Below are 72,089 nucleotides of genomic sequence, written 5' to 3'. Positions count from 1 at the left end.
GAACGCCCTGCAGAAACCCTGAAGAATCTCTTTTTCAGTGAAGTCCTGGCCCCAGGAGGGAGCCTATTGTACATATTTTGAATCGGGTAGATGCAAACTCCACTGATAAAGGCCTTGTTGCTGCATGTGCTGACCGCTGCAGAGTTCAGTGACTGAGAGGCAGGGAAGGGAGAGAGTTCAGCTGCCCTTCAGTCTGCCCCGGCGAGTGTGGGTAATACAATGAAAGCCACTTAAACCTTAATTCCCTTCATGTCCAGCGCTGTTGACCAGTGTGAGACCTGCTTTCCCGCCTGAACCTGTGACCAGCTGGGGAGGCGTCTGACACGTTCAGACCGTTCAGACAGATTAGAGCCGGGGACAATCCCCTGGCACCCAGCACCACCTCTGACCCTCACCTGAAGGCGGGAGATGTTTCGGCACGCGACAGTGGCAGCAGCAGAGGAAGCTGATGAAAACAGAAGGTTGGTATTTGTGGAAGTCTGCTTACCTTTGTTTGGCTAACTCCCGCATTAGCGCCCCCTACCAGTGAGGTGGTAAAGCTTCAGTGTGGAACAAAACAAATGAAGGCGAGACGCTGCAGGTGAATGGGGAAAACAAAATCATGAACATTACTGATATAAATATGAGAAAAAAACGGAGTGCAAGTTTCCTGCTATTTTATGCTTTAATGTAAAAATAACACATTTTATGCATAAAAATGGCCAAATCTGACAGATAAAGTGTTTTATTTGTGAATGAATGCGCGTGGGAAAGCGGCTTGTGCGGTACAATATTGTAGTTATTTCCTGGAGATCTCCACCTTGCAACAAAACGTCATAAAAGAAGCATCGCACTAGGTAAGGTCCCCTCCCGGAACCACCACCTTAACGTGGAGGAGGGGTTTGAGCACCTGAATGATCCTGGAGCTCTGCTGGTAGGGTCTCCCAGGACGAACGGGTCCTAGGTGACGGGTCAGAAGCCCCTTATGAGAGACCAACAGGCCCGGTTAGAACCATGAGGCCGTCCTTCTGGACCCACCACCTGCAGGAGGCGCCATAGGGGCTGGTGCAATGTGATTTGGGCAGCTCTAACAAATCTAAGATGCTAAAGGAGGAAACAAGCAAAAAAATCTTCACATTGACCACTGCGGGAAAAATCAATACTCACCGTGTCTTAAACAGACTTAGTCCTTATGAAATCTGAAAGCCTCCTGAAGTTTATTGTGTACTGAATTTATTAGGGCTGAGCCAAGACACAAATCCCATGAGACGAAACACATGCTTTTGACAGTGTTTGTAAAAAGCATATATATTTAGTTTTTGAGGTTTCTTCTGTATTGAGCATTTTGTAATGAAATGAACAAACTAAGTTCAAATTGACGATTCCTCTTATTTGTCCGGTTCTTTTTCCATTATCTTAACTTCCTATGATTTAAGCCTGTCCCAAAGTCGCGGGCACATCCGTACAGGTGGTTCCTTTTCGGCACTGGGGCGCAGCAGTTATTGTTTCTGGGTTCGATCGCCACCTTTCGAGTTTACATCTTCCCCCATGTGTCTGTGTAGGTTTTCTCCGAGTACTCCGGTTTCTCCTTCCATTAAAAACATGTACAATAGCATGTGTGTGAGAGTGAGTGGTCGGAGGCTCAGATTGGCAGCCTCGCTTCTGTCAATCATTGCTGATTATTTCACTTATAAGTGGCTCATTGAAAAACCAAACAAGACCCAAAATCCTCTCGGGAAAGATCTGGAAAATCCTCTCTTTGTTCTTTGAAAACGTAAAAGGACATTTTTTCCCCACACATAATATTCACGTTTCCCTATTCACCTGTTTCTCTTATTTCTCTTGTCCACGACCTTCCACTGTCCAAACCGTCTCGTACCATATTTTCACTGTCTGAGGGTGTGTGTGTGTGTGTGTGTGTGTGTGTGTGTGTGTGTGTGTGTGCGTATGTGTGTGTGTGGGGGGGGGGATGGTCGAACCCAAAACAACAGATGGGCCATAGTGTCTATAACCTAGATTCTGCGGAGCTAATCCGTCTTCACCGCGAGAACGTCCACGCCGCGCTCACTGGACCTCTGATGCGCCGGGTTTGAGCCGGGGGATCAGCGCGGTGGTCTGGGCCCTCCAGCGCACGCCACCGGGTCAGGCTCGGGGCAGCGCGGCCGGTCAAGGTCCAGACGGTGATTTGGACGAGCATTATCGCAGGTTAACAACGCGGCTGTCTTCAGGAGGCCTCGCCGAGAGTGATAAATGGCCGGCGGGTAAACGTGGACGGGAATTTTAATGAGGGCTAAGGTCCGACTGGGGAAAGGGATGAGTGTGAAAAGGCATCGATTCTCAGCACAAACATGATCAAATATGAACATAAAAAACAGTAAACTGTGAGCTGCTGAACCTGAATGTGCCGCATTGTGGCTTTAAGTGGAGACACTAAGGCAAAGGTAGTTTTCAGGCTTTGGGCCAAATTGGTCTGAACATATAAGCTTTCACCTGGAAACAAAGAATATACTTAATCATCACAATAACATGTTTAAACGTTGTGCTGATTCAATGTTTCCCCATAGATTTCAAGGGAACACATTTTTCTCTCATTGTGGCGACACTATGTCCACGTCAGTAGCGCCTACAGACTTCAAATTTTCCAGCCTTGGACTGAACAATATTTTGAAGATTTTTTCAGAGGGATTTTTTTTTATTTCCTAGTCCCCTAGTCTGATTAATTGAGTTTTGAATGTAAAAAAAAAAAGGCAAAAATTAAATTATTTCAGATTTTTTCACAGAAAAACAGCTTATTTTAAAACTAAACAAGAAATCCAAAATCCCCTCTGAAAAAGTCTTGGTATCTCATTTATCAATAAAATAAAACCATACATCCGTTATTCAGATTTTGTCGCTGAAAGGATGGGACATTTTGGGCGTTTTTAGGCATAAAACACACACATGTATATTTTTTCTCACATATATGTCAGTAATCTACAGCAAAAGTTTCAAATTGATGTCTGTAAATGTAAACATTTTCCCTTTTCACCTGCAGTGCCTCAATATGTGCCAATATGTGCACATTCTATCCACATCTTTGTGTTAGTTCTACCTGTAGTTATTCAAAATGTTTGCCACAAAACCCGAACAAATAAAAAGTTGCCACAGGTCAGGGGTTCAGGAACACAGATCCTCGACGTCTGACCCACATCATCAACACGCCACCAAGTGCTGCTTCAGTTCACCTGGACCGACGCCTCACACCCTCCACAGCATCTGGGTCAGCCACAAAGGTGCACCAGTGGATCCTCCACTCCGCTGGAAAGCTCCCATAGTGCACTGTAACTTTGTTTTTGTCTTCTTCTGTTTTTATCGTAAACTTTAGTTAGCAATAAAACCACCGTTTTTATATTTTACACACATGTTAAAAAATAAATCCAAGGTAGTATTGTAAGCCAGTAAATGTTTATTTAAAGTTCATCTTAATGAAAAGGCCTAAAATAAGCCAAATGTATTGATAATTTATGCCTATATGTGCTTGTTCAAGTCGTTTTCTTATTTATTGACCTTTATTTAACCAGGATAGTCTCACTGAGATTACGAATCTCTTTTTCAGGGGTTTTGCATTTTCATTAGAGATACACTGGAGCTGCTAAACACATGTTTAACTTGAATTCCTTGCAAATCTTTCATTTATTTATTTTTTTATTCATGCCAAAATGTTCAAACACCAAAACCAGTTTATAAAGACCTTTTTAGCCTCTTTTATTAATTTCACTGCTGTTTTTGATATTTATCATATGATTTGATCATGTGACATGATGCAGCCGCTCACTCCTGAAGCTGTTCCAAATGCCTCAGAGCGGAGGTGAGAGGACACGCCCGAGGAAGTCACCGAAGTGGAAACACTCAGTATACGCCAAGAAGAATGAGATCAGCTGTCGACATGAACATCCTGAATGACCAGGTTATTCCAGCATGGATTTCTTCTTCCCTGATGGCACGGGCACATTCCAAGAGGACAATGCCAGGATTCAGGTGTGAAAGTGTGGATCAGGGAGTGTGTAACTGATCAGCCGCCACAGAGTCCAGAACTTAACCCCATTGAGTATCTTTGGGATGTGCTGGAGAAGGCTTTGCACAGTGGTCACACTCTCCCATCATCAATACGAGCTCTTGGTGGAGAACGAATGCAACACTGGACATTTTGTATCTTATTGAAACAATGACACAGTGAATGTGCTGAACGCAAAGCTTGAAGGGTCACCTTTTCTTTTCTGTGTACTTGTCTTTGTCCAAGTATTTCACACACTGCTCCAGTTTGATTCCAAATGTGCATCTAACGCTCAGCTCGACCCGACAGCGCTGTTTCTGCCTTGGGTCATCAAAGTGAACGCATTTGGAAGAGGACTTTAATATTTAAAGCTCACGCCTGTATAGTCAGAGCAAAGCAGCGCCGTCACCATGGAGACGAGCCGGTGCTGTCCCGCTCCCGGCAAAGTCACGGGTCAGGTCTGAGGAGATGCTGTGAGGACGCACGTTTCAAAAAGTCCAAGACGGGGCAGACGGGGAAGCGGCGTGACTCATTTGCACTTGGCCCGCCGTGGGTAAGGCAAGCGAGGTGTGTGTGTGTGTGGGGGGGGGGGGGTTTGCGTGCCTCATCCCCAGTCCGTCAGCTGTCATGTGGGGGTAGCTTTAAAGCCCGCGGGGGGTGTGGTTGGGGGTGGAGGTATGTCCCGGGGTGCGTCAGCTGATCCCAGCCCCAGACACGGCTGGAGCAGCGTGTGCGGGGGGGGGGGGGGGGGGGTTGACAGTCAGCTGATGGGGGTTAGCGGTAACATCGTTAGTTAGCTGACCTTATAAAACCAGGTCAGTGGATTACTAGAGCACTCGGACCCCCCTTCCTCCAAACACCCCCCGCCCCCCCACCCCCCGTCGCTCGCACCTACATGTGTGGCATAATTGCTACTGAGGGGCTTTCGGGGGAGTTAATTTTGAAGAGCTTCGGAGCAATCCCGTTTAACATCCAGAGTGCCTGGCTCGGGCGGGATTGGGGCCAAGCAATGCCAAAACACGCACTTATTAATTAACGGGTTTAGGGAGTTCACAAAGAGGCGGCCAAGTCTGGTTACGTAACGGCCCGGATAAACCGCAGTGAGGTAAGAGCATTACGCTCCCGAATCAAGACGCTCGAAGGCGTGAGGGTAAAAACATGTTTGGCCATTTCGCCTGAAGCACGAACTCGAGACAGTGCAGTGGTTTAGGAGGAAGAATCACTTTGGAGACATGTTGCTGTGGATGAACGCAAATGAAACAAACAATTGACCAGGTCCCTGCCATCCACCACCTTTAAGTCACACAGATTTTTCTGATTTTCAGAAACTACAAGGTCTTAGCTTTCAAATGAGGCACTGCATTGGCCTAAAGACGAGAAATGGCGGAAAAAAACCTGGAAAAAAGCGGCAAAAGCATGACAAACATGGCGAGTTTTGTGTTGCGGGTCTTAGCTTTCAAGTGACGTGTTATAGCTCTCCAATCATGATGCATTTGGGTCAAGCCAAACTTCTGTTAAGGTGTTAAGGTGGGGCTCATTTTCTCCAGTTTGACTTTAACCAAATCTAAAATCTTCTTGAAAAAAGCATCAAATGTATAAAAACCCTCCTCTGTCGACACTGGACAGTCGTTAGGTCACCCCTCGCCCGTTTGTCGCCGCCGGCGTGTGGTGTGGAAACCAGCGGCTCAGGGGTTATCAGCCATAGGAGCCTGGGAACCTGGAACAGACCCAGATGTACCCACGGGCGATAAGGGCCCAACGCAGGGGCCGAGTGTGGGCCCCAAGGATGGAGCAAGACCCGACACTGAAGCAATGGTGACAATGTGTTAACGAGTGATATGATTGGTCATGGTGAGGGGGAGGAGATGGAGAGGCCGAGGAGGGGGAGGGTTGTGCTGCCGCGGTGGGGATGGGGCGGGGAATGAAAAGGTGCTTCTTCATGGTGGGATCACGGTGTTGTTAAATGTGAAAAGTTCATTCATAAAACATATCTTGCAGTTTCATCTTTCAGCGTTGCCATGCCCACATTAGAGCATCTATCTGTGGCAGCTGAGGGGTTAACAGGCTATACATTATAATTATTAAACAGTTAGAGACTTTCCAACAACGCCACCCCAGACTTCCTGGGGAAATAAAGTATTACACCTTGGAGGCTCGCAAGTAAGTATATTGAAAGTTCAAGGCACCGGCTCCATTTAGTTTACAAAACCTTAAAGTCAAAGTATTTCATTTGGATTCAATATATTTACAATTTTTTAAGCGCAAACAAGCGTAGTGCAAAGCAACAGGACAAAACAAAACCAGGTCTGCTCATTACAAGTCTTTTCACGGACATGTTAGAGCCTGGACCCTTGCTGGTTCCAGAGTCAGGACTAAACATGGTGAGGCTACGCTTCAGCTACACGGCCAAAAGTTGTAAGACAGGCCTCAACCTTTACAGCATTCAAATCCAAATTCAAATCCTGTTCTTTTTCGCTGCATATGCAATGAAAGGGTTTTATCTGAGCTCTTCACATTTAAACAGAACAGACCTAAACTATAGAACAATCTCTACAGACCGACACAGAAAAACTATCAAATCAGATTCTTAAGCTGCAGTTTCCATCTGAGCGTGTGTTAATTCCCTGTTTATTCCCGTTAATTCGAGATGTACTTATTGAACTGAAGTGTGGGAGCGTCTGTGAGAGCTGGAAACGAGTTTAGGCGACAGCTGAGCGATGTCACACAAATACCTCCAGCTTTGGGACAGGCGCACTCAGCTTTAGCTTCTGCCCATGTACTTGAGTGTATTTGGCAGAATGTTGACCCATCAAAAACCACACTGTATGAACATCATACCAGCAGGCTATAGGGGCCGCATTGGCTTTCCGTGGTAATCACGTTAGCGGAGCATGTATGTAAAGAGGCAGCTTAGCCTGTCGGGCAGATTTGTGCGTTCCTTTTGCGAGCGCGCCGCTGATGCATAAACATGTTGTGAATCGGAGCGTCAGGAGGGTCATGGAGTACAGCGCCGAGTATAAGTCCTCAGATCACCTCCACAAAGGACGGGGAAACTGGAGCAGCCTGTCAGGAGCATGCGTGCTCATCCCCTGTGGACGGTATGTTGGTGTAGATCCAAGGTAAACATTAATGTTATGTCACTGTGTTGGTGTGCGCTCACAGTCAAATACAACATGCACAACAGGCCGTGTATTCCAGCGTTAAAGACGATTTTGCATATTTCAAAACTACACATCACCAAGTACGTTTTTACTGGCGGCAAATACTGCTTTATTTGGATTATTATGAATACAACTAAATAATAAATAAACGTTATAAAAACAATTGTCGACATTCATTCAGCGCGTTCACCCATTATGTGCCTTTTGCGGATTACTTTAAAATGTGTGTGGTGGTACAACTAAGTAATCAAAGAACACCGAACACCTAATTCAACTGCCTGTGAGGCTTCGCATAGAAAGAGTTTCACACAGGCAAACAAAATAATGTGATGAAACAATGTAGTTTCTCAGTCATCCAGGTAGTTAATCAGCTCAAACAAACGGGGTGAATCAACACAACTTGACTTACTTTTTAAAAAGAGCTGACAGTTTCGCTGTCCATCCAGACAGCTTCCTCAGAGCTGTTGCCCGTGGTGACCACACCCACCAGATATAGATGCGGTGGGCGTGGATGGTGAATACCCAGTGACGGCAGATGGCCCCAGACATCACTGTCTTGACTTGACTGTATTGTTTAGGGGAGCCTCAGCTTCTGTTTCTTTGGGGACTGGTGAACTGGCTTCTGCTGCCTTCCCTAAAGAAGCCTCCTTTGAGTCCTGAACCTCAGTCACTGCCTTGGCTGGTGTCTCTGGAGGAATCTGTGTGGCCAGATCCTCCATGTTTAACACACCATGGTTCTCTGTGACAGTTTCCTGTTCATGGGGAGCTTCTTTCTGGGATTCTGTAGCTTTCTCTGCAGATGTGGGACTTGAGTCTCCACAGGGGTCCATCTTTGCCACATTGCCATCTGAAATGGTGTAGTGGAGTTCTGCTGGAGGCTTCTCCGAATACTCAAGGTCTCCAGGAAAAAACCCAGATGTGACCAAAGCGTTGTTATTGTTGTCGTACACAGGTTTGACACTGGGCAATGGTCTGCCACGTTGATAATGTGATTGCTGAGGTTTTTCCTCTCCTGATGGGATTATTTTCTCAATTTCAATGACAAGGTGCCGTTTGTCCTCTTTCAACAGCTTCAAGAGAAGCTTTTCCCGCTCGTCTGACTCTTTAGCAGCATATTCCAACTCTTGTATCTGCTGGGACTTCCACTCAACCCAGCGTCTCTGGTTGTCGGACCAGGCTTGAGACCATTGCTGTTCACTGGTATGGAAAACACTTTGCCAAAACAGCTCTTTCTCTTGAATTTGTCGAGTCCTGTCCTCCCCTGATGGTTGTGTCTTTTCAGCCTCAGGGATTAAAGTATTTGACGTTTTCTCAATTTCAATGATGAGGTGCCGTTTATCCTCTTTCAACATTTTCAGCAATAGCTCCTCCCGCACTTCATACTGTTTAGCAGTGTTTTCAAACTCTTGCAGCGGCTGGTCATACAATAATTTCCACTCATCCCAGCGTCTCTGAGTCTCCAGCTGGCTTTGCCAAAACTGCTCTGTCTCCTGAGATTGGCGAATCCTCTCCTCTCCTGATGCATGTGTTTCTTTTGTCTCAGGGATTATTTTCTCGATTTCGATGATGAGGTGCTGTTTTTCGTCTTTTAGCAGCTTCAAGAGAAGCTTTTCCCGCTTTTCTGAGTCTTTAGCAGCTTTTTCCAACCCTTGTATCTGCTGGTCATTCAGGGCCTTGACCTCAACCAAGCGTTTCTGGTTATCAGACAGGGCCATTGCTGTTCGCTGGTGTGGAAAACACTTTGCCAAAACTGCGCTGTCTCCTGTACTTGCAGAGTCCTCTCCTCTCCTGATGGCTGTGTGTTTTCACTCCCACGGGTGAAAGTATTCGAGTCATTCTCAATTTCAATGATGAAGTGCTGTTTTTCGTCTTTTAATACTTTCAGCAAAAGCTCCTCCCGTTCCTCTGACTCTTTGGCAGAGGTTTCAAACTCTTTTTGCCGCTGGTCATGTAGGAACTTCCACTCATCCCAGCGCCTGAAATTCTCCATCTGGGCTCGTGCCCATTGCTGGTCTCTGGCGTGGAAGGCGTCCTGCCAGAGCCTCTCACGCTCCTGCCACTGTTCAGCAAAGAGACTTTCTCTGTGAAGGAGAACTTTTCTCTCGTCCATCCAATGACTTTCTCTCTCATGGAGTGTTTGAAGCTCCGCAGTCAAACACCTCACTTTCTCCTTAAGGGCTACACCACCCTCAGAGAACATGTCTGGGGCGTTTTCCATGTTTTTACCGGCACAGAAGTTTAAACAAACTAAATGCAAAAGTTTCAAAACTGTCAAATCGGGCAGGTCAACTGTGAATCTTAGAGAAGTTCTCTGTGACTGATCGTGACGAAGACTAATGTGTTGTGGTGATGTGACCTCACTTTCACTTACAAAGCAGACTTCAACAACGGAATTTTATTATTATTTCTGTTATTTGTCTTATCTGACAAATAATGAAGCAGAGCAACATAAGTTTTGATTACATAAAACCTCGCCTAGATGGTGTGGCCTAATAAAAATATATAGTAAAATAATTATGCTAGTTATAAAGTAGTAAAGTTGACATTGTTTTGTATTATTCCATGTATTTCTTTAATGCAAAGGAGTCTTAAAGCTTTTTTTATTTTTAGAAATACATGTTTACAAGTTCAAATATTATAAAAGCATTTTAAATACAAAAACTGAAAATGTCAGTTCTTTACATTTGATAAAAATGTGCAATTAATTTGCGATTAATCGTGATTTAACTGCAACATTCATGTATCATGATTAAATATTTTAATCGTTGGACAGCACTACTTAAAACATCTGGATCGTTCATAATGTTTAATGGCTAAAGGCTAATGGCTATGGGAAAAAAACATTGAACACACTAAAAGCCTATTCTCCTTTATATTTCTATGCTGTTAGCTACGTTTAAACCTGACTTTGATGGCAGCGGTACATCGCCAACTTGTCTCCATAGAGTTTTTCCTGTTTTAATTCCAAATAATGTATTTTAATAGTATTTTATACCGTGGTCTGGGTGAATACTCGATTCTGATTGGCTGGTGGGTGCTAACAAGCGTGCATTATTTTGGTATAACCGCACACGTAGTCCGGTAGTTAAATCACTGGGATATCACTCCGCTGTGGGCATCGCTATAGCAACGCATGACACAGCTGAATCAGATAAACGCGTAATTAGTGACTGACAGGAACGTATGAGATGGATTTTGTTTAATTTCAACGTTTTTGGCCAAAACAAAATGTTTGATAAATGGGAAGTAGAGGAGAGTAAGCAGCTAGGTTAGCTACTGTTAAAAAAATAAGAGCTTTCCATTTCTATTGAAAAAGGTTAAGGCACTATTCATGATTTAAGATAAGATAAGATAAGATAAACCTTTATTGATCTCACAAAGGAGAAATTCACTTGTTACAGTCGGCGTTACTTCACAGTCTTATTGTACAGTCTGACAGCAGTGGGGATGACGGCTTTGCGGTAGCGCTCCGTCCTGCACTGAGGGTGTCTCAGTCTGCCACTGAGAGAGCTGCACAGCTCTTCTACAGTCCCGTGCAGTGGGTGGGAGGTGTTGTCCATGATGGAGGTGAGCTTGGCTAACACCCTCCTGTCCCTCACCTCCTCCACAGAGTCCAGGGGGCAGCCCAGGACGGAGCTGGCCCTCCTGACCAGCTTGTTCAGTCTGTTCTTGTCCCGCTCTGTGCTGCCCGGGGCCCAGCACACGGCAGCGTAGTGGAGAGCAGAGGCCACCACAGAGTCATAAAAAGTCCTGAGCAGAGGCCTGCTCACTCCGAACGACCTCAGTCTCCTCAGAAGGTGAAGGCGACTTTGGCCCTTCTTGTACAGGGCGTTGGTGTTGTGGGACCAGTCCAGTTTATTGTTGAGGTGAACACCCAGGTACTTGAAACTGTCCACTTCCTCAATGTCCTCCCCCTGGATGTTCAGCGGTGTGTGCGGTAGTGGCTTCCTCGTGAAGTCGATCACCATCTCCTTCGTCTTACTGATGTTCAAGCACAGGTGGTTGCGCTCACACCAGTCCACAAAGTCTAGGATGACTGACCGGTACTCCAGGTCGTTCCCCTTAGACACACAGCCCACGATGGCGGAGTCGTCGGAGAACTTCTGGAGATGACAGCTGTCCGTGTTGTATGTGAAGTCCGATGTGTAGATGGTGAAGAGAAACGGTGAGAGGACGGTGCCCTGAGGGGCCCCGGTGCTGCAGACGACCACCTCAGACTCACAGCTGCGCAGCCGCACATACTGTGGTCGGTCCGTGAGGTAGTCGATGGTCCATGCGGTGAGATGTTCATCCACTCCCGCGTCCTCCAGCTTCCCCCGCAGCAGCGCCGTACAGGCGTACATAAAATGATCCTGCATTTAAACATATTTGTCTGGATTAGTAAAGTCAAACATAAAAGTTTCAGTTCGTGGGGCCCAGGTGTAAGCGACTCCACCGCAGCTGTTTCCATAAACAGTTGAGCTCGTTGAGCTAGCTAGCTAGCTTCAGGTTAAACAGCGTAAAAGTGAAATAACTCCTGCCCATGAGTGCCGCACATCGGTGTTTACTTCCACGGAAAAGTGCCGGGTTAGTCCTGTTGTGTTGTGATTCTGGCGATGCAGCATGTGCTGATGTTGTTTCGTTGCGTCTGACTGAGATCCTCGTAATAGCTGCGGAGAATGACTCGCTCTGAGACGGGCCTTCAGTGACCGGCTAATAACCAACATAAAATAGTCCCGGTGGTCTGGCATATTTAGTGAGTTTAGTAAATGAAACAAATACTTATTATAAATGTTACGTTTGTGGGACCATGGTATAAGCGGATTAAACAACTCGGAGCCGTGCATTCGACGGTTATAATGCACGACGCGGAGTCAAGAACACCACGACGCGCAGCGAAGTGAAAGTTGTTGTTTAATCCTTACTTAATAGTCTCAGTAACTATTTCAATGCTTTAATTGAACTTTCACAAAAGCCCCGCCCCCTTACCAACTGTTAGCAAGCTACGTTAAGAAGTGGAGTTTAACACTTGTAATAACAGGGGAGAAGTGTGTGTTAGTGACTCTTTTTGGCGCAATAACAGCGCAATATCCTCCAGTTTGAGGCAAACTAGGAGCAATGTGCAGTGGAGGAATATATTCAAAATGTGCAACTAAGGAGACAGGACACTAGAGCTATTGAGGCTGAAAATAAATAAAAAATTCATGCTGCCTCAAATGCAATCAGCACAGTCATGTGGCCTACATGCTCTTGCACTTCCGTGTAAGTTCTCTTATGTTAGTCTAGTACTGATGAAGTATGAGTGTTGTTGTTAAGTTAGCTGTGCTAAGCCTACAGGAGCCAAAGAAGCACAAAGACTCCTGCTACTGACCCCTGCGGCTGTGGCTCTTATTCAGCGAGGTAACATAGTAGTCATGATTCTCCAGCCGTGATGTCCATCACCATCATTGTAGTGCCAAAACAAAACCACCCACAGCTGAAATATCAAGCCTCAGCCATAGGAGCAACTAAACGTGCCAGATATTCCAGCAGGAGAACCAAGCAGGAGTGTGACAATAAATCGATTTTTCTGGTATATTGCAATATTTTGCAGGACGATACAATACCAATGACATCATGCATAATAATGAGTGACGTCATACAGGCAGCAGGGCTCTACTGTTTTCACAGTCAATAGAGGAACAATGATCAAAAATGCAGTCAGGCCAGCAGGAGGCAGCACTGCAGTTTTAAGCACTTGAATCAAACACTGTCACACAAATAAATTACTTTTAATGATCGTTTTAATAATTATAAATACGATTAATTTGTGGTCACTGACAGATCTATAGACCCATTTTCAGTGATCATTTATAAAAGGGGTACAAAGAAATGTAAATGATAAATACTATGCAGTATGCTAAAATAAAGGTTAAAAGTAGCATTTTTTAAAATCGTGATGTAGGTTATTTTTGTGCAATATATCAGTTATCGCAGTATCGGCGTATTGTGAGAAAATCGTCATCATCAGCCATGTATCACGTATTGCATCGAATCGTGCGGTACCCAGAGGTTCCCACCCCTAGTGACAAGCTCATGAAACAGAGGGTAAACAAGTCTTACCATGGCTTACAAGTTAGCAGGTTTGCTCTTTTTCAGCTTTGGAGGAGGAAAGGAGAAAAACATGCCACACTCCATTACTTTTCAATTGCAGGAGAGAGATCCCGAGAATGACAGGTAGCGACGGTTGCTATGAGGTATGATGGGACAATGATGCTTTTTTTAAAAACTTTTAACCATCTCAGAATTCAAAATGTGTGGAACTCCCTCAGCCTCCTCTTTGCTTTGCTCTAGCGGTAGGTGGCTTCTTCCTTTGCAACGAAAAAAAGGAAGTGTGGGATTAAGTTGGAGCCTTTCATGGACAGCTGAGTGTCTTATTACGGGATTAGCTTTTACCAGTGCCCCCTCCCCAGGAATGTGAGAGAGGCTGGGGTTCAGGGAGGAGCGGGGGGGCGGGCGAGCAGCACTTTTTGTGGGGGTATAAGTGGTGCCAGGGTGGGGGCACAATTTTGGTTGAGGTCTTGGGTTTTGCACTGGTTTAGTCTGTCCAGTGTAGAGAATAATCAGTGATACGTTCCCAGCTCTTTCACCGTCACATGTGTTTGATATGGACACCGTCTGGTTGAGGCTGGGGCCCGGAATAAGGAAATGGGGTTAGTTTAGAACAGGCACACGATTCAAGTTTGGGAAGACTTTGGGTTAGCGTTCTATAATCACTTTACAGTATGAAAGGAAATTTGTCAAGCAAATCATTTTCGTTTTCTCTTTCAAACCATTATTATTATGCTGTGTAACCCTTAGATGTGGACGTCTTTTAGTCTTTATCACAAGGAGCTGGCAAAATGGTAAAGTCTGTGGATTAAATGAGATGATACTGAATTGGTAAATGAGTTAATGTCGGATTTTCATCTTATTTTGCTTGTAATCTATAATGAGTCTGAGTTAATCTCAGGTTTTCTTTCTTTGCAACCTCTTGGCTGGCTTCTTAAAGCTGCTACATGGTGATGCCTATCCTGGTTTCGTTTCCACAGGGGCTCGGTTTGTAAAATGGACCTTTGATCGGTAAATAACAGCGATATAAAGATGCTTATGGTGGTGTGCCGTCAGGGCGAGCAGGGCCTTCTCTGCTAGCCTTGGCCAAATGAGGAAAAAAAGTGTAAAATGTTTTAATAGTATATTTCATTTCTAATTTATTTATATTATGTACAGTTCAGTCGCTTATTGATTTGGTTGATGTGTTAACTGTAATTTCCAACTCAAAAAGTGCCTTAAACACTGCTCCTCCTCAGGACCTTCTCCACCGACTCTGCAGGCCCTGTGTTGTCAGTCCGCACATAATACATCCATGCGCCGCACACATAATTGACAGCCAGCGTGACTGACAGAATTATCAGCCAATCAGAATGCAATGTACATTGACAGTACGCCCCCCAGGGCCTCAGTATCTCAGAAGTTTCCCCAACGTTTTCTTCGCCTGGGAAAACCGCTAATATAACCACGCATGGGCAAGACGTTCCAGGAAATCAGAAGTGAACCGGATAAACAGATATTCCTCTTGGAAATATCCGAATGAAGTTAGATTTAGTCGATTTTTTTCCTCATGAAGCGCTTTGATAGCAAAGCAGCGGGAATGACTGCGGGATGTAGACGCTTGGCTCCCCTGACTGCGCCGGGACTCGGGCAGGGAACAGGTACGAGACTACAGCCGCTAAAAATAACATCTCACACAGCAACAAACTAGAAGTTTAATATCTTTTTATTACGGTGGATTCACCACGCAAAAAGGCAGTTTTAGTTTGAGTTTGACTGCGTGAACCCAGATTGCTATTGAAGGCCCTGGCTGAGACCCCACGGCCCGCTGCTGGGTGTTTATTGTAGGGTAGCTCTAACGCGGTGCTTTCATGATGAAGTCGTGCAGTAACAAAACGAGGGAACTTGACAAGTTACTTTTAAATGTAACGCTACACAACAGTTTTACAGAACTTACACTGTGGGTTATACCTGATTCAGTTAGTTTTAGTCCTGGTTCAGTCCTCATAAGTTTTAGTCACATGGGTTAACCCGGTCTTAACCCTGGTTTGGCTGGTTCTAAAAGCCCAAAACGCTGAGCTTAAACAGTCACTGATGTCCAGGCTCTGCGTTCCTCTGCCATGGTGGTGGTATAAGGTGGACCATATGAGGGGGACAAGGCTTGGCTGCGTGCCCAGGAGGAGAGCAGGAGGCTGGGGGTGGGGGGTGGGGGGTGGGGGGGCAGACCACAGAGCAGGGGGCCCCCATGGACCAGCGCCAGCAGTGCCATTACTCCTCACTCCGAACAGCTGGCACATAATGGGTATAAGAGGCACCGGAGGCCCCTCCGTCACCCCTCCTTCCCCCGGGCAGGAATGGGACAGCGCGGGTCATACAGCGCTCACGTGCATCAGCTAAAGACACCACGACAGATCACCCACGGAGGACAACAGGAAAATAAGAATGTGCAAACGATATTTAAAGAGGTATTGACTTTGGCCAAGTTCTTTACCTTATCTACCTACTCCCTCTTTACTTTAACTTCAGTTATTGTTTGTGTCACTTTATCCTTCTTGAGTGTAATCATCCAAGGAAACATTACTCCGCCCAACTAGGTATAAATGTGATTCTTTGACAGAAAACCATTGTCTAAATGGTTTGAAATATAACATGATTATCTTACAGGCCCTACTCTTTAAATACTGTCCCAATAAAAATAAGAGTTGTTCAAAGTATGACTTGGGTGAAAGTGCTGTGTTCAAAGTGCCGTAATTTCTAGACTATTGAGTATGCTGAATATACTGGGAGAGGCCAAGTGGTACATCTTTGGTCGTTGTGCATTACTGAGCGTACGCACAAAGACCAGACAGATACACATCAACTCGTCCAAGCTCACGTCAGAACATATCTTTTAACGTAACTGCAGTCTCTATTTTAAGCTCGTGCATGGCAGCATTTCAGAGTAAAAGCAACAGGTTCTAAACAAATTATAAAACCCTCTGGACTGTCTTGGCGCATTTATCGACATGAGATTGAGGCACCGCGACAATTATCTGCAAATAATCCATGCTTTAAAACACCTCTTTAATGGAAAACGTCCTGTGTTGACTTTGCTCCTTCAGATGTCGGACATAAGGCTCTCATCTGGGCAGTCCCACACTCAAACCCACCAAGATCTGCCTGCGTCAGCCCACGCGCCGCTTTTGATGGTTCCGACAAGCCCAGCCACAGGGAGGAACCCAGAACCAAGGAACCAAAGGGGCGGTGGTGGAGTCACGAAGCCCAGAGAGGAGCACTTGTGGCGGGGAGCGTATTAGGCTGAGTCACCCCTCTCGGACTCTCCCAAGTGCGGTGTGGCAGTGTAAAGGAGAAGCTTAGGACTGAAACAGGACAACGCCAGGAATGCACCAGTAACTAACTGGGACGAAATCAGAAAAACCCAAGACCCAACTTTTGATAATCTGCTGGGAGGAGCCGGTAGAGTCATAAAGTCATAAAGCCCACAGAGGAGCGCTTGTGGTGGGGTGACGAGGCTGAGTCACCCCAAACTCAACCTCCAGCGATGGCACAGCACAAAACTAAAGCAAAGCAAAGCCAAACGTAACAACACGCATTGCTGTCTTCTGTGTTTGAGTTGTGACTCGCACGAGGAGAGGAATGAACTGCCGGCCGTATACAGGTGTGTTACCGTCACAAAGCACTGAGACCCACACATCACGCTGCCCCTCATGTTGGGAAACCTGATTTTGTGGGAGAAAGTAGGAAATACAAACATACACAACGTTCAATATGGGATGAGTAATGATTACGGTAAATGGAATCAGTTGTTGGGGAGTGACTTGTAGGTCTGGGGACTAAAGAATATCAGTGAGGTATCGGAAAACAGTTTTGGTATTTCTGGTGTGGAAAAAATATATATCTTTAGATCCAAGTTTTGATGCTGTTAGATGGGTCAGCATTAAAGGAAGTTGTCCAGAACCAGCACTTGGCCATGCTCGCCAAGCATATTAGTCATCGTCTACGGATTTCCCATCAACCAGTGCTCCTCCTGTGACCAAAACAGTGAAGATGGCGGCCGTGACACAACGATCTTTCACCAAAGAAAAAAAAAGAGTGGTGCGCACTGAATGGGTGCTGCTGCCGGATGCTCTCTCATCGAATGCAATTTCTCCATCTGTGAGATCAATAAAGTTCCATCTTATCTTATCTTATCGTAATTTGGTCGTTTCAGCTCAAATAAATGAAACAAATTTAAAAGAAAGAAGGCCCAATATTGTGTCTCAAAACACAGACGATGGCGTAACATTTTGTGCTGAGTAGGCACAAAAGTGGGCATTACTGGGGTGAAGACACACTTTTTCCTCCAACCAGACATTGTTTAGCTCACGGTGGGGTAAATAAAGTTTGTAGTTGGACCTGTGAGAGCCTAAGGCTTAAGAAGAACGCAAGGCAGCACAACGTTAACAAGGAAATGAATGTCAGCAGAGCACCCATCGGAGCAGTCACCTCCTCTCCTGACGCCCCCTGGGGTGGCCAAGGTGCAAAGCACACCCAAGAGCCTCCGCTCCTCCGTGCACCAGCCCAAGACCTGGCCCATAGTTTTTTATGGAGTAAATTAACTTTATTGTTCTGTTTTATGGGTCCAGATGACAAATATTTTAGCATAGGTATCAACAAAAGTATAGTTCAGGCCCTATACCAGATTTTTTGTATATAACAATGAAAGAGGAAATCACTAAATTTAATGCAGTACTAAGTAACTCCTGCCCCTAGAGGCCATAATCGCTACGGCAGGTGTCATTGCATGTTGCGACGTTTTAACGTATTAATTGTCCGTGAGAGTAAATACTACTCCAGAAAAGACAAAGGACAGAGGGATATTGTTCATCAGAAATACACAATGGAGATATTTTTTTCACTCAAACTTGGCTGTAAATACTGTTTAAGTAGCGCTAGCCCACAGTTAGCATTGCCCGTTTGCTTCTTCTTAGTGATTCTGTTAGTGTGTATTGCTCCGGTCCGGTGGCAGTCAAGTTGCTGTTGTGGTTTTCTGGCCAGAGTCACCAGGGGGAGATGAGAGACCCCCCAATCATCCCAGGAGGGGATTTATTAAGGTAAACAAGTTACTTAGTATTGCGTTAAATATATTATACATTATTATATTAGTAGCATCCTAATTCTTCAGAGAGTCGACTTTGTAGGCTCATTTCACCATTAGCAGGGTCACTTGTCAGGGTCACTTAAATGCTAGAAAACTAGCTAGCACGTTTATGAATTGGAGATACTTTGTAATGAGACGCAGTTTTTTTCCACAGATGTCTGAGATTACAATGCTCTAAGGGAGGACAAACATTACCTGAACAAAGTCAGGTATAGTGCCTTTAAAGTACGGGCATCAGTACTTTCAATATCAACATCCAGCCCTAGTCAGATACAGTCTTTTGAATACTTATTTGGAATACACATTTTTTGTAGCTGTATTCTAGTACAAGTATTCCTTCACCTACTGTAAGAGTATTTAGTTATTTTCCGAAAACCAAGGACATACATTGTGGTATTCGGTCCGTATATTTCAGCTTCATAAAGCACAATATGGAGAGAAAGGTTGAGTGATCTGCTGCATTAACTAAAACTCTGGACTCGGGCCGGGCCAGATCTGGACTCAGGCTCAGACCCAGCGACCCGCCTGCACTCGTTTGATGTTCCGAGGGGAAGGGGTCTGCGGTGAAGTCACAAAGAAGCCCCAGCGAGGAGCACTTGCGGTGGTGGTGCCTGGTCTGAATCACCCCCCTCTAACCTCCGCAGCCCCGGCGCGGCACATACGGCTTCCATCAGGTCGTAACCACCTGACAGGGAAAGGCATGCGCACACAGGAAGTCAGCTGGATGTTTGAGGTCTGCGGACGGAGAGGCTTTTTATATCGCGCCATATGTTTCCAGCTACTGCTGCTGAAGCGCCGCCCGCAGCCACATGAGCCCTTTGACTCATCTCACATGTGAAAATACAAGCCCTAAATGATATCGATTCATTTACAAAAGACTGTGACATCCTCGTGGACGGCACATCGGGGGGGGAGGTTGACGGATAGATAATGACACTGAGTGATGATGACAATCCTTTTATTTGTTTGTGTTGTGAGCACTGATAGTGATACTGATAGTGATAGTCATGAAATAGCAGTTTCCTTTTTCTTTTAATCCCTTTAAACTTTGCACCAAAGGCGTTTAAACTTTCCCTCAGAGCCGCCATGTTGGTCTGTCTAAGGTTAAGGTAAAGGGGAACCGTATTGTCCCCGTAGGGAAGTTTGTCCTCTGCATTTGACCCTTCCACGCCGCTGGGGGAAACCCTCTTACCCATGCTCATTTTCTCCAGTTTTTTTGTTTCTTTGGAGTTTAAAGGATTTGTATCATGCTATTTTAGCCATCCCAAAGTTAAGTATATGCATTTATATGATATATTGTACCTCTACCACTATGGAGAACTATTTTTTGTGAGAAATATACAAGTACATGTATTTTCTGGGGGTATTTTGCAAACCCGGAAGACAAGACGCTTCGATTCAGTTAACTCCGCCCCCTCTCTCCGAGCGGATCTGCCCATGCAATATTAGCAGTAAAAGAAATATAAATATCACAGCAATAAGTGAAGTTACTTCACGATGCAGTTATAAGGAGTTGACATCTGCAACACAGCTTCATAAATGGCTAATACACAAGCTAACACACAAGCTAACACACACGCTAACACACATGCTAACACACACGCTAACACACAAGCGAATGTAGCAGAGCGAGGTTTTTAACCTTAGCTTTAAGACACACAGATAAGTTCCATTGGAAAAAGGGCACAAGTGTTCCATTGGTTAAGTAGGATTTATGTGTTACAAAATATTTTTCTTTCATTTCATAAGTATGCTTGATTTAAAACCTTTAGCACAGATGTTTAGTCCATGAGATACAGATTTCACATTTAGGGTAAGAGTCCTCCAACAAGTCCCCGCCGACCGCTGGACAGACCCAACTCACACACATGTAGAGGGAAGACAAGACATGGGCAGTGCTGGTGCTACTGCTACAGTCACAGAAAAACACTATTCTGGCAATAGTCGCTGAATCACGGAAAGAAATTCCAACTTCTGGAATCTCTCTTCTTTAGGAAGGTTGAATAAAGTCCTCGTAGCCAAACACACTTTTCTCCGTGACATTATCGTTAGGTAAGAATAAAGAACAGGCGTGTCCAGAATAGTTTAGAAAGAGCTCCATCTTCACATCCTTCAGTGCAAACATGACATCTGTTCAGACGCTCAGGGGTGCGTTTGTTTTGTTTGTCTTCAGCCCTGACCTGGAAGTGCTTCCTTTTTTTGTTCAGCTTCTTTAAAAAAAAAAAAAAAAGCTGTTTTATAAATTAAAATCAGTCCGTAAGGCATTACATTACAGAAGTTGTGCTCTTCCTGTTTGACACTATGACGTAAAAAACGTCAGAGTGTCACAACTCAGTGGTTTTCCAGGAGAGGGCGGAGCAGCTGCTCAGAGAGCAGAATTCAGGAGGATTGCTGAGAACTGCGTGAATGAAGCCACAAACCACTCTGGGGGTGTTTTTGATAAGGAAATAACATAATAACATGGCTAAAAGCTCCAAAAAGTCGATTTTGCATGATACAGGCCCTTTAAAGCAAACTTATTTCAGTATTTGTGAACGGGAACGTGTGGGTTGGGTCTAGAGGTCGATATCTCCGAAACCCATTTGTTGTTTTTATTCTGCTGATTTTTGTCTTTCAAACGAGCTCCCTCTGAAGAACCAACTAAACATGTCCTGAATAAATCAGCCCTATGTAAGGGATAATGTATAGAACACAGGTCATTATCGGGAAAATAAGCACCGACAGGGTGAACCAGAGGGGTCTGTTAACGGGGGTCCCCTCATCAGACTCCCGTTAACTTCACGAGTGATTCGCCCAACGTCTCTCGCAGGGACGGGGACAGAGATATGTGTCCTCTGATACTATGTGCGGAGTGATACGAAAGACCTGTATAACAAGCACAAACTCCATTGCCATTGGTAGGGGTCAGTATTTTTTTCAGAGGTCCTCTATCAGAAAATAATGACCGGTAGAACGTTGGAAAATCCCATTCAAGTCCATGGAGTGTTCTACTTATGTTGTGAAGAGCCGTATAACAAGCCCTTGATAAAGCGCCCCCTGGTGTCACAGTTCTATACTGACACATTTTACAGCATCGGTAGACAAGACATTTTTAAAAATCCAACAATATGAACAATGCATATCGGCCAATCAACCCATATTGCTTCAGCAGCAGAAGAACAAAACGACCAAAGTGATTCATCAGAACTGCATGAATGAGGCAGAATATAACATTGGCTACGTTTACACAGAGACCAGAAATCTGATCAAAATCGGATTTCTGGAGTTCTGCGATTATTTAAGAGACATGCAAACAGCATAATCTGATAAAGATGTAATCTGATTTCTTTCTGATCTTTCACACTTGTGTATGAACCAACCAGGGAAATAAAGCAAAAAGGCCAAACTAATGTCACAAGGATTAAAAAAATATAGAGACTAAAAAAAGACGAAAAACGAAAGGACGAAAAACACGGCACAGTTGACGAGGTTTGAACCCTGGACTTTGGAGTTTCTAAACCTGTGCTGTCTCCACTGGGCCCATGCACAAGACACATAGTGCCACATGGAGCCGTTTCCAAGTCCAAATATGGAGGCGCGGTCGTCTCCACCTGCAGAACCAGGTGGAGCTGATGAACGGAGGGGGTTATCTGATCACTCCAGTTATCTGATATTTCTGTCCATGAAAACGTAGCCGATGTTAAAGCTCAAAGAAAAGTACATTTTGCACACGTCCACCTTCACGTGTCTGAACTCTTCTCCCTTTCTCGTCCCTCCTTGAGTCGCTCAGGCTGGGACCCGCTCCGCCGTGAAGGAGGGGGGGGGGTACTCTGTTTATAAAGCCGGTCTTTTTGAAACGCGCTCCAAGTTTATAATCCAGCCTGTGTGTGGCTTTGTGGGCTTTGTGCTTTCCTCCGAGCGCTCTCTGGAAGTGTAAACACAGGCGGGACGCGAGGCCTGCTCTGATCTGCTGCTCGGGCCGCCCAAGGAAACGGAGAGGGGGCATTAAAGCACGCAGCTGTCAGTCACAGAAACACAGTGATGTCATCGGGGCGAGATGCCGACAGAGGGGAAGCAGACTGTTGCGTTAGCGCTGTGGTGCCGGGATTTCAAAATGATGCATTATTATTATTGTGAAGCACTTCGAGAGGTGAGGAGGTTTGTCTTTGGGACCTGTAACAAGCTGCGAAAGAGAGAGCACATTGAGCGTGTTTTATACAGCTTTTGTCACCCCAGCCTTCTCCGCCCGGGGGTTTGTGGCTCTTTGTAACGACGGCTCTCAAAGATTGGGCTCCCCTCAAAGAGCCGTTCAAAAGACTGTCTCATTTTAATGATGACGGACAGAAACTAATGCAAGGCTAATGCAAGACCTTTTGATTGAAATTCAAATGATCCAAACTTACGGTGGGGCTTACCTGGCCTGCCAGACTACCTGTTTTATCAAAGATGCTTTTTCAAAGATATGTAGTCTGGGAGTGTGCGGGATCTCAGCAATTTCCCGGTGGGCGTGATTGACAGATGGGATCAACCAATCAGAGAAACGTTGGATATGTCGCAGGAACAAGCTGCAGGAAGCCATTTCACGAGGAACGCTTCCCACGCTGTTTTATGCTCCGGTTTAAGGGATTTTATATTTTCCAAATGATTAAAAAAGGGACGAAAGAGCAGAAGAAAAGAGTGTATCTGCTGCTGCACATGCCATTTTTAATGTTTTGGAAGAGTTCAGTGTCAGCTTCCGTCTCTTGGTGGCTGAACTCCCGTCTCTCGGCCTGTGAGTGGTCCGATACGGGGAAAATCAGGAAATGATTGCTGTCCAGACGGTTCTTTTGAACAGAAAGGAGGAGTGAGTGGCAACAGTGTGGCTGATTTATAATCTTATGTTGTGCAACAACAAATGAAAAGAGGCTCCAGTTCGTCCCTGAGGATTGTAAGGTTGCGCATTGAGTTGCCTTATGTTTGAAATGTGCGGTATAAATAAAGTTGCCTTGCCTGTTTACCTGTGTTTTTTACTCATAATCATTAAAATGCACCTTCATTTATTCATTTGGTCAGGACAGCGCATGTTAATGAACATACATGAAGACTCATGCATGTAAACACGCAAAGTCGGATTGTAGCCTTGGGGTTTGTCTGTTTATTTACATCCCATTAACAGAGAGCAATAGGCAGTCATCTAGTCTTCCTGGGTCCATTCCAAAACAACATTTACACATTCATACAAAAATATATGCATAGTATTAAATTTAAAAAACACATTAAAAAACATATGTAGATATATTTGCATAAGAACAAATTAGTGTTCAGTTAAAATTATTAGTGGAACTTGTGCTTCTTACCACTGTGCCACCAATCAACAAAAACATGACGTAAGGCAGAAAGGGCCAAGGAACAGACATGTGAATAACACAATTTGTCAGAAAATGTCAGATGGAATTGAACTGTGACACATTATTGTTAGTTTTGAGCTGATTTGTTCAGTTTGCATCTGCATTCACAATAAACTTCAGTCATGAACGTCACATCACCAGCAGAAAAGACACTTTCCCCGATGTCTGCTCTATTCTGGATTTTTAAACCCCTTTAGTAACACTGAGAGTCTTTGGGACGTGCCGGAGAAGACTCTGACCGATGAGGGGGGGGGTGAGGGAGTCAGAGGGGCCACCCAAAGGCGCCCAGAGGAGCCGTGTGATTACAGAGGATTAGGCCCAGGTTTGCCCGTAATGTCAACCAGGTCAGTATTTACATAAATCAATGTGCGCCGGCTTCTAAACGCTTAAGCACTTTCTTCTGCCGTCGATTCCAGCCGCTCAAGGTTGTTTCCGCACTTCGGAGGTCGGAAGGGGACGGTACGAGTTACCACGCTTTTTAAGATGTATAGTTCCTTTATTAGAGCCAAGTGATTTGACTTGGTTCAGATGGATATTCACATTTGTTTCAATCAAAACCACAGATATGAAAGCGTGACAAAAACCTTTACTGGTCCAAAACCTGACCATGGCAAATCAGGTTTAACTGGAAACATAACAAAACAAAAAGATGAATTAGAAACACATAGTTGCATATAAGGCAATATTTGTAAAAAAACAAACAAAAAAAAACCCAACAACTATTACAATCTATACAAGACTAATTAAATCTAGATGAATATTTTAACGGCAACAGTTGGACCCATTCCCACACAAACGGCCTCAGTCAGAGACGCAGCGCCCAAAATAAAAACAAAGACCCCGTCATTAAACACAACGAAAAGCAGCAGTACTACGCAGGGTCATGGGGTCACGGGGGCCACGGAGGTCATGTCCCGGGACGGGGTTTATGGTTGTCTGGGGCAGTTCTGAGTCAAACTGAGTGTCGTGCTGAGGGCTGTACTGAGAGCCATGCTGACAGTCGTACTAAGAGTCGTACTGAGAGTCGTACTGAGAGCCGTACTGAGGGCTGTACTGAGAGTCGTACTGAGAGCCGTACCGAGAGTTGTACCGAGAGTCGTACTGAGAGCCGTACTGAGAGCCGTACTGAGGGCTGTACTGAGAGCCGTACTGAGAGTCATACTGAGAGCCGTACTGAGAGTCGTACTGAGAGCCGTACTGAGGGCTGTACTGAGAGCCGTACTGAGAGTCGTACTGAGAGCCGTACTGAGAGTCGTACTGAGAGCCGTACTGAGAGTCGTACTGAGAGCCGTACTGAGAGCCGTACTGAGGGCTGTACTGAGAGCCGTACTGAGAGTCGTACTGAGAGCCGTACTGAGAGTCGTACTGAGAGCCGTACTGAGGGCTGTACTGAGAGCCGTACTGAGAGTCATACTGAGAGCCGTACTGAGAGTCGTACTGAGAGCCGTACTGAGAGTCGTACTGAGAGCCGTACTGAGAGTCGTACTGAGAGTTGTACTGAGAGTCATACTGAGAGCCGTACTGAGGGCTGTACTGAGAGCCGTACTGAGGGCTGTACTGAGAGCCGTACTGAGAGCTGTACTGAGAGCTGTACTGAGAGCTGTACTGAGAGCCGTACTGAGGGCTGTACTGAGAGCCGTACTGAGAGCTGTACTGAGAGCTGTACTGAGGGCTGTACTGACGGCTGTACTGAGAGTCGTACTGAGGGCTGTACTGAGAGCTGTACTGAGGGCCGTACTGAGAGCTGTACTGAGGGCCGTACTGAGAGCTGTACTGAGGGCTGTATTGAGAGCTGTACTGAGAGCCGTACTGAGGGCTGTACTGAGAGCCGTACTGAGGGCTGTACTGAGAGTCGTACTGAGGGCTGTACTGAGAGCCGTACTGAGGGCTGTACTGAGAGTCGTACTGAGGGCTGTACTAAGGGCTGTACTGCGAGCCGTACTGAGGGCTGTACTGAGAGTCGTACTGAGGGCTGTACTGAGGGCTGTACTGAGAGCCGTACTGAGGGCTGTACTGAGAGTCGTACTGAGATTCGTACTGAGTCATACTGAGAGACCTACTGAGGGCTGTACTGAGGGCCATGCTGAGAGTCGTACTGAGAGTCGTACTGAGAGTCGTACTGAGAGCCGTACTGAGGGCTGTACTGAGGGCCATGCTGAGAGTCGTACTGAGAGTCGTACTGAGAGTCGTACTGAGAGCCGTACTGAGAGTTGCTGGTGCTGTTGTGAACTTTAAGCCTGTAGACCACGGGTTTCCAAACTTTTCAAGTGGAGACCCCCCACTTTGGGCACTGCTGTAACAATAAAATTGTTTTTTTACTACTCACCTGTGGTAGCCTGGCCTTAGCCATCCATAAACTCCAGTCAGTTATCCAGAAGTTGAAATTGAAGCCTTGAAATGCGCAAAGAATGCCCACAGAGTTATGATAGAGTTATGATTGTTTAGTTAGTTTATTGGTTTATTTGGTTTATTTGGTAGGGACAGTGCAAGTTAATGAACAAGCCACACCGGATTGTAGCCTTAGGCTAATTTCCATCCGTCGTCCCCATGCGCACTCTCAAATACATTCTCATTCATCCTTTCCTATTGTAAAGCTGCTTCACTCACTCGGGCACTTTACAAACGTCACGACCAAATGCTAGCGAAAATCAGATCCAATCGTTTTAAAGGAGTTCACCCCTCCCACCTGATAATGGAGCTCAATTGTGAAGATCCAGACCCTCTGTACGAAATGAGTACGAGGGTGTGGTATACACCAGGCTATACCTGTGGATACATTATTACCAGTGCCATGTTGTTGCCATCTCACATTTAGGTTGTGGCTACACAACGGCAGAAACATGACTGCAGGGGTTTTAGGGGCAGGCACTTAGTTATGGTGATCTTATTCTTTTATATTGTGACATAAATTTTAGGCCAAATGTTTGCTTTTGATCATATAAATATAGCACTGTTGAATATTAGGAGCATGTTTGTATCACAGGTTTGTTTTTGACACAGAATAGTCGCTACATAAAGCCTGAAATATTCCACAATGTGGCTTTGAAGTGGACACTGACTGTGTTACTCACTGCTGTATTTTAAGGAATAACCAGTGCAATTCCACTTAGAGCTCGTGAAACAAATCCTAAATTGTTCAGCATTATTCATGTTAAGCCTGGATGTCCGAAACGTTTTCACGCCGCTAAAACCCTTTGCAACACCTTATGGATCACACAGTGCGGCTTAACCTCTGTGATCTTCAGAAATAGACAAAAAACAACAACAAGCAAAGTCAGCTGTTTTTTAATCCCCTCCCTGCCATCTGATCACGTTTTCCCAGCTGCACAACACTGAGTCCTGAACAATTCTATATGACATCAAAGCTACGGGGCGCTAATCTCCCATCGGATTGAATGACCGATCAGATTTGCTGCGGTATAGGGCATGATGCTATACACTCACACACACACAGGCCCTGACCCAGACGCCATAAACGTCCAGACACACCAAAGCCACCCTGGACCTCCCCCGACCTCTGCGTGGACATCAGGAAAGGAAAGACAGGGCGGGAAGGAGGAAGAGAAGGGCCCGGGGCTTCAGAAAGGCCACCCAGATCCAGATCTTTATAGTTATTTGTACAAATGTTGGGTCATTTTGGGTGCGTTTTGAACTGTAAATGTTTGGGAAACTATTTCATATCCTTCTGTGGTCAGGATTTGCCATGTTTTGTGACACCACCATTTCCACGGCCCCCTTATCAAACAAAAAAACCCATGGGGCCCCCCAGTGTTAATATTCTACTAGTATTGATACTAGTAATGATATGAAAAAACATCTGAGTGGGCGAAATACTGATTTAAAATAGTCCGTTTTATATGTGCATTTTAAAATATATATAATGTACTTGTTTTGTGGACAGACTTTGGGGGGGCCCTATTGTGGGTGACCCCTGTGACGAGCCCAAACCCTTTTCCTTACCTTAAAGACCCTGTACCTTATATTTTTATTACAAACAGTGAAAGAGGAAATTTGTTGTGGTCAAAAGTCATTCCTAGCGCACGTTTCACAGGATGCAGGGTCACTTTTTCAGGGTCACTGTCACAGAAATACAAGAAAAGTCACCTGCAAATGCTTTATAATTACATACACAGTGTTTGCTTTTTTATAAAGAAGGACTAAACTAATTAATTCCACTGCTAGAAAATATATCAGGTATAGGACCTTTAATGATTCCTGCCTTGTGACTAACACAGTTGACACACTTATTCTATGGATATGTTGGTGTTTATAAATGATTAACAATGGCTAGTATAATGTGTAAATGTTTTATAAATGGTGAACATTGACCAATGTGTTACAAACTGTGGCATAGTGTGAAGTTTCCCCCAGAAAAGTTGTGTATTAAAGTAAATGTATATGTCAAATATACAACAGACTTTTAAACTATCAAATCTAATGCCACTTCTGGCATCACATAAACAATAACAACACAATGACTTTGTATTGATTTTTTATTGGTGAAAAAGAATAATGCAAAGTGTGGCGGAGATTGAGTAACAGACTGACACAGATTGGGTGATGTCATTGGCTGCGAAGTGTCCCAGGTGATACCAGCCTGTTCTCGTATGTAGGCCAGTCTCCAGCTGACAGGGCGCTGCTATGCCCGGCGACACAGAAACATGCTCTCATTTACACGCTCCCGGGGGAATAGTAATTAAAATCCATAATGACTTTGGGGAGCTCGTCTGCGCTCCGGCCAGCGCTGCAGCCAATCAGGCCTTTGTGTGCCGTCTCAGCGCCGCTCTGCTGCTGAGCATTCAAAACAAGTTCAGCCAAAAACGAAAAGACCTGCTCGTGTCAGGAAGTGGTGCTTCTTAACGGGATTCAAAACTGCTCCCACATATTTACTAGGGCTGGGACAAAATATAGTTTTGCAATACATCGCAATATATCTGTGTTTGTATCATATCGGAAGCCATGTATCGCTATTCTTTGATATACTTGATTTAAAGACACATTATGCAGCTTTTATTTTAAAAAAAAGTTATATTTGACCTTGTAGTGCCCCAGCGGCTGGATGAGTGGTCAACATGGCGCCTTTGCTTTCCATCACAGTGGTCTCCAGGACGCTTCGGGATCAATTGTTTGTAAGATTTCCTCTACTGACGGAGCCTCTCACCAGAAAACCTACAAAACTATTGATCCTGGAGCGTTGTAGAGACCACCATGCTGACCACTCATATATTTGTGGTCAAATACGCACAAATATATATTTTTTGCATAAAAAGTTGCATAATTGGTTTAACAAAAAGAGCCAGACTTTTAAAATGTCCCATGTGCACTCAATGTCACACTGATTTCTATAAAAATGTAAATCTTTTGGAAATTAAATTGTGTTTCCTCACATAGTGTATTCAGGGTAAAGTCCTGCATTTCGTTAGCCTGGCTAACACCAGACTAAAATCACAAATCAAAAACTTCTATGAGGGTGTGAGGCAGTTTTCATCCAAACAGCAGCTCTGGGAGGCTATTCTAACATCCTGCAAACAAATCCAAGCAGAAACTCTACAAAAACAAGTTTAATGGATTTAAGAATTTTGAAGCTGCTATCACAGAAGGGCTCCTTTGTTAAAATATAACAAATGACCATTTTCAGTTAATTACAAGCTTTGAAATGTATTGAAACGTTGTGTTGCATAATCATTTGGAATGCGGTGTAAACCTGAACAGTGTTTGAGCTCATAATCTAAGGTGTGAAAGAAATCCAAACCATCAAAAATGTTCATTCATCTCAACATTTTGAAGTCGAAGGGGGTGTTTTTGAAGTTTAGTGAAGTTTACTTCCATTCAGATTAATTTGTTCAGAACAGTTTACAAGGTCAGTTGGAATATGAAGTTATCTGTTCAATAACTGAAAAGTTCTTAATAATTTCCTCCCGCCGTGTAAGCATGTTATGCAAGTTTCCAAATAGCACCTGGCTGCAAAGTGATCTATAGCGAGTGATCCAATCCCCATAACCCCCATTATATTTGAAGTAGCAGCTGAGCGACTGCACTTTTGGTACATTTTTTTATTGATTTTGCTTTCGAGATTTCCCCTTATTAACCAGCCGTTTACAAAAGGTTCAAACTGACCGACACATTTCTCTGGTCACCATAAGTCTACATTATTAACAATCTGAACCCATCTAAACCGCCCCATACTTCTGCATGGCTGTGTCTCGTGTCTGCCTTTAACCCCTGATGTGCGTCCCAATACTTTACCATTTCCCTTCACCCCCTTTGTGCGTACGCTCCAGAGGTCGGAGTTCACGGCGGGTCGGTCACGGCGCAGTTACAGCTTCCTTTCTCTTTCTCTCTCTCTCTCTCAGGCGGCCGTTTTATTGGAGGAAGTGTTTCGACATTGGTCTGAAAATGATCCGCATTGTTTCAGCGCGATTGCCATTAAAGCTGAAGTGAATGATGGAGCGTTTGTAGGACATGAAAAAAAGGTGATTTACGAACACACTCAAGCAGCGAGAGAGGGGTTTAATGGAGACACTCGGTTCAAAAGTGTTGGTCTATCACTGGCCTTATGAGATATGGATGCAATTTGAGCACTGAAATGATCAAAACAAGTCTAGGCCCCACTAATGCTACTATTTCTTAGATAACGAATGTCCCTCTAACCGCATCGGTGCACTCTGTTTTCTGTTAATGGGTCACACCAGTGGCCTAGTACGGTTCGATTGAGGTGCAAACGATCACTGGTCCGGGCCAAAGAACCAAACGCTGGTCTGGCTGAAAACCTGGGTCTCGGTCCAGTTAAAGCAAATCCTTTTGTCAGTGAACAAGCAAGAGCGAGAGGAACAAAACCAGGAAGTACCCGACGCCGCGAGGCCATGCGACTGTCCGAATCAAAGCAAACAGCGCGGAGAGAGACGGACATCGGGTCAAATGATTCACGGACAGCGGTGTCAACGCACAAAAACAACTACGTCAGAAAGCCTGGCTCTGGGTGAATCAACCAAAAAACAGCAGAAAGATTTCATAGTGTTGACTCTGATGAGATAAACCGACCTTATTTTAGCAGTAAGAAGCTAAAAGGGTGAACACGATCATACGAAGCGCGATCATGAAAAGACATAACGTTGCTAATCTTGTCTCCAATTGAACCAAGCGCACTTGACTCTCCGGTGTGAATGCAATACTAGACTCAAGAAGACCATACCCCACTCTCAAAGTCCCCCCACAAGGACAGCATGCTTCCTTTTGCGCTGTCTGTTGGCGGGATGCAAAGACATTCCGTTGTTTCTGATGGGATTAGCTGTTGGGTTCGGATTGTGCTTAAAATGCCTCATTGGGCGCGCTCCCCAGCCATGCGCGCAGCTGGCAGAGCGGGTTTGCCAGCGAGAGGAGGCTCGGGGGGGTCGGGGGGTGGGCAAGGGAATGACAGGGTGGGCTCTATCCAAGGACTACAGCAACAGGGAAGTGACATAATCCTCATCTGGAAACCGGCCAAGACTCCCCATCCTGCGCATGACACTGCCAACAACTGGGCAGCCTTTGTGCGCTGCTTTTTATTGCTTGTACTGTACAAGGCGGATAGTTCAGGCCATATTCATTCACCACATTAGAAAGTAGAATAATAAAAAGGGGAAATCTGCCCTCCTAGCATCCCGTGTGTCATTTTTCACCAGCAAATCGTTTGGTTTGAGTTGAGAATGTGTCAAAGCAGGTCCGGTGATGGTTTCCTAGGCTTTGAAAATGAGGAGCACATTCTGAGTTCTGTCTACTACCCCATGAAATCCAGGAAGTAGAAATCACAGCGCTTCAAGGCAAGACAAGTTTATTTGTCAAGCACAATTCATACACAAGGCAATTCAAAGTGCTTCACAGTTGCATAAAATTACAAGAAAACAGATCAAATCAATAAAACATCAACATAAAATTAATCAATTACAGTAAAAGGCAAGAGCACAGAAAAAATACTTTCAGTTGTCATATGCATGGGCAAAAAGAACTGTTTTCTGCCTGGATTTGAACATTGTCAGAGTTAAGGCCTGTCTCACATCCTCGTGAAGACTGTTCCAGATTTTAGCTGCATGAAACTGAAACGCAGCCTCACCGTGTTTAATCCTGACTCTGGGAACCACCAGGACAGGGTTGCCAGGTCTGGGCAGCCAAACCTGCCCAAAAACCCGCGGACATACGGCGCGGCTGGAATTTTCAATATTGTTTACTAGTTAACAGAGCCCATGTGCTCCTGCGATGATGAGAAACCGCCCCTACCTCCCTCCCTTATTGAAAAAGCAGCTCACAGAGCCTTGGATTTACCTTCGAAAGAGTGATTTTGATCAATAATAAGATAAAAATAGACAATTTGACATTGATTACAGTTTTTTTCACCCGCAGAATTGGCAACCTTGCACCAGGAGACCCCTCCCTGAAGTTTTCAGCAAATTCATGGATAAGTCTCTCTAAGTCTGGTTTTGACACTATTCCTCTGATCTTAGCAATGTTTTTCAGATGGTAAAAAGCTGCTGATGTTATTGCTCTGATGTGGCTGTTTAAGTTCAGGTCTGAGTCCATGATTACTCCTAGATTTCGAACCTGATTTTTTGTTTTTTAGAGAAAGAGACTCAAGGTGACTGACAACACTTTGTCTTTGTGTCTGTGGGCCAAAACCAATGATCTCAGTGGAGAAAGTTGATTTCCATACACAAACTGATCTGTTGGATGCAATGACAGAGAGTATCTACAGGCCCATGTTCACCTGTATCAGTGAAGAGAGTATCTACAGGCCCATGTTCACGTAGATTTGAGAGTCATCTGCATAGTTGTGGTACGACACATTGTTGCTGTTTATTAGCTGACTCAATGGAAGCATGTACAAGTTGAATAATTGGCGTCCCAAGATTGACCCCTGGGGTACTCCACAGATCATGGCAATTTTGGCTTTAGCCGTAGAAAGTAGACTTGAAGCAAGTCAAAAAACGTGTGCTGTCTTAGACCAACTTGGCTCAAACTTTTGACCAAAATGACCATTGCTTACAGCAGGATTCATTCTAGCTTTGCACATGAGACTTTGTGTCTTAATGACTGAGAAGAGGCTCCAACTGCTACACCGAGTGAGATTTGTTTGTTTTAAACCATTGACTTCCCAGAGTGAAGTGTTCAACAGGGCTGATTCAGTTCAATACGTCACATCACATTTCTGAACGACGACACAAGATCAAATCTGTGCAGTGTACACGCAGGTTGAGATTGTTGTTTTCCAGGAACTCTGGTGCAGCACATGCATACCAATTAACTTTATCTATTTGACCTTTATTTTTCCGTGTTTTTTAGCGGTGGGGAGAATAAAGAAGACTGACGGTTTGGGGTTTGGGCAGTGGCGGTGGGGGACAGGAAAAGGGGTATATCCTCATGGGGACTGAACAGAATTCCAGTGTTTCGTCAGCCCACTCGTGCCCCCCCTCCTGACGCTAGGAAAGCGAGAGGGCTCCCAGGGGCCAACACGCGACAGGTGCTGACTTAAGGGCCCTTCGCCTCCCTCCGCTGCAGTTGTGGACTTAGTAACACAAGGCAATACCGTCTTCTGAATGACACAATATGAAGAGGAGTGTTTTCATTGTCAGTATGGTTTTTACACTTAAATCCACACGAGCTGCAGGCGTCTGGGCAGCTGTGGCCAAGTGCCTGCTAACTTTTAAGTTGCTGGTTTGATTCTAGCTCTCACCATGCACATGCCAAGCCAATGAATATGATTTTCCAGCAAATGTTAATATTTACGTACAGAAAAAGTGTAGAATCATGACTTGGCCTGTTGTCGGGTTCATCATCATCATAATGTTGGTTATTAAACAGTGGTTTAGTGACTCTGGCACAGTTGGTAGAGTGGGTCGTCCCATGATCTGAAGGTCCCGCCTCCTGAAGGTGCACTGCCGTTGTGTCCTTGGGCAAGACACTTCACCTTCCTTGCTGTAAAACGCTTTGAGTACCTAATGGCCATTTTCTTTCACATATTTTTACAACAAAATGTTTGCCTAAAGTAGCACCAACCAATAACAAGCTTTTCTGTCTTGTACTTAATTATCAATATCTTATTCTTATCCCGACTTATGGAGCTTTTCTCCATTAAAAAAAAAGGTTTAAGTTTGAATCTTCAATCCAGGCTGTCAACTAAGTAAAACCTGGCTCTTTAACCTGGCTCTATTAATTTGTTAGGCTCTGTTGTCAATAATATACAATTTAGATCTCAGATATTCAGATAGATATTCAGTTGTTTAATTCTTCCGATTGGTCTTCTCAACCTCCATAGAAGCATTACGTAGAGCGTTATTCTACAGTTTTCCCATCTTGGTTGTTTTCTTCCACACTTTTTTTCTGACCACTACACAGTTCTTCTCCTGTACATCTTCTCCAATAGTTGATCCATTTCCTGAGCGCTTTGTTCCTGGCCCATAGCGCCTCACACCTCATCACTCTTTACATAACCGCCTTGTCTTTTCTCCCCCCACACGTTTCTATCTGAACGAACCCCATTGGCTACAACCCTGCTTCCTATTGTCCCCATACAAGACTCACAGGCACTTCATCATGCTGGACAGAGAAGCTTCCTACTCTCTCATGTGATGTCAGAACACGAGCAGCCCATTGTTTATAACTGAGCTGGAGGAAATAGAGGTTGAAATGATATTACGTTATTATTCAGGTCGGTGGAGAGGCCCAGCCCTAAGTGGAGGAGTATGTCGGGGTCTTGTTCTCAGTGAGGGGCAGACGGAGTGTGAGATCGACAGGCGGATCGGGACGGCGGATCGGGACGGCGGATCGGGACGGCGGATCGGGACGGTGGATCGGGACGGCGTCTGCTGCGATGCAGTCACTGTAAGATAAGATAGAGATAAGATAGGACTGTATTGATCTCACAATGAGGAATTCACTTGTTACATCAGATCTCATGAACACTCAGAGGGTGCAAAGAGTCAGGAAAATGTGCAATGAAGAACAGGGTAATGTGCAAGTAATAGTGAAGATGGGGTGTATAATGAAAAAATATATGTTTTAATTATAATTTTTTTTAAAGTGCAGTTGTGGGCAATGTTTGTGTGAGTCAGTTCAATCTTCGTTCCTAGCTTCACCTGTGGTCATGAGGTCTGGGTCATGACCGAAAGTTTCCTCAGAAATGAGATGAGGAGCTCAGTCATCGGGGAGAGCTCAGAGTAGAGCTGCTGCTCCTTCATGTCGGGAGGAGACAGCTGAGGTGGCTTACGCATTAGCAAGATGGTCCCGGGTTCAATTCCCACCTGGACCTTTCTGTGTGGAGTTTGCATGTTTACCCCATGTCTGTGTAGGTTTGCACTTGGTGACCTGTGAAAGGCGCTGTATAGATAAAGATCTTCTTCTTGTCACCTCCCAGGGGTAGATGTTCTGGCCCAGAGAAGACCTGGGACACGCTTGGGATAACCAGAAGAGTGTGCGGGAGTGTCTGGGGTGAAGGAGGGACGAGACCAAGCAGGCCACAGTCAACACAACTTTAACTCAACAACAATGGCAGAGAGCGACTTCTGCTTCAAAGACTGCTTGGAATAGTTGGTTGGAGTTCACCCTGGACAGTTTGCCAACTTTGAAAAAGTGTTCTCTTTAACTTCATTTACTGTATCTAATTGTTTGAAGATTGTGTTAAACTTGTGCATAATCAGCAGAAATGCTTCTAAAATGAGACTCTATAAACATCTGTACAAATGTAGAAAGCCTGAAGTGAAGTGAAGACACTTTTTTCTAGGGGTGAACTTTCAATCCCTGGGTCCGAGCAACTGCCCACAGACCCTAAAGTCAGCAGTTTGATTCCTGTTGTTGTGACTCTATGTACTTGGTGATTGTGAGATTGTAGGAGGGGCTGATTGCACATTGTTATTATTCTGATGTCAGATTTTTATTTTTTTTATTTTGAGCCAATCCTGGATTAAAAATATATATAAATAAATGTACTGGGTTCAACATCTGTGTGTTTTCTGTTTTGAAGATAAAAATAGTAATAGCGTAACACTGGCCTCTGCCCTCATCAAACACACGAGCGCTAACACCACCTCCCCTCGTCTGCTCCTTTGTCTATGTTTTCTCTCCGCAGCCTCTCGTCTCCTCCCCTCCCTCCTCGCTTCCTTTCCTAGACCCTTTCCCAGGTCTGAGCGTCCTCCTCCCTCGCCCATCGGTGTGTGAGCGGGTGCGAGACGGTGAGCAGTGTTTGCAGACGCACACACACACACACACACACACACACACACACACACACACACACACACACACACACACACACACACACAGAGTCAATGAGGACAATGCGTCTGGGTGGGAGGATCGGGCTTTAGAGCAGGGCGAGGGCGCCACCGTGAGGCGGCTGGGGGCGCAGCGGCGAGGCAGGGGGTCATCGAGTGGAAGATGATGTCATGAGGGAGACTGTATTTTTGAGCGGGAAGAGTTCTCCTGCAATGTGGATGATGGAAGAGGCAATCAGAGGTGTTTACAAACGTTACATAGAAAGATAATTCATGAAAATGTTATTCTGACAAAAATCAATAAATAACATGGACTTTTTCTTAATAAATATTTTAAGCCTATTTTTTTAACATAAAGATGGTAATCTATATATTACATAACACACATTTTGAGAAGAATTTCATCCTTTCACACATGTAATAAATATAAATAATATAATAAATTAGATTTTTCCTACATAACATACATAACATACCAAAAAACAAGTTGACTCTGATGACTTCATTTCTAACACATATATATATATAATATAAAACGAGCACAGATGGTTCTTGTGAATTCCATTGACTGTTTTCATTAGCTTTTTAAAAAATACTAAACTAGAATAGATTTTTTTAAATTGTGCTTATTCCAAAAAAACAACACATCTACAATCAGCGTCTGTTTTCAACCTTACTCTGATGATTCAAACGAGGTGACTGGACAAAGACCAGTAGTAAACAAATGAAAAAAGAGGCAGCAGAGGGGATGATGAAATCATGTGTGTTTTTCAGTAACTGTACAGTATGGGGGAGGGGCTTGGGGCTGTGACATCACCAGCTCTGGATCAGACCTGTTATGCAAGAGGGACTGGGAAAGGAGATGAGAGAGAGAGATGGGGAGGGGGGATGAAGGAGGGGAAGACGACTGATAGAGCAGGGGAAAGAAGAGGGATGGAGGGGGAAAGAAGAGGGGAATGGAGGGGAAAGAAGAGAAGGATTGAGGGGGAGAAGAGATGGATGAAGGAGGGAAGAGATGGATGGAGGGAGAAGATGTGGTGGAAGGGAGAAGAGAGGGATGGAGGGGAGAAGAGAGGGATGGAGGGGGAAAGAAGAGAAGTGGATGGAGGGGAAGAAGAGAAGGATCTAGGGGAGAAGAGAGGGATGGAGGAGGGAAGACATGGATGGAGGGAGAAGATGTGGTGGAGGGGAGAAGAGAGGGATGGAGAGGGGAACGAAGAAGGGGATGGAGGGGAAGAAGAGAAGGATGGAGGGGAAGAAGAGAAGGATGCAGAGCAGATGGAGAGATTGGCTGTGAAAAAGAAAAGAGGGGACGAGTAAAATAGATGAAAGAGGGAGGGAATGGACAGGGGAGTGTTGGAAGAGACGGGTTTACCAAGGATATCTGCAAATGATATAAAGAATATGATTTAGTAGCACAGGCCATGCCCTCCCTCCTCCCTCCCTCTCTTCTCCCCTCCATCCTCCCTGGGCCGAACGCAAACCCCGTGCGCTCCACACCTCCTTTGTCTGGGAGAACAAACACTCTTGCAGACGGAAAAGTCAGAGCCAAGTCATCTCCCAAGTATACAGCACAAAGACGATGGAGACGTCCCTGAGGCTTTACCTGAAATACTCCGACGCTCTTATCCACACGGCAGACTGTACCGGCTGTACAGTACACTGCATGTCTTAATATTGTTGGGTTTTGCCACAGTTTAGTAGTTCTTGTGATGTAGAGATGATTCCAACACAATATTTGGATTGAAAACAATATATGTTCGGGAAAGTAAAAGCCAAACATCATTATATAGTCTCCAAAACAGACATTAATAATCCACATTTTACCTGTTTTGCTAATGAAAATATTCTAAATGTTGTTTACATTTTACAGTGGGGGGTCCTGATGTCTGATTTTGGGGGCCGCGGCCCGAAAAGTTTGGGAACCCCTGGTCTTGTAGACGGGTTCTCAAACTTCCCAGGTCACAAACGCATCGATGCCAACACCTCCCACCCACTGCACGGGACTGTAGAGGAGCTGAGCAGCTCTTTCAGTGGCAGACTGAGACACCCTCAGGTCCTTCATCCCCACTGCTGTTAGACGGTACAACAAGACTATAAAGTAACATGTGCAATAACCCCTTACTTCATTATTTACTGTTTATATTTTCATTCCCACACATTCCTTGGTAGTCATTGTACATAAGATATCACTATTTTACTGCTTAATTGTTTTTTGTTTATTTGTTACACTACAAAAGTATTTGACACAAAATTAAACCATGTGGATTTTCTAAGCGGATAAAAGGGGGAACTATATTGTAAGGCGTAACAATACCAGGAGTAGTTTGAAATCTGCGCAGTAATATATGTCTCTGAACCTGGATATTGGGGAACAATGCCTTATATCTACAGAACATCCCCTAAAGAGGTGAAAAATATCAAGGAAACGCCTCCGCACACTCCCAGGGCTCCTTTTGTCATTGTAATTTGGACAGCGTGAGACAAATGAAGACGTCCTGACACGCGGTGAGGACCTTTACAGATAAATGTTTTTAATTAATGAACTTTGCTCCCGGATATATCAGCGGCCATGAAATATGATGTGAACAGCCTTAGCTGGATTCATATGCAAATACCGTAGTGTCCATAAAATATGACGGTAATGATGACGGGGGTTTCAACGCGGGACGTTTACAAGGAGACCAGACACGGGGGGAGGCTACATGACTTCACATGAATATTAAAGGTGTTTTACAGTATTACATACACATACATGAAGCACAGTGGAGGCGTCACAAGAGGAGCTACAGGAAACAAGGAAGGGACAAACGAGGAGATGGTGAAAGACCGTTGTGGAGCGGAGGGAGCTGACCAGTGCAGGACACCACGCTCTGAAACAGGGACAAACCCTGGAGGCGCTGCACCGTTTCAGAGGAGACAGAGGGCAGCCAGGTTTCTTCCGAGTGCTACAGTTTCCCCGACCTCATGCTGGTCAGGTTGACCCACAGAGGCAGCTCAGCTCAGCCGCGCTTGCACAATGACACTAAAGCACTTACTTACTTAAATTACTTACTTACTGTAAAGCGCTTTGGGCCTGATGGTGGTAGAAAAGTGCTATATGTGGAGACTATGTACTATTTACCAGGCCAGCCAAAAGCTGAACTCTCCCCTTCCCTCCCCTGCTGCCCCCTGTTGTGTACATGAACTGTTTGCTTTGCTCACTATAGTGATCGGGGTGTAGCTAAAGATGAGTTCTCCTTAAAGAGGAACGAGGGGAAATGTGGATATTTAAAATGAAACCTTTGAGCAAAAAGGTAAAAAGGCCATGTAAAAAAATGACCACATTTAACGCTATAGTTTTGCAGACCATATTTTTGCTAAATTTGTGCAGCAATGTTTAACATTTGAAGTGGACATATCCTGCACATGCGACAAAAATAGCCCTAAAAACATTTTGGCTCAGCATTGGTAGTTTTATCATTTGAAATGATTTCTTTGTAAGAATTAAATAGAGTAACAATGAAATACAGGCTAGAGCTGGGGAAGACTTTGCCCAGAATTGTCCATCATTATATGACACGTCCACTTCCAGAGCCTTTTCCGACTCATGTTTTCCTGCTGCTCTGTCAAACGGCCCAAAGCAAACCGGAGCATCAAACACACTTTTTACCGCACACACGTGTTCTCCCACCAGCGAACAGCACTCAGGCCCGCCCCGGCCATCGCCATCAGAGCTGGGGTTCCCAGGTACCGGCGGTCGGGTGATATAAGAGGCACGAGGGGCCCGTAAAAAGAAAAATGTGCTTGGGGGCCCACGGCTCTCGGCGGGGCCCAATGAGACATGATGGGTGCTGACAATACAGCCTTCACCCAAATATGTGCTTCCTCTCCCAGCTGTCGGTACCAGGGGCCCGGGACCCCTCCCTACTCCCCAAAAGCCGCGACAGCGCGGGGGGAAACAGGAGAGCTCTCTGAAGTGTCCTGTACAGAGATGGGGAGATGGAGTGGAGCTGACAGCACGTTACCGCCAACGAAGAAGCAGGGGTCAGCCGCCGGTAACTACAGTAGCAGGAGAAAGTAATAGTACAAATACTTTCACAACAATTCATTGGAGTCCAAAGAATCAACACATCTCTATCAACACATCTCTAGACCTCGATGGGTGACGTTTCAAAAATTGGCCCATGTTCTTCCACCAGAAGAACCCCCAGATTGAGAAACGATTTACTACCCTGGACGACTGAGACTTCTTGTGGACATTGTTGCCTTAGTGACTGCTCAGTCATCAACACCTGTGCACTGGAGTGTGGCTCCCATTGAAATCAAAAGGGTGTTCGATCTTACTGTATGTGGACACTGTGGCAAGTCGGTTATAGTCAGAGTCTGTTAGCTCGCTCAATGTACTTTTCCTATAACCGTTAGCATTAGCCAGCTAAGATGTTTTCAGGTGTTGTCAACCATCAGTCACATTTAGGTTATGTTAATGATAAAGAAACCATATAATTTATAATATATAATAAATGCAGTGAAAAGGACAAAACATACCTCCCCGTGCGTTACTATGGGCGCCAGGTTTTCCTATTCATTTGTAAGGGGGATGGAACTTTCAATTTAAATCAGGTCAAGGATTCAACAAAGTGTGTGCATTTGTTGACTTGGATAGTTAAAGGCATATCTGTGATTTGTTTGGGTGCACCGTCCAGTCAGTTTAATCCTGACGGGATCTTGATCTAGACCTGGTGATTCTTAATATTCCCTGTAACAAATAGTAAAAATTGTTCCAATATAAAAGCATAAAAGTGTGTTTTCACCACAGTTGGTCCTCATCAGAGACAAAGTTACCAGACCAAACCCCCATCTGCCGTTTGCTTTGGTTACAGAAGTATTAGTACTAAAAGTATTGGTATTCTGTTGACTAAATCTCACAGTAATCTGATTTGTGCAGTCTGTGCTAGGGGCCCGGGGCCCCTCCCACACTGTGTCGGGGGGAAACTGTAGACCCTCTGCAGTGTCCTGTACGCAGAGGGTGATGTGAAGTGGAGATGACAGTAAATTACCGCCAACGAAGAACTATCGGGTCAACTATGGAACTGTTGCGGACCAGAGTAACTCTAGGCTCTCAGATAAGTTCCTTTGACAGGTTCTTTTCGTCAGATGTACTCATGTCACTTCTATTCCCAGGGCGCACTCAAAGAAATGAAAACGTCATGAATTAGCGTCAAACAATTCAGGGGAATAAGTTACATATTTACGACATCCCTGTGAAACCGTAAGTAAGACCCTATATGTTCCGGACCTCTGCTTCTTTATTTTGTGACTATTTTATGCTCCCGACTCTGCTTGTCTGACATTGATCCGGCCCGGTCCCAAATCAATGTCCGCACACAGTCCTGCAGCCAGGGCCCACATGAACCGGTCATCAGCGTCCAGGAATGAGACTGCTCCCATCTGCCCCGTGCGCTGTATTGATTAAGGATAACAGCCAAAGCTAGAGTTAGGATATCAGTGTAACATTACCAGGAATGTGGAAATCAACACAAACAGCAGGATAAAGAGCGTCGAGGAAACAGTTGACCCATTAGCAACAAGAAAGCATGGTTTAGGTTTAGACTTTTTTATTCCTGTTGGGAAACCTGTTCTGCACAATTGATACATTTTCCAATAATTTCCTCTGGTCTTACACCTGTCTACAACATCTCAAGGTCTGTCTCGAGCGTCACTTCATAATCTCAGTTCAACGAGAGAAGGATAGTTCTGGAAAGAAATGTCCAAACAGAAAATGTCCAAATGTTCTTCCCTGATCATTATTTGTAAGTGACTTCATCTTACGCCAGAAAGTCCTTTCATCTGCTCATCATTTGGTGTATTGTCCCCATTTTTGGACGCCTTTAGGAGACAGTCCCTAGGTCATATAAGCTGGGAGAGGAGGACTTTCCAATCCAATCCAACTTTATTTATATAGAACATTTCAACAACTAAAAAAAGTTTTTGTTTTCTGGGATTAAAAAAGGTTCACCTTGGATAAAAGCCTGATGTGACGAAAGCCGGATTTGACGACCGTGTTTACTTGTTTGTCTAGTTTAAAATCATTGTCGATAGTGACGCCAAGGGTTTCACACAAGAGTTAAAAGAACCCAAATTGAAATGTTTCCAAACACGATGACCTCAGTTTGACCCTCATTAAGACTCAGAAAGTTATGGGCCAACCAAGCCTCAGACTCTTGAGGAGGGCTGTCAGGGGGCTAGAACAGTAGTTGTGGAGTGGTAGGTAAATTTGGCAGTCGTCCGCGTATAGATGATAACGAATGCCATGTAGAGTGCAAAAAGAACAGGTGCCAGTATAGAACCCTGGGGGACTCCACAGAGAAGAGGAGTAAAAAGCAGCTGTTAAATCTAAAAGCACTCAAATGGCAGAATTTCTGGAATCGAAAACTAAAAACCTTTAAAAGACTCAATGCTACGAAAAGCTTCATAGCCTGATTGGAAAATATCAAAAATGCTGTGTGCTTCCAGAAAAGACTGTAGCTGCTCCAGGACGCATTCCTCCAGAATCAGAATTTAGAGATTAGCCTGTTTAAACTTTGACTTTGTGACAGTTTTTGTTTCTTGTCGATACGTCCCGCCGTTCAAAAGTCAGCATTTTGACAGTTTCTCCACTGCACCAACTCCACTGTTCAGAAAGTTGCGATGTCAAGTGAACCAGCAACCTAAACTGACACCCACAGCACATACAGCACCATTTCAAGTGAAAACATTGATTTAGTTTAGTTTAAAGTTTTTGGATTTTGGATCTTTAGTTTTTGAATCAGCTATTCGCCATCAGAGAAAAAGGACATAAAAATTCAAATGATGCCTTGTTTTTTTGTGGCTCAGAGTTCAGTGGATCAGGCAGGAGATGGATATTGGAAAATTGCTCTGAAAAACCTTCAAAGACAGTTTTTTTGGAAACGTCTGCACATTTCTCCCGTCTTTATCCGCTCCCGGAAAGGAAACGACCATATTTGTATTTCAGCGTCATCTGGATCGCCCTTTCGTGTTACAAACGGGAACTAAACGTGAAACCTGATTATTGAGTTTGAGAGTTGTTTTATAGACAGAAAAGGCAGCCCTGTTAGCCTGCAGTTAGAAGTAAACAACATGACCTAACCGTTGGACTCCAGGCGTACATCGACTCTTTCCTTTTTGCTGGGATGGATCCTTTGGTGACATTATGGCACAGGGAGCTCACGTGTCAGCACATTTACACACGAGCGCGCTTCCTGCGGTCCCAGGGGAGTGCTCCGCGATGGTCAGGACATGAAACCGAAGGGTCAGGTTTAACAGGAGTATGTATGTCTTCATCACTCACACTGTCTTCCTCAGCCGCTTCAGGACACTGAACTGCACTGCACGTTGCTGGATCGAAAATGGCAATTCAAGTAAAAGGACTGGGCCAGAGTTGTAACAAATGTTCATACAGTGATTGACCCAAAAAAAAGTGTCCTTGACCTGGATGTAACTTTGGCTGCATCTAAAAAGTGTAAATAAGCTTTATAGGAACCTCCTTCTCCTCATTGTTGACCTGGACGTGTGTCATCCTCAGCCGTGACAAGGAGCATCCAAAAGTGTCAGTGCAGGTAAGAGGAGATGAGATGCTTCCTTCAATACCTCCTTTAGCAGAGGAACCTCATGATGTTCCTTATCAGAACAATCCCACAAGCCACTGCTGCCTCCAGAAGGTTTCTGAACTCGGCCGATCTTGCTCGTTTTGCTGCGTGACATTTCATGAAATAAAAATGGTCCTAAATATATGAAAGTATAAAGCGGGTCATGCAGCGTTAGAGCCACAGCAGCTTCTGAATGTTTTATTATAAGAAGTCTATGAACCTGTATTCACTTCACTTCATACACTTTAGTTTATATTTTACAAGAAGGAAACCTCTTGTAAGCTCCTGTTTCTAACTGCGAACGGTTCCTCAAGGTCGAGCTTGGAATTCATCTGAGCAAAAAGAATTGCATGAAGTGAAGTAAGATAAGTCATGACAGTGAAAGCCTGTGCCTCTGTGGTGGAGTGGTTATGGTCGATAAGTGTCTCTCCTGCCAGGAGGTTGTGGGTTCAAGTCCTGCTTCTTACCGAGTGCTCGACCCACTGAGCTCAAGCCAGCCCTATCTGACAGTCTGTAAATGAAATACATCTGAGCAAAATGAGAAGTAAACACTTAACTAAATATCTGATGACAGAGACAGTCTGTGCTGAAAAGAGGTTAAGGTGTTAGAAAGTCTCTCTCCTGTGCTGCTGATTTGATTTTTGTGAAATAACAATTCACTCTTCGTTCTTAGTAATAAAATGTCCCTCATTAAACTCAGAACCTGACGATTACAGAAGTCTTCTGACCGAGTGCTCTACCACTGAGCCACTGCTGGGTCAGAACAACTGTCAGCGTCCTTAAAGTGGACTAAGATAACTCATGGAGGACAGGGTGTCTCTGTGGTTAAGTCACAGGGGGTTAATGTGTCTCTGCTGCCACGAGGTCGTGGGTTCAATTCCTGCCTTTTGGCTGTAGTGTCATTGTCGTAATTTAATACAAAAACTTTGCTAATATGACTTGAACTCAAAGCCTTTGAAACATGATGACAGAGTCCTCCGCTCGAGTGCTCTACACTCTGAGGTCAGAAGACTTTAAATGTAATAAATCTGATCAAAATGAAAAGTGATGTATCTCATAGGACTGTGCAATTAATCAAAATTTGTTTATGATTTCGATTATTACACTAAACAATTACAAAATTAGCATAATTGAAAACACATTTTTTCTTTTCTTGTATTTAATTATTGAAAAAGACAAAGACAAACAAACAATACATTTGACAAACTAACACCAAGACAGGATTACAAAACAACACAAAATACAGTAGACAACAGTCTCGACAAAACATCACTTCCAAAAAGAAAAATAAAGAAAAACAAACAGCGCTGTGTGATGATGTCATCAGGCCGCGCTGCTCAGTTTACTTGTGCAGGTGTGAGGGCTGGCCAGCAGGGGGCAGGTGTGAAACAGAGACCTCTCCTCAATCGAGGCAAACTTGAAATCATTTGTACTTTAGTGACTGTTCAGAAAACAGAAATATTCATTATTCATTTATATTTTTTGATGGATAAATAAAATAAAGATAGACTTTTTTTTAAAGGCAACAAATAATCGTTTGAATAATCGTGATTTCAATTATGACTAAAATAATCATGATTATTATTTTTTCAATAATCGAGCAGCCCTAGTTTCTCAACAGTTTCAGTCTATTTCTTCTTCTAGCTTTTTAACCATCTCAAACCAACAGTCTCCAATTAATCTGGGACAAATGAACATCCAAAGAGCCTTAACTAATCTGAGAGCGCTCAGTCCAGGGGTCTCAGCTTGAGTCGGCTCAGTGGGCTCTGCAGCTGCTGTGGTGCTTCATTACCTTTTCTCCATGAAGAGCGGCCAGTGGTCCTTGGGACGGCCTGGGCAGCAGACGAGAGAGTGTAAGAGAAGCTATGACATTTTTTTCCCCTTTGTTCACTTATCATAAGGAAACATGACATTTGGCCCACTGTAACTAAGGAAAAAGAAAGGAATAAAACCACTCTTTGGAAATGGAGTCCTCGTACAGCATCGTTCAGTGTATGTCATGATTGGAGTTAGAGACAGGGGAATTTAACCAATCACAGTGTGATCAAACCAAATCATGACAAGCTTTGACATTTGTCCCACCATTTTTTAATTACTATTGCTACGTTTTCCTGGAGACTATTGTGCAGTTACCCCTCCTATTGACCTTTAAAGGTCCACCTGCAGCCAGAGGTCATTAGAGTCGCTGACGAAGCTTCTTGGATGAGAAGCGAAACGTCCAACACTTCAACTGCAGCGTCCAGAACAGAAGACGAGAACCTTTATCTGTGAAGGATGGGAAGCATTCATTTGTTTCCACCTGCTACTGTTTTGTTTATGAGTTTTACAAATCCTTACACCTTAACATGCTCATAAGTAAGATCACTTTTCTGTAACGACCTCTTTAGATATAAATCTAGATGTGCCTGAAGAGCAGAGAAGTGTGCCAAGGCTCAGGGGGAGCCCTCACAGACAATGGCCATAGGAGGAACACGTGAGTATATAGTGTACAGTGCAACAGAAACAATAGAAAGGGAGCGGAAGACAAAGAAAGTCACTCCTGAGCTGACAGACAAAGGGAAAGATGATGCACTACCTATGCAGACCGCAGCATAAAAGCAAAACGTGTCCAACTTCCCTCTCCCCAGCCCCTTCCCCCATCACTCCCTAAGCTATTACGGTAATGAAAGCCCCGCTGATGTCATGCGTCTATACTGCTGCAATGTATGGGACAAAGAGAGACGGAGAGAGGGAGGGAGCAGACAGAAGGGCGAGGGAGGATACTGCAGGGACCGATGTTCCAGACGTATGGATCACTGCTATTGAGATGCATGCATTTTTAAACAGGCAGATCTATACCAGAGCAGGCAGTCGCTATAGGGACAGTGAGATGCAAACAATGTGTGCAATCCTGATACTCACAGAGGAGAATCCAATGCCTTTGATTTTGTTTTCTTTGCAGGAAACTTATACGGCCTGAGGTGTTTCGAAACTCAGTGTGAATGTCAAAGGACGAGGGCAGGTCAGGAGAGCAAAGGCTTTACATGAACGTGATCATATCATGGATACATGTGGCTTTGGACGCGGCAGTATTGATCTGTCACGTTTTCAAACTGTTAATGTTAGGGTTTATACAGGTCAAGTCAAGTTTGAGGATTTTTATTCCCAATTGAATCCCCAAATAATCAACTTGTAATGCCACGAACGCAAAATATTCTACATTACTTATGGCGAGACGCTGCAGGTGAATAGAAGAAAAAAATGAATATAGACATATCAAATTGAAACTTTTGTTGAAGATTACTGACATAAATGTGAGACAAATATTTCTGCCATTGGATGTTTGTATTTTGATGTGTTTATGCCTAAAAATGGCCCATGTTTTCAGTGACAAAATGTAAATAATATATAGACCCAGATTTATATTGATGGTGTTATTTTAATAATGTCTTGTATTGTGCTTTACAAGCCTGTGTTACCAAGTTTCTTAAAGCACAACATTGTCGTCATTCTTCATTCACACCATACTTGGTGGTGGTAAGCTACTCTGTAGCCACAGCTGCCCTGGGGTAGACCAGGGCAGCTGGTCTACCCCAGGGGCACATGCCAACCAGTTGTGCCATCTGCCCCTACGACCACCACCAACCACTCACTCACTATGTTCCCAAATGTTCTCCCATCCAAGTACCGACCAGGCCCTTCCTGCTTAGCCTCAGAGTTCTGACAGGATCAGGCAGAGCAAAGGCGATATGGCCTGTTTTTTTTTTTGTTGACATAAGCTGCAAAAAAATCTATTATTTTATAAGCTATTTATAAGTGACCAAACCTGTAAGAACTCATATGTGGCCTTGTATTGGGTTCAAATCTGGCAGGACTTAAAAAAAACTTCAAAATATCATTAAGTTCGAGTCTGGAAAGTCTGGGGTTTGTAGGAGCGACTGAAGAGAGGAATGAAAACCTCATTTGGAGAAAACCGGCCCTAAACTTTTATAACGTGTGCGCATAAGCGACTCATTCCTTCGGTCTTTTGTTGTGGGCGGCTCCCACAAAGGAAATGACCATATTTGGATTCATCATCTCGAGCTCCTTGCACAGGACACGTGGATATAAAATATGTGAGTATTTGTGAATGGATGGGAAGCTGAGCTGGCTTTTCGGAGCAATGCTAGTTACTTCATGAAGATCTCCAGGTCCTCATGACAAACATCATCAAATATCATCGTACGGGTAAGGTTTGCTATTTTTATATAAAGACTAAGATGTTGAGTGAGAAAAATAGCAAAAAGTCTCCACGTTGAAAATGGACACAACGGGAAACAAAAAAAACTGAACAAAAAAGCGGCTAATTGTGTTTTAGACTTTTATATTTTGGATTTGTGAAGTGCCTGATCAAAAGGAAAGTTCTCACCTGGGTTGAAGCTGCTGTTGGTCAGGTCCAGGTTCACCAACACTTTGTGAAAGACTGGTTCAGGGAACGTGAGATGGATCGGCCGCCACAGAGTCACTGAGAATCTTTGGGATGTGCTGGAGAAGGTTTTGGCACTGTGGTCACACTCTCCCATCATCAATGCAAGATCTTGGTGAAACATGACACTGGATTTTTGGATCGCAGGAGCTTCTTGAAAGAGCAGCATTAGAGTGAGTGACCTTGGTTTTGGTCGTGCAGTGTAGTTTACCTCCAGATCACTCACATCCTGATTTTTCCTGTTCAAACTCTGACATTTTTAGCTTTTAGCTAGCTCCAGAGCCGGTGCTGGCCCTTCTGGGGCCCTAAGCAAAAATCCACACGGGGGCCCTACAGTGCGCGTCCCATGGCTATTCGACGAAGAGCGAATCCATTTACGGTCAAAAACAGTTCCACTGTGCAGTAGTGCAGGGCAGAAGTGGAACATACAGACCTCAATTGAGGCCCTGCCCCCGTGTGTGACAACCACTAACCACTAAACCACTGTTAGACTGGTATTTAGGACGACTACTAGTCTAATTCCCCCACTTTTTAAAATGGTAAATAGCAAATTGTGTCATTCTCTCACCTCTGGTCCCTGACCCACAATTTGGCAACCGCTGATTTAAAACTAACTGAAACCTGCACCTGACGGTTATTTCTGTCTGACCACTGAGAATTAGTCTGTGAGTCGCCCAACTCGTTATAGACTGTGCACATTCAGAGAACCAGAGTTACTGTATGTTACTGTGATCATGAGAACCCTGTGGATTCAACTCCACTTTTACACAAAAAGGCCACGGAGAACGGCTTTTTACTCTCGTCTACTCGCCAAACTACTGTCCTGATACTCTAGACTCACCAGACACAATAAGAAGAGAGTTTTAATGAGAGTGTGGCCATTGCAGCCCAGAGACCGCGCAGAGAAAACATGAGAGCAGCGCTTGGGACACGGGTGACGTGCAGCCGCGGAGGAGCAGGTCGGCGAAGCGAGCACCGGGAGACAGCCAGCCTAGCGGGGACACGAGCGGACGAGCACTCGCGCTTTGAAAGTGACGGGGGAAGGCGGTATGTCTCTCTTGCTCATTCACTTCAGCAGACTGCTCCATTTTGGTGTTATATGTGGCAAAAGTAGGCGGAGAGTGAGTACGCACTGGAAGAGCCTGTCCCCCTAACAACGTGTTGATTAATCAGTGAAAAAACACTGTTGTTTGACTGAGATGCGGGGCCCTTGCGGCTGCGGGGGCCCTACGCACCTTGCGTAGTTTGCGTATAGGAAGAACCGGCTCTGGCTAGCTCAAACTCGTTTCTAGCTCTCACAATCCCACCTGCACATTGGAATTGTTCAAGCAAATGAATGATAAGCATGTTTCACGCCCGTGTGCGGCTTTGAGCGGTGGCAAAGTGAAGCCAGGGAGACCACATACAACAACAAAAAGTCAGGTACCACAGCCTTAGCATATGAACCTTCACCTGGAAACAAAAAAATACCAAATCTGCAGAGTAACGTGTTTAAGTCGAATGCTCCATCCGAAAACAGTAAATTGGTAAGAGGTCTAACGCCAAACCGGATGTGCGTCAGTGTCCACCATGATAAGAAGCCTCCGAATTGGGCTGTCGGTTAAGGAGTTAGGGAAAGGAGCCTGTATGCTAACTATCATAGCCACTTTAGGGACCCCTGGTGGTTCTTCATTGGTGAATAGGAGCTATGTGCCATCCCATAAGCCACTGCACCGACAATCCCCCCACCCTCAGCCCAATATGGGTGGGATGGGATCAAATAAAGCTAAAGCGAAATGTGATGGATCATTTGGATTTTTCTCTTTTTTTTCTCCTTAAATGTCTTTATTTGGACACTATGTTGTTGCATATGCAATGCAGTAGGGGGCGGCATGCGCTTTTGTTTGCCTGCAGTCTGCCAATAACCTTAAAGAAGAAGAACAGCAGGTGTTGGTGATGTCACTTCCCCTTCCCCTGGGTAAGGACGGTCAAATTGGACAAATGCTGCTGAAGCAAAAGTTCACTAGCTGCACAGAGATGCAACAGTTGACCGCATGAAAGGTTAAGAATTAGAAGCTATGGTCAGGACATAGAGGCTATAATTTGATGGTTTCGGATGCAGCCAATGTTTCTCCATAGATTTATTGGGACAAAATTAATATAATTTTAAGAGCCATTTTCTCAAAATGCATTTTTCTCCCATTGGTGCAACAGCATCTCCACTTTAGTCGCTCCTACAGACACATTTTCCTTAGACTGACAATATTTTTGAAGGTTTTTACAGAGGGATTTGTTAATTTAAAAGTCAATCCTAGATTTATTGACTTTTAAATTAAAAAAAACAAGACGCATCTCTCATCTCATCAATCTCATCTTTTACAGATTTTTTAAAACTACATAAGAAATCAAAATCGCCTCCGAAAAAGTCTTTGCAACTAATAAAACCATCAATTTAAACCTGGCTGAATAAATTAGGAAGATTTCGTCACATTTTTTTCGTTTTCCATCTTTATTTTTACATGAAAACACCAAATGACAGAAAACGTTCTCGTATTAATGTCAGAAATGTACAGTAAATGTGTGAAATCAATATCTCTGCATGTAAAAAGCCTTCAGAAAAGCGTTGGTTGTGTTCTTTCTGCTGTAATATTGTGGAATGTGGAGACCCTCCTGTACGTCGGCTCGCTCGCCTCATAACCACCTCTGTTTGAAACGCTTGTACAGGAAGCTTCTCTCCCCCTAAATTACACCCGCGGGACCCTTGGCTTCTAGGAACTTGCTCGGCACCGTGGTACGTAAACACCACGCAAAAAGAAAAGGCTTCTAATTGTGGGAATGGACTTCTCGCCGCTAATAGCCGTTGTCGACGCCGGCCTCTGGGAAATATGATCATTTGCGTGTTAATCTGGCACCGCGTTGACAGCGCCGCTCCGTACGCTCGGGGGGGGGGGGGTAAACCGGGAACATATTGGGAGGTTCAAAAGGTGGAGAAAGGATTGCGGATTTCCTAGAAGCCCACCGCCGAGGGTGAGAGCGGGGTGAGGGTGCCGAGGTTCAACAGGCACCGGGGAAGTATGCACGCCAACGGCTGTTTGAGGAGGGCGGGGGGGGGGTCATCATCGATACTCTGTGAGATTATGAATATGAGTTTAAAACACAGCAGGTGAAAACGCTTCCAACTCGATTTCTCTCTTAACATCAAAATAAAAGACCAAACCATCCCTCTAAGAACACTTCTGTTCTGATGTTTTGTCGTGTCGACGTGTTTGGTATCCACGTGGAGCATGAAAAGCTGTGACCGAGATGACACTGTAATCCCGGGGGTAGGCAAGTTTGCTTGATGAAGGGCCGGTTTTCTTCATTGTCAAAAGACCGGGGGCCGAACACCCCCAATTCATTTGATTATTCAGTGTCTGTTCTGCTAAGAAATGTAATGGAATTGACTGTATGTTTCACATTTATAAGTAGTTTAACCTCTTGCCCCCCCCGCCATCATCGAGAGCATTTTCTCCAGTTTGGCTTTACCCAAATCTCAAAGCTTCTAGACAGGAGCTAAACCTACAAAACTGATCGTAACTTTTTTGGTGTGTTGCCGCCATGTTTTTTCACGCTTTTGTCGTGTTTTTGTATTAACAGGCCTTCAATCTCTGATATTTGTAAAGTTATTTCTCAGTCTTCTTGAGTGCCAGAGCTTCTATGTTGAAGGGCCGGATTTGGCCCTTGAGCCTGACATTGCCCACCCCCGCTGTCGTTTCTGGGAGACAGCAGCGGTTAAAAACGTCAGAGATATACACAGGGCACATGTGCAGATGTTACTAAACGTTTCTCCAAATGAGGTTTTCATTCCATTGGAACAGCGTCTCCACTTTAGTCGCCCCTACAGACTTAAAGCAGTACTAAGTAACTTGTTTACCTTAATAAATCCTTTCCGTAGTCCCTCTGGGGGTAATACAAGTGTTTATGGGATGATGGGGAGGTCTTTCATCTCCCCCTGGTGTCTCTGGCCAGAAAACCACAATTGCAACTTCACTGCCACCGAGTAGAAGCCACCAATACACACTAATGGAATCACGAAGAAGAAGCTAACAGGCTAACGGGCAAAGATAACTGTGGGCTAGCACCACAATAGTATTTACAGCCAAAGTTTGAAAAAAATATTTCCATTGTCTAATTCGATGAACAATATCCCTCTGTCCCTTTCTCTTTTATGTCAGCGTAGTATTTACTCTCACGGACAATTAGTGAGTAAAAAAACGCTTATGGCCTCTAGGGGCACGAGTTACTTAGTACTGCTTTAACAGTATTGGTTTTTTTTTCCAGAGGGATCCCTGCCTTATTGAATGTTACATGTTTTCTCACCAATAAGTTCATTCAAAAGTTAAACAAGCAACTAATATATCAACATAATAAAACTTCAACCCTGGCTCCATCCATTATTTTTGATTTTGTCACTGGAAATGTCAGCAATTTTGGCCATTTTTCTGTATAAAATGACAGAAAATTGAACTTTAATTTGTTCCTCATATTTATATCTGTAATCTACAGCAAATGTTTCAAATTGATATCTCTACATTTAATAACTTTTAACTTTTACATAACAAAATCTGTAAAATCCAGATTGGGAAGATTGAAAGATTTCTCAAAGGCTCATGGCTTGAAACACAGCTCCAGGTCTGTTTTTGAAGAGAGAACAACATTGTAAAATGGTAAAAGGCTTAGCATAGTACGGGGTGTTATTCCAGCCTCTTCAAGGTAAACAGCTGTTGTGCATCCATACTGTACCTAAGGGCCGTGAGCTGTCCCAGGTCTGTACTTTCATCAGTCACCACCTGCTTTCTCCCATCAAACGAGTGATGGATAGACACACAAGAGAACCTGACTGAAATGCCGAGATCTTACAGCATGGACGTCCAAGGGGGTGGTCGCGCTGAGAGAGAGGGGGCCCCTGCGGTTCAGAGTTCCTCCACCGGGTAAGTCCCCTCGGCTGCGGGCCCCCGTCCCGCACATAAAGGCGGCCTCTGTGTCAGCGGTGTCTTGTGTTACAGGCGCCCGCAGAAGAGGCGCTCATTGGAGTCAAATGGAGCAGAAATAATACGCGTTTAAAAAAAAAAAAGTGTTTTCATGTGGACTGCGGCGATGCGCTCGGGCGGGCACGCAGCGAGGAGGGAGAGTGTTTACGTTTACAACGAGGGCTGGAAGTTATTGTTCATCCATGAGGTGGTATTTAACACGTCAAACTGTAAGATCACTCCCCACGGACGTGACAATGATGCAGGCTGTCGATAAATATGTCGCTCAGTGTGGAAACGTCAATATAGAACTGACAACTGCACATCATTTACCACGACATACTGTCAACAGGAAGAAGTATCCTTAACATATGGAAATAAGAAACAGATCATTCAGGGATGTGATGGTCAGACAAGTGGATCAGAATATCTCATCTTATTACAAAACAGCAACAGGGTTTCTCAGTGTCAAATGTAATGTTTCAGCATATTTCATTTCATATGATCAAACAAGAGTGAGGGCAAGCTTTGATATTCAAAACTAGATTAGACAATGTGAAACATTTGAGTTAGTGATGGGATTTACGGCTCTTTACTGTGAGCCGTTCAAAAGACTGGCTCTTTGAAATGTAAAATTGTAATAACTCACAATATCTAAGACACAATCAATAAAAAGCGCACTTTTTTAATTTAAATCATCTAAAATGACAATGGGTATTTATGCTTTGCGCCACAATGAATAAAAAGGGGCTGTAACTGTCTGACAAGTCATCTTAGTGACTTTCGCTCCTGTTGGGCTGATTCTTGTGTTCATTCAGGGGAGTTCTGGGTAAAACTGACTTGAAAAAAAGAGCTTTCCACGGTTGAAATCTTGTTCAACAATCAAGTTTTTCCATCTGAGATCTGTTCTTACCTGAGCTTAGATGAGTTGATCCGTACCTGTCTGGTCTTTGTGCCTGTGGAAGAGCTTGGTAGCTTCTAACTTCACCCCGTTTGGAGCCATAGGGATATGCAGGGAGAGGCCAACAACATCTTTGTACCAATTTGGGAAAGCCAAGATGATGATGTCATGACCTTGGAAGCATCATGCTGTGGGGTTGTTTTGCTGTGGGAGGGACACTAAGTGGAAATATTGGAGCAACATCTCCAGACAGTCAGGAAGTTAAAGCTTGGACGTAGATGGATCTTCCAAATGGACAATTCTCAAGGCAAACTGCCAATACTGGTCACAAAGTGGCTTATGGATAACAAAGTCAATTTTTCAAAGTGGTCATAACAAAGTCCTCTGTCCAGTTGAAAGTTTATTTGCAAAAACAGAAGAGTGCCATTGAAAAAAACGCAATGTGCGCTTGTAAATTTCTCTGTTTTTCATTATCAGACACTTGTTCTTGAACAAATTCACACATCTTTAGTTTCACAAGTCTCATCTGTAGAGTATAGAAACAATTATCCAACATGAATTTGAAAAGAAATTCTAAAAAGAGATATCTGCTTTTGCAAATGAACTCGTTGTGGGAGGGGAGGGGTTATAGAGGGTCGGTCTTGACCCAAAAGTCACGCGCCAGTTTTTTCTGCCAGTCCAGCCCTGTTCAGAGAGCACACTGTCCCGAAAACATAAAATACACAAAAAGACTTTTTACTTGAATGTGCCGTTCTAGTCTAGAATGCACAGATGCAGAGGCAGTAATATTAATCTAGCTGTTATTCCGTAGTTGCAAATTGACACAGATGTTCTGCCACAAGTCCACTGACGGACACAGCCTGGTATGCTCCAACTCCTGAGCAGATACCATGTACAACTACCAATATAGTGACTTAAGTCATCAGCCTTGTTTTGTCACAGCTGCCGGAACTACAGCACCGTTGGGTTTTTCTGAATGTCATTACTTTGTTTTTACAACAGAAGAGATGACACACTTCATCTATCTTCTTTAGTTCCCATTTCCATTCTCTCACCAGCACCTTTATTCGGTACAATATTGTTTTTGGTGTCATCTGCCCATTTGTTTTGATCATATTCGGTGAATAGTGGACGTGCCTATATGAGCGGCCGCATCAAGAACCCAAGGGAAAGCATTGGAGATGCGTAAATGCACATTTCAGCAAATTTATGGGACTCACAACAACCACCGCAATTCGAATCAAAGGCTGCTCCCTCCTATTTCATCCAAACACACACATGTACACACAAACATGCGCGCACACACGCACACACACACCCTTCACCGTGTCGACTGCAGCAGCACAACATCACACCTCCCCAGCCCCCCCAAGTCACCGCTTCAATATGGTTTACTAACGTGGCTAATGCCATTTAGGTTTGCAGAAATACAAACTCAAATATCTGACCTTTCTGTCACCTGTTTGACGCCTTCAATTAGTCTTTAGAGTGGCAACACAGCAATGCTCAGCCAGAGTCCCAGCCTCCATTATGTCCAACTTCAACAGAGGGACTATAGAGAGCATCCTGACCAGCTCCATCACTGTGTGGTTCTTCTGCAGAGGGACTATAGAGAGCATCCTGACCAGCTCCATCACTGTGTGGTTCTTCTACAGAGGGACTATAGAGAGCATCCTGACCAGCTCCATCACTGTGTGGTTCTTCTACAGAGGGACTATAGAGAGCATCCTGACCAGCTCCATCACTGTGTGGTTCTTCTGCAGAGGGACTATAGAGAGCATCCTGACCAGCTCCATCACTGTGTGGTTCTTCCAGAGGGACTATAGAGAGCATCCTGACCAGCTCCAGCACTGTGTGGTTCTTCTACAGAGGGACTATAGAGAGCATCCTGACCAGCTTCATCACTGTGTGGTTCTTCTACAGAGGGACTATAGTGAGCATCCTGACCAGCTCCATCACTGTGTGGCACGGCGCCAGAATCACCAGGGACCCTTCGGATCCATCACACAGGCTATTCAAGCCTTCAGGGAGGAGACTGCAGAATCCACGGGCCAGTTCCAGTCGACTGAAGAACAGTTTCATACACCAGACCATCAGGAAGCTGAACTCCCTCCCTCCCTCCCTTCCCTGCCCTCCCACCCCTCTTCCCTCACCCCCCGCTCCACTATCAAGGATGAGAGAAATATAATTTACAATCATTCACAAATATAACATCTTGGATTCTTTTAAGAGCACAGTGGCTTCCATCATTCATAAAGGGAAGAAGTTTAGAACCACCAGGACTCTTCCTAGAGCTGGCCACTTGCCGGGACTGAGCAATCAGGAGAGAAGGGCCTTGGTCTACAGACAGACAACCATCTCTACCATAAAGGTCTGCTCAGTGAAGGGCTGCAGAGATGGCCTCATTCCTACATGGATTCAAATCTGTTTTGTTTTTTCATCAATCTACACACAATGCCTCATAAGAGTGAAAAAAGATATTTATAGTGTTTTGCAAGTTAATTAAAAATAAAACTGCAGCACTCCACTCCATTAGATTTTATGGCAGAGATGGTTGTCCGTCTGTAGGTTCTCCCATTTCCTCGGAATAACACTAGACCATCAGGTTCTTGGTCTCCTCTCTGACCAAGGCCCCTGATCACTCAGTTTGGATGGGCCCCTAGGAAGAGTCCTGGTGGTTCTGAACTCATTCCATTTAAATGATGGAGGCCACTGTGCTCTACAGGACCTTCAATGCTGCAACAGTTTTTCTGTCTCCTGCACCAGATCTGTGCCTCGATACAAACCTGTCTCTAAGTCCACAGACACTTCAGTGCTTAGTTTCTGCTCTGACCTCACTGTCAAAATCTTTCATTTGCACGCTCTTTATTGCGTGGTTGAAAATATGTTCTTATTAGATAACAGACCCCCCCTGCATTTCCCCTGTCCCATCCCCTTTTCATTCGCTCCACACTCCGATTCTCCAAAACAATAAAACACTTAGCGCGTGTGCCATCCGGGCGGCGGCGTGATTAGTATTATAATAACATTAATGACAATAGGAGGCCTCCAATTATCTCTGGCCGCGCTGTAATTGTCTGGAGGTTTCACTCACTTTTCCGATCTGACGCACAGCACTCATAACTGCGGCGTTAAAAGCCGTACTCGTTAAATAACACCGCGGAATAAGGCTTTTTGTGTCCGCTCGTGGAAAAGCCCGGTAGATATGAGCGGTTTCACTACTGGGAGTCGCTAATGTCCAATCTGTTCTTATTGGCTCTGGTACAACTCAGCAGGCGGTTAAGTACTGGGTCAAGGGCACCTTCGCTGAAACGAGGCGCTGCGTCTTGGGGAAATGAGGGAATTGCAGACGCGGAAAGGCCGATATAGGTATTTGATGAGCATTTCCAACATTTACATTTAAACAAGGTTTCCATAGGGCATTAACAGTCATTCGCTTAATTGTAGAAAAAAAGTGTTTCACTGCCCTCAAATTGGATTCTGAATGTCTGGCAATGCAAAAATGATGGTCCAAATTTAGTGGGATTGAAAATAAAGTATTTGGGTTTCAAAATGAATTGTGTTTGCTGCTGAGTGTGTAAACGCAGCCGTCACGTCCTCTCTTGATCTGCTTTTATATGAAAACCATGAGGTGTCCACAAAACCATAGAAACTGCAGTGCACGCCTTTGTCCAGCAGACTGCGCTGTGTTCCAAACAGGGGCTTCTACCTGCGCCGTGAGAGCACAGAGGAAGACAGTTTATCCGTTTAACTGGGACTTTCCTGGTTAAATACAGGTCAAATAAACAGCATGTTTTGGGACGAAGTGTAAACCGTAGACCCATCCTGGAAACGCCACCTGGGGTAGGGTCTCCCATGGCAAACAGGTCCTAAGTGACAGATCAGACAAAAGACGGTTCAGAAGCCCCTTATGAGAGACCAACAGGTCCGGTTTGAATTGTCATTGAGGCTGTCCTCCCGTGGACCCGCCACCTGCAGGAGGAGCCATAAGGGGCTGGTGCAATGGGATTTGGGCAGCTCGGACAGTTGCCCCCACGACCTGGAAATGGATGGATAGATGGATGGATGGATGGATGGTGCACCCAGGGCTTGACATTAATGTGTGTAGATTCTGGCTGTGGCGGGTAAAGCTGTCACCATGACTAGCCACATTGGCGGATTAAACATATCCAATTATTTTTTAATTGTAGTTCTCTCAAAGACGCTGCTCACACTGATATAGCGTTCCTCTATAAAGCTACAACACTACAACTCCCATGAGCCCTGCCTGGAGAGCCCGTTGTCTGATTGGTCTTCCTTCAGAGCCCGCCGTCAAAACCCGCCGGCTGTAAACGAGTTTTTCCAGGAAAAGATGTGGAGACATATAGAAAAAGTGAAAAAGCCAGAAGACAAGATGAAGAGAATAGTGGAGGAGGACACACAATGACGAGACAAAGTGTCCAGACGAAGAAAGCCCATCCTCCTTTTTAGCATTTGTCTGGTTTTCTGACTAGCACCTGGAGGAAACCTGGCTGCCTTCAGTCCTCCTCTGATTCTCTGAAACGGTGCACTGCCTCTTGGGTTTGTCCCTGTTTCAGAGCATGGTGTCCTGCACTATTCAGCTCCTTGCTCTTCCTCCTGTGCAGCTCCCTCCGCCCGACAACAGTCTTTCTCCATCTTCTGGGAAGAGCATAGCAGACGAATATAATCCATCTTTTTCTCCAGTGAACGAACATTAGCCGGAACAATAGTAGGGATGTGTGAGTGTTGTGATGTGTGATGTCTGTGAGTCTTGCCCGGATACCTTCTCCTTTGTCCCTTCCTTGTTTCCTGTAGCTCCTCTTGTGACGCCTCCACCGTGCTGCCGGTGTGGGGGGCTCTTGGTGCCTCTTCAGTGTCTCAGAAGAAAGATACATGAATAAAGAATGAGAGTGATCTCACATTGATATGAGTGTTAATGTTATACCAGCGATCACTGATGTGGTTTAGTTTACTTCGATCGCTCGTATTGGCACTGTAATATTAGTCTGGCTCTTGGCAGTGTCAGTGGAGATAGAATGTTCAATGACTCAATGTTCAACTCTAACACCATGAAACCTGGTGGAGGAGGTTGGAGCTCAGACCTGCTGGGGTCCGAGCTCCAGCCTCTATCCGTCTAATGGACTTCCCACTGCTCCTCGCCCGCTCATCTGCGTCCGTTTAAGCCTCTCCTATTGCATTACACTACCCGTACCTGGGAACCGCCGTCCTCCAAATCGAATTCCACACATTTCCCACTGTACCTGAAGGCATCATCATTGTTCCGTCCGGCTTCAGATCAACAGCAAACGGCCTCCCTCAGAAGTCAGGGCTGAACTTCTGTGACCTCATCATTTGGGATTAAACAACACGCTCCTACATCCGCAGCGCACCTTGGCTGGATTTCACTGTAACGAGAATGCATCGGCCCACAAAAAAAAGCGTGCACGACCGACATGTGTTTCTGATGAGTCAATAAAGAGCTGCATTTCAAATAAAGATAATAGGAAGCAGAGCGGCGGTGAATGAAAGGGAACGGGACGGGGGGAAGCGGGACATTCCTGTAGCGTGATGTCGGACGGCGGTCTGATTAGAAATATCCATGTTTTTTTCTCAGAGGGGGTCCAGACTGGCTGACATGTGCGCAGGCGGCTACTGTTAAGGCAGCTGCTGTATGTTAGGGAAATAGATGGGGTATTCAGAGGTAGATCATTCCTTAAATGAGACGGATTATTCCTGCATTGTGTGATCGTTTATTACACACACAACGTTGTTCAACACGTTAAATATCGCAAGAGGCAATATTGACTTAAAACGATATAAAAATGGAAACAAGTTCATCATCACTGTCCAAAGCCCAAAGCAGAATGGGCTTTGGACAGTTCAGTCTGGCCCTGAGCAAACGTCACTCACCGAAACACAGCGTCAAGGCCTAAGGCTCTCACAAACTAAACCATCAGAAAACAAGGACACAACCAGTCGCCATGAAAGTAAAACCTGAAGCAAACACAGAGAATAAAGCACAAACCTGTTTTATAGGGAGAGTTTTGTAGCTCTTGTGTTGTTTATGAGACATGTAGGGCCCGATCTTGTGTTTCTAAACGCAGCCTTTAGCGCAGATGAACAGCAGCTCTGGGAGGCTATTCTGACATCCTGCAAAGAAATTAAAGCAGAAACTGTCCAAAAACTCACAAGTTTAATGGATTTAAGAATTTTGAAGCTGCTATCACACAAGGGCTCCCATGGTAAAATATAACTTGACCTGTTAATACTTTTTTGATTGAAGTAGCTTCTGATTTCAGTAAGTATGACCTCCTAATGCTATAAATTCAACAAATGACCATTTTCAGTTAATTACAAGCTTTAAAATGTATTGAAACAATGAGTTGCATATAATTTGGAACAGTGGATTTTGAGGTTTTTCTACATTTATTTTTACTGTTATCACTGGGAGATTTTTTCAACCACATTTAAATGATCCTCTACCAGTTAAAGACAGAAAATATGTATATATATATATATATATATATATATATATAGAGAGAGAGAGAGAGAGAGAGAGAGAGAGAGAGAGAGAGAGAGAGAGAGAGAGAGAGAGAGAGAGAGAGAGAGAGAGAGAGAGAGAGAGACTTCACCTGCCTTGTGGAGCTTGCTTGGGGCCGATGGCACAGAGGGTCAGCCTCGCTACTGTCAGGGCTACTACTAGGGCTGCAGGTTTCCTCCTCTGGTTACCACTAAAAACATGTATTGCCTCTCTGGAAAATTCACAACTTTATGGAACCTTCTTGGTTCAATAAAGAGACCAAAAAACAGACTAAAAACGTGAAAGGTTAGAGACTGTTGTTTTTTACTTTTGTATCCTTAACCTTGATGTAGACATGAACGCACATAAGTTCAGTATCATTGTTTTTGTTCTGTTTAGTTACACTGTGACATACCAACATATAACATGTACAGTTCTTCAAAGTCAACATTACTCTCTCTTCCCAGCCTTGCCCACGTATCACTCCCTCCGCTCCCCTTAACGCCCCGATATAAGGCCCCTACCCCTCCAGCTACAGTCGACAGGACGGGGGATGGGGGGCTCTGCTGTCAAGAGGATCAGCTCAATAATCAAACGGCCGCTGTCACAAAAGCAGGTGATGATTAATGGCGTCTGTTCCGTGACCCGCGCGCCAAAGGCAGCCACACATGGGAGTTTTTTACTCATTAAAAGGTACAGTACCACGTGTCTGTGTGTGGGGGACGGGGCAGGGGGCATTACAGGCTCCACAGATGAAAGTGCAAACTGTCAGTGGCTTCTGTGCTCGCGGCGTTAAGGATGTGTTAAGTTATTACATGTGCGCAGGCTGTAACTCTGGTTCTATGACTTTCACTCATTCATAAGTTTAACATGCAGATGATATAGGTCAAAATCAATCAGTTTATTGGAAGTGAGGTAATACAGGTGGTCCCCATGGTAACGCTGGACAGTCAGCTCGGATCAATATCTTGTATCTAAAAGTTAAATGACAAAATTCAACCAAATTCCCTTTTGTGCAGCAGCACTTTCATTCACACTGAAAAGTTCAAACATTGTCTTTCAAATAAGCTCCCTGTGAAGTACCGACTAAAATCAGCATCAGACTGAGAAAAACCTGCATCAGTCGACCTATAATTTACACAGCAGCTTTCAGTCACCACATGGCCTTTATTTTGCTTTATCTTTGACCTGTATGCTAATCACTGTCATTCGTTTTCATGTTCAGCAAAACCCGGTACTCAGCTGTTCTTATGCTTTCAGATGTGGCTACATTATGTGCTGTACTCCGTGGTTGTAGTTATTCCTGTTGTGAAAAAAGTGAGAACGAACAGATAGATGAACACCACATTAACAGCAGAAATCATAATAATCATAATTACGGAGGACACAAAACATAGGCCGTATGAGAATAAATGTGTTATTTGTCACACTGCTTTAACCTCTGGCCGGCCGATCGCACACGTCCTGGGAGCCGTTGTGGTCAGGACCTCTGGCTCCTGCCGTGTTCCGCGGTGGAAACCAAACACGGGCCTGTTTGGACTGGAGCTGATGCGTGCTTCCGTCCGGGACCCTGCCGGTCAGAGAGGGAGCGCTTTTACAGTAAAATACTGAGACAATCCCCGCGTGAAGAGCACGTCTGACTGAGATGTTCAGAAGGATTTACAGCCCACTGAAACCAGGAAATGGGCTTCTGCTGCTGTAATGTCAAAAGCATTAATTCATCAACAGTTTGGGCTGAAGTCGTACATACAACTCAAGATGTCTGCAACTGTTCCATTCAACTTTAAAATGTAAAGAAAACATTCTCATTGTGTTTCTCTGTCAACCGGAGCTCTCATGACTGCAGGTTCCTTTAGACCAGGGCTAGGCAACATTAGGCCCTCCATCAGAGAACATCTGGCCATCAAGATGATTTTGAGGATTATTTCTTATCATTATATCAAACGTCTGTTAAAGTGCTCTAGAAATGTGATTAAAACGGTCAATTCTTTTAACATTTCTTTAGTGTTTTGACAATGAAGAAAATCGTCCCTCCATCAAGCCCCGTGATTTAAATCATTAAGGAAACTACATCCTTGCTCTTCATGAACATCAGAACTGCTTTTGCTTTATCAGAAGAGGATTGTCACACCGTGCTGCTTTATTATGCTGCTTTACTGTATAGCATGCAGTGGTTCTTTACATCTGTCACAGCACGCTCACAAACATGAGCCTCTGAAGACAGTCACCTCTGTGTAAACAGGCAAGATATAGAGCATCATTGTGAAATAATACAAAAGCAGAAGCTTTTTACTAAATGTCCATCATTTTCAAAGGTAAAAAACCTTTTAAATTTGTAAAAATGTTGGTATTTTGAAATCGACTTTTGTTTGAACAATGTCTCATTGACCCTTCAGCGGAGTAGCCTAAAATCACAAGTGATATTTAGTCTGGGGACCATTCATTCATTAATTATTTTTCTCGTAGGAGAGGTGTGGTTTACGATCGTCCATAGCCGTTAATTGGGCGATACGAATGTCTATCATGCGTCTGCACGTAGCCTTTGTCAATCGTATCATCGTATCCGATGACGCATGATGACGTATATGGCCTAAAGCTTGATCGAAAAATAGCGTTGCGTCAGCTGCTGTCATGTCTAATCCGGAAATAAACTTTTTTTTAAATCCGTAAATAAACTACAAGCTTCCGTATATCGAATAGCGCGTCATCATCTTGCCGTCCCTTCTCGTTCTGTGATTGGTTCCCATGGTTCGGCCATGGTCCCCAGACTGCTGTGCAGTTCCAAATGATTCGAGCGCACACAGCAGCCTGGCGTTAGCCAGGTTACCAGCGGAGCCCAAAGTTCAGATCCTCTTCAGGACAGTGCCGCTTCTCCTTCAGGGGGCTGGACTGTGGAACTTTCCCCCCACTGGACTATGGACTATGGACTTTGGCAAACAGCTATTGTAACGTGAGCGCCCCCTATGGACAGGTGTTGAAAATTAGCACATGCTCTAACACTTTAAAACAATGCGTCTGGTTCGTCCAATATGATACTATAATAATACTATGTCCATGTTAAATAAATATATACCATTTTGCTCAAAAATGTGCTTTTTAATATTCATTTTCCCACCTTTCCTCAGATTGAATGTTTGCAAATCATAAGAAAAGAAACATCCACAGATTTTGTTTGTGTTTGTCCCATGTACAAATACAGTAAATGGGTTTTGCATTAAACGGCACCATGGCATTTATGGCTCAGAACAATGTCCTTCTTGAACAGACACTTGTTTAAGGGTTCTAACGCCCCCTGTGTTAAATGATCCAACACGACTCCTGCTGTGGCTTTGGAGGACGAGTCAAATGCACAAGTTTCCCCATATGGGACCTTAAAGATAACCTTAACAAGCCTTTTAGAAGCAGCGATGGGGACGGGGCTTTATTCACAATAAAACCCATTAGAAGAAACAGCATATTGAAAGTCACACAACATCTTAAAGGTCAGACGGAAATGCAACCCTTTTGGATAGAATGACTTTCTTCCGAGGCGTCCACAGGCTTCAGATAGAGCACCGGTAAATGTCAACGCGGAAAATACCGGAGAGATAATATGCGCTGCAACCTGATGCCAACAGTTGTGGCACACGACACAAAGCTTTGTACGCACACAACATGCACGCGGAAATACATGTGAGTTAGCGCCGCGGTAAGGCAGACCGGCTGCTTCCGCTGGGGATCGATAAAAGAAAGATAGACTCTGATGAAATGGATGGAGACAGTAAAAGGAAGCAGCTCAGACAGAGGAGACAGAGAGGATGTCTCAGTACAGTATGGAATTATCAAGGCACTGTTCAGAAAATGGTTCCTTGCTTTAATTGATGAGACACAAGCGCAGCACTCGTTTTTATTGGCCCTCAGGATTCTTGCCAGCTGGCACACTTCAACAAAGATTTAATCATTCTATACGATTATGACCTGGACAGTAGCATTGTTACTGTCTGAGCCTAAATAAAGGCGTGGCTGCACAGATAACAACCCGACTAAAGAAAACCAAGGGAGAGTCGGACCTCTCGCCCAGTCTGGTGGAAACCGGTTTGCCCAAAGGGACATGAATTCCCCCTGAGCCGACCGTCAACCTGCCTTGGCCGATTACAGTCAGATCAGAGCAGCATTTAACAGCCGAGTCCAATCAAAGTGTGGCGGATTGGCCAAAGTTTCAGCTCACGCTGTCCCTACCCGGAAACCAAGGGCGATTTCACACAGGCCCTAGTTAGGGTGACCTAAAGTGGCGCTTTTTGGTCAGCGTGAATCCAGGCACAGCACTTGGAGCCGGTCTAAACAGCTCCGAGTCCACTTCTACTGTTGAGCAGTAAAGCTAACACATCAAAAGTTGAATCCAAGACTGTAAAGTGTGGAGTCTGTGAGAGCTACTAAAGTGGAGATGTTGTTGCAAGAGTGGAATGAAAACCTCATTTGGAGAAACTGCCCGAATGTTTTGTAATGTCTGGATATCTCTGGCTCATTAGCGACAAATAAAATCATAAAATAAGCATTGTAAAGGGTGAGTTTAGTCTTTTTTATTCTTATACTTTATACTGAAATCTAAAAATCACCCGCCTTTTAAATGTGTGAATGTAAATCTCTCTCACTCTGAGTCCCCCCCCCAAACATCCATCTTGTATCAGGCCCTCTTTAAACTGGAAGCGGCCCTGTTAGTTTTCTTTTACTGCTGCCGTGTAACCCCACTGATCTCCACTTCTTCCACATACAGCGCACATGAGGCAGGCCGCGGTGGAAACGCACACAGCCAGGTATTTAGCAGCTCATTTGAGGGGAAAACTCCACACTAATGCCTTGTAGGAAATGGCCCCGAGCCAAAATAACCAAAGGCTCGTGGAACGCACCCGGGCGTGAAGTGTGGAGACCAGGAGAAGGAGGCCCGAGCGCCCGAACAGAGGCCAGATTCAGCTTTTAGGAGTATCCAACATGGAGCGGTCCACTGGGAGTCGTAACGTGCAGTGAGTTTGTTGACTGAGCCAATAAAAAGTTGTTTAGGAGGAGAGTTAATGCTGCTAATGGAGCCCTCGTCTGGAACATGTACGTCTGTCGTCTTCTCCAAAACCTTTCCAAATCTCCAGGTTTTGGTGAACGTGTTAAATCTTGGTAATGTCCATCTTAAATCGAGGAAACACATCTTTGATGACAGTGAGGTCAGACTGGCTGTGTGAGGTTTCATTCATTTTCCTGACAACAGTTAAAGTGGACATATGCTGCATGTGCTGTCACCGTAATGACTGTATATCAACTCATCGTTCAGTAAATGACAGATAAACAATACATTTTTGGGCTTAATATTCATCATCATTATATTTGCATATATGCACTTTTCCCCCAATTTTTCTCATGCAATATTTTACTTTTTTAGTAATTTATAGGGCTGGGCACCATTAAACCATATACCAGTTTAGGTACTACCAGTATTGAAAAAATGTAAGTATCGAAACATGATACAGCCATTGGGTCACAAAAAGGTCAAATATCAAGATTTTTTTATTCAAATAAAAGGTTGCATAACGTACCTTTAAAGCAATACTAAGTACCTGTTTACCTTCATAAATCCTTCCCATAGTCCCTGTGGGGGTAATACAAGTGTTAATGGGATGATTGGAGGGTCTTTCATCTCCCCCCGGTGTGGTCTGGCCAGAAAACCACAATTGCAACTTTGCTGCCACCAGGTCGGAGTCACCAATACACACTAATGGAATCACGAAGAAGAAGCTAGCAGGCTAACGGGCAAAGCTAACTGCGGGCTAGCATCACTTGAAACAGGATTTACAGCCAAGTCTGAGTGAAAAAAAATATTTCCATTGTGTAATTGGATGTACAATATCCCTCTCTGCCTTTGTCTTTTCTGTCAGCGTAGTATTTAACTTGCTACGACACCTGCAGTGGCGCTTATGGCCTCTAGGGGCTTGAGTTACTTAGTACTGCTTTAAGAAGTCCAAAAGAAAGCATGAATTTAGGTTATCATCTGACTGAGTGAAGTTGCCAGTTCCTTTATCACTAATGGTCCAAACATCTTGAGCGCGCTTTGCAAATGGAGGAAGTAACTTTAATGTTATCAGTGGCTAAATACTACAAAGTGCGCGTCACATGGAGGAGTCAAAGTTCACCTGTTCCCTCCCTGACCCCTGGGTGACTTCGGGAGGATAGCGATTAGCCGGTGGAGCGCACAAAGGGAGGCCATAGTGTCCGAGCCCGGACTGAGATAGGAGAAGTAGTTTCAGGGTCAAGGGGTGACGGAGATGCCGCATGCTCGCTCGTCTGGCATGGAGGCAGTAATAGTCACATGGTGGGGGGGGGGGGGGGGGGTTGTGTCAAAAAGCACATGGGTTTAGATGTCTGGAGATAAATGACATGACATGACATAACAGGAATGTAATATTAATGCCCAATTTATTGATACTGACTTCTTCACTTAGAAATAGCTTGTTCAATGTAATACATTAGCAAAATAAAATCATACATTTGTCAGTTACTTAAGATGTCAGTCATTTTTATGCCTAAAAAAATATGACAGAAAAGTTGCAATGCATTTTTTTCCTCATATATGTACTTAGGGTAAAAGTGGACTTTGGGAGGTGGTGGAACATTAGGCCGACAGACATATGAAAGCCTGTTTGTACTTGCACTGGTCTTTTATATGACTTTTAACTTCTTTTAAACCATTTTACAGAATAACACCGCGTTAGGTGTTGTGTGTAGCAGGAAAAGTACAACAGGCTCCTCCCCCAGGAATTTGGAATTAATCAGATCAAATATAATGCAATTTGCTAGCCTGGCTAACACCAGACTAAAATCCCAAGTTATATTTAGTCTGGGGACCACCGATTCATTTTCTGGTAGGAGAGGTGTGGTTTACGATCGTCCATAGCCGTTTATTGGGCTGAATGTCTGTCATATGTGTCTGCAGTAGGCATAGCCAATCGCATCATCGTATCTGATGACGTATGACGTACCCGCTGCAAACTTTGGAGCTAAACTATTTAGAACACGGTCTAAAGCTTGATCAAAAGATGGCGTCACGTCTGCTGCTGTCATGTTGGATCTGTATCTAAACTTTTATTTTTTTTCTTACGTATGTCGAATAGTGCGTCATCGTCTCGCTGTCCCTCCTCGTTCTGTGATTGGTCCCAAATCCATGTGAAGATTTCGGCCATGGTCCCCAGAACAGCAGTCTGGTGTTAGTCAGGCTGCAATTTGGTGCATTTTAGGCAAAAAATGTGTTTAAATCAGTCTTATTACAGAGATAAAATATCAGAACTGTCTAGATTATGATTACTTAAAAAAAAAAAAAAAAAAAGCAACAACATTTGTACATAGACAACTTGTCTAGTGTGAGTAACGGTGACACACAAGGTGTCAGCCCACTTTAACCCCGATGTACATCTGTAATCACAGCCAAATGTTCTAATTGATATCACTAAATGTAACTTCCCTCTTCACCCACAGTGTCTCGCCTCAAATGAACCTGTGTCTGTAAAGCTTGCTTGTTTTTAATGGTATGATAAAGGGCCGTTACCGATGGCCAGCAGAGATTTGTGTAGCTCTTTTCATAAGATTCTCTTTAACCTGTGGTGGTATTCAAACACAGCATGGCACACTCATATGGACATTCTGTGTCATGGTGCCTCTAAAGTTGTTATTCTCTTCTCCACAGCCTGCGATGGAATGAGGCAGGCCTGACATATTGACCGGGATCGCTCGTTCATCCATCTTCTTCGTGCTTAGGAGCCGGTGTTCGTGCTGAGCCGGAGAAACGTGACCCGCGCCACTGTCCTGGGTCAATGCTGCTGCCGTCCCCCAGAGCCCTGTGCTTCTCCATCACTGTCAGCGCTCCTCTGTGTGTGGGCAGAGCAGTGGCACAGTGGTTAGCACCCGGGCACGACTCTGGGATGGAATGGAGTTGGTGTTCATGATGTCTCAGAATGACCCGACCAAAAGAAGGTCACACACGCTAATATTTAGTTTCCCTTTATTCACTGTGACGTTGTTTCAATAAGCTTCTACAATGTCAGTGTCGATCATCATTGTCGGGCTGATCATTAGGAGCAGGTTTTGTATTGGTGGCAACAGAATCCAAAATGTTACGCAATGTGCCTTTAACTAAAGCGCGTATTATAGAATAGACTACACACACTTTCCGATTCTTTACAAAGACGTGTATCTGGGATCAGGGGAGATTTCTTCGAATTCCCGATGGCCGTAATTGACACGCGTATTATAAAATCAGGTTAAACAAGGAAGTCATGAAGCATCGACCGAAGATCAGACAAATGTGAACGATCTGTGTCGTTTTTGCCACAAACACTCAAGGAACAAGGACTCATTAGCAACTGTTCACATTTTAAACGTAGGAGAAATCAACACGAATGCGCAACCGCTGTTTCAATCAATGTACGTTTGGAACGGGACAAAAACAACAAGCCAACAAGAAGAAAGTCCTCCTAGAGAAGATGAAGCAGTTAAGTTCTTGTTAAGTGCATTGCAGAAAATATTTTACTGGTGGTTAATTTGGTTCCTGTTATGACAACAGTGGGGGTTGGAAAAAACCTTTCCGAGCAAAGTTCCAAACTGTGGTTCCAGTGGTTCTAAACTGGTTTGGCGTCGGGACCCACAATCACCGCGGGATGACAAGCCGCGACCCAAACATGACTTTGCCTTGAAAAATATAATGTAAACATTTTTCACCAATATAAGCTGAAATTACCATCAAAACAACCTGACAACAGACTCCAGAAGTGACTATACTTTTTCAGTACATAAATATTAATAGACATGTTTTGGGAAAGGCTCATGACCCACTGAAAACGGTTCTGCGACCCACTTTTGGGTCCCGACCCACCGGTTGAGAACCACTGATTTACACCATAATAAATGCCTTTTTCCCCTCAACTATTCACTACGGTGTAAAACTTACATGTATGACAGGCTGTAATCACATCAATCAAATATTCAGGAAAAAACATGAACTTTAAAGAGACTAGATGCAAGTTGGTCATTTTATACTCACTACTGCCACCTCAGGTCATGCGTGTAACTGCAGTCTCTATATTAAGCTCGGACCCAAAGTAACAGCTCTTTGAGTGACAGTGCAGGATTTTAGAGGCAGTTGTGGTGAACTGGTCTGGGCTCATTCTACACATTTGGACATGGCTGGACAGAGGGAGGAAAATACATAATTTTAACATTTTTAAACTCTGTTTAGTCCCTTTAAAGTGGAGATGTCATGATTAATCAAGACTTAAAAACAGACATAAAATAATCTAAGGAAAAGAGAAAGAAACTGGGCTGGTCAGGGTTTTAAATTGGCCCAGAGAGGCAGTAGGAGGCATGACACGTTATCAAACTGTGAAAACAAGCTTCCACTTTCAGCTAATGGCATGCCAGCGCTACGATGAACACACTTTCGTGCGCGGGACTGCTCAAGAACGGTTCCGGTGATGGAGGTAAAAAATGTGGAGGATGCAACAAAATCCAGGAAATCCAGACCGGAGTGCTTCAGCAGTGGAAACTACATGAATGAAGCAAAATACTACTTCAGTCATATTCACCAATGTTAGAACGTTTCAGCTCCAGGCTCCTATTGCACATTCCGCTAATTGCCCTTTAATAGCCCACACTCTCTCTTCCTTCCTTGTTCTCTGCTGTAACAGAAGACTCGGGTCCTTGTTCCCGCTGCAGCCATCTGCCGGGTCAAATGCACAGCAGTCTGTAAGGTCAGCCGCGCTACTGTCCAGCGGCGACCCCCATCAATATGACTGCACTTATGTGTAATGGAGACGGTACAGGGAGGTTTATATGTGGTAGTTCGAGTGGGATACCAGATCAACCTTCATGTGGAAAACATTTACAGAGCTTTCCTATGTGTTAATCATTTCTAAGTTCCTGAATAGACGCCGTTTGCGTTGCCGTAGCAACACTGCTGTGCGCAATCCCTGTATCTGGGCAAGGTTAGCCACGAGTAATGAGCTTTTAACCACAACGTAACCATCGTTTTCACACTGTAGGGTTCATTAGACTGGCCTTTCAAAAATCACCTATCTGAGCGTGTTCCTACAAATGCACACATGTTTGAATTCCCTCCTCATATAAATTAATGAAGAAGCCAGGTGCTATATTAATGTATGGCGAGGTATGACAAACCCCTTAAGCCCCACTTCAATCAATATTTTTTTTTTTCCAGTTTGGCATTACCCAAATCTAAAAACAAAGAAGTGGCAAAAGAGCATCAAAAAAATCAACAAGAAAGCCACGAAAAAGCGTCAAAAAGGTGACAAAAATGTGATGAAAAAGTGACCAAAACACACACACACACAAAAAATAAGACAGAAACGCAAAAAAATTGTGATCAGTTTTGTAAGTCTTGAGGCGTTACATTGGCCTATAGGTCCCCGTCTGTGCAACAACAGGACGGGGACAAACCTTCTTCCTTGTGGTGAGCCACTAAAATAGTGAGGCATTAAAATGGGTTTATGGTCTGGTTTATGTAATTATTTCAATCGTTTATGTGGACAGTGATTATACTCATTCTTAGAGTAGGTTCACTCTGAGTGTCTGTTTCTTGCTGCTCTGAGATGGTCACTTTTCCTTTGCTTTTGTCCAGTTCGTGAAAGATAAAGCAGGTTCTGATTTGTCACTCAGTATTCCTTGAGAGAAGAAGGAGGGGGAGATTTACAGTAACTGGCTGCAGTTCATCCCACGGATAAAAGCGAGTTTGTGTGTGACTCAAGGGCAGCATCTAGTGGTTACACTGATCAATGCAGTCTACAGACCTAAAGTGAATGAAGTGTTGCTTTGGCTGACTCGATTTTTTAAGACTTTTTTTGTTTCTTTTAACTGAAACAACGGTCAGCAGTTGGAATCCCAGCTCTGACAAGTGCGTTAAAAGTTATTGACTACTCATTAAGGCCTTAAATGTCATTATAAAGCGTTCAATCTTATTCCAACAGGCATTTATTGTACATTTCTTTGGAAACATTGCTCAACTTTTTCACTCCAGAAGATTTGATATTACACAGAATATGGCCCAAAACACATGCAGGTTTGCATTTGCATTTTTTTTTTTTGGTGGTGGTAGTGGCATTAAAGGGATGGTATTATGTAAAAAGGACTTTTTAAAGAAGAACTAAGTAACTTGTATTACCCCCAGAGGGACTACGGAAAGGATTTATTAAGGTAAACAAGTATTAATAGGATGATTGGGGGGGTCTTTCATCTCCCCCGGGTGTCTCTGGCCAGAAAACCATACTTTCAACATCCCTGCTTACAGGTCGGGGGCGCAATACACACTAATGGAATCAGAAAGAAGAAGCTTACAGGCTAACGGCAAAGCTAACTGCGGGCTAGCGCCACTTAAATAGTATTTACAGCCAAGTTTTAGTGAAAAAAATGATCTCCATTGTGTAATTGGATGAACAATATCCCTTTGTCCCTTTGTCTTTTCTGTCAGCGTAGTATTTACTCTCACAGGCAATGAATGAGTAGAAAATGGCAACATACGACACTAGCAGTGGTGCTTATGGCCTAGGGGCATGAGTTACTTAGTTCTGCTTTAAAGCTTTTTACCATTTACAATGATGTTCTCTCATCAAAAGCCT

This window comes from Gobius niger, assembly GCF_951799975.1.
Source record: "Gobius niger genome assembly, chromosome: 15".
In the NCBI taxonomy this organism is placed as follows: domain Eukaryota; kingdom Metazoa; phylum Chordata; class Actinopteri; order Gobiiformes; family Gobiidae; genus Gobius; species Gobius niger.
Note: the sequence above shows the minus strand (reverse complement) of the source record.